This window comes from Seriola aureovittata, chromosome 12, assembly GCF_021018895.1.
Source record: "Seriola aureovittata isolate HTS-2021-v1 ecotype China chromosome 12, ASM2101889v1, whole genome shotgun sequence".
Classification (NCBI taxonomy): Eukaryota; Metazoa; Chordata; class Actinopteri; order Carangiformes; family Carangidae; genus Seriola; species Seriola aureovittata.
The window spans coordinates 25851996-25912943 of record NC_079375.1 but is presented as its reverse complement, the minus strand read 5'-3'; the positions used below and the strand labels follow the sequence as shown (position 1 = coordinate 25912943).

General features: G+C 42.1%; 6 protein-coding genes across 9 annotated transcripts in view; 3 read left to right on the top strand and 3 right to left on the bottom strand.

Moving 5' to 3' along the window:
• Positions 1–343: 343 nt before the first annotated feature.
• On the top strand, positions 344–3757 carry LOC130179487 (tripartite motif-containing protein 16-like). 2 transcript variants are annotated; one of them, XM_056392497.1, is made up of 2 exons: positions 344–388; positions 1182–3757. In XM_056392497.1, the coding sequence occupies exon 2, from the start codon at positions 1333–1335 to the stop codon at positions 2998–3000; it is 1668 nt and encodes a 555-aa protein (XP_056248472.1). In that variant the 5' UTR covers positions 344–388; positions 1182–1332; the 3' UTR covers positions 3001–3757. The 2 variants fall into 2 exon arrangements, with proteins under 2 accessions (XP_056248472.1, XP_056248471.1); XM_056392496.1 differs by having other exon boundaries at positions 1085–3757.
• Positions 3758–11753: 7996 nt separating this feature from the next.
• LOC130179408 (uncharacterized) lies at positions 11754–19389 on the bottom strand. 2 transcript variants are annotated; one of them, XM_056392360.1, is made up of 4 exons: positions 19355–19389; positions 18560–18717; positions 18343–18440; positions 11754–17896 (listed from the first exon to the last, which is right to left on the bottom strand). In XM_056392360.1, the coding sequence occupies exon 4, from the start codon at positions 17722–17724 to the stop codon at positions 14845–14847; it is 2880 nt and encodes a 959-aa protein (XP_056248335.1). In that variant the 5' UTR covers positions 17725–17896; positions 18343–18440; positions 18560–18717; positions 19355–19389; the 3' UTR covers positions 11754–14844. The 2 variants fall into 2 exon arrangements, with proteins under 2 accessions (XP_056248335.1, XP_056248336.1); XM_056392361.1 differs by having other exon boundaries at positions 18343–18437.
• A 3397-nt stretch (positions 19390–22786) lies between these two features.
• LOC130178251 (uncharacterized) lies at positions 22787–33963 on the top strand. Of its 2 annotated transcripts, none has more exons than XM_056390321.1 (4): positions 22787–22798; positions 23916–23967; positions 24503–24610; positions 29641–33963. In XM_056390321.1, the coding sequence occupies exons 3-4, from the start codon at positions 24511–24513 to the stop codon at positions 33363–33365; spliced, it is 3825 nt and encodes a 1274-aa protein (XP_056246296.1). In that variant the 5' UTR covers positions 22787–22798; positions 23916–23967; positions 24503–24510; the 3' UTR covers positions 33366–33963. The 2 variants fall into 2 exon arrangements, with proteins under 2 accessions (XP_056246296.1, XP_056246295.1); XM_056390320.1 differs by having other exon boundaries at positions 22791–22798; positions 24498–24610.
• A 5625-nt stretch (positions 33964–39588) lies between these two features.
• On the top strand, positions 39589–44794 carry gad3 (glutamate decarboxylase 3; the record flags this gene model as incomplete). The annotated part of the gene is made up of 13 exons (XM_056391194.1): positions 39589–39835; positions 40091–40181; positions 40799–40911; positions 41007–41122; positions 41657–41736; positions 41935–41989; positions 42239–42355; positions 42731–42795; positions 43171–43249; positions 43400–43549; positions 43912–44019; positions 44204–44293; positions 44613–44794. Coding segments are annotated over 13 exons (1485 nt in total), but the record flags the coding sequence as incomplete, so codon positions are not given.
• Positions 44795–45224: 430 nt separating this feature from the next.
• On the bottom strand, positions 45225–49258 carry LOC130178739 (uncharacterized). The gene is made up of 5 exons (XM_056391193.1): positions 49018–49258; positions 47080–48948; positions 46899–47000; positions 45608–45670; positions 45225–45360 (listed from the first exon to the last, which is right to left on the bottom strand). Exons 1-5 carry the CDS (start codon positions 49256–49258, stop codon positions 45332–45334), a joined length of 2304 nt encoding a protein of 767 aa, XP_056247168.1. The 3' UTR covers positions 45225–45331.
• A 6457-nt stretch (positions 49259–55715) lies between these two features.
• Positions 55716–60948, bottom strand: part of cahz (carbonic anhydrase) — an 8430-nt gene continuing 3197 nt past the window's right edge. The window contains exons 4-7 of the mRNA XM_056392205.1: positions 60371–60463; positions 60202–60264; positions 59919–60074; positions 55716–57212 (exon numbers count right to left, since the gene is read on the bottom strand). Of these exons, the coding sequence (XP_056248180.1) occupies positions 57093–57212; positions 59919–60074; positions 60202–60264; positions 60371–60463 (432 nt within the window). The 3' untranslated portion in view covers positions 55716–57092. The remainder of the gene's footprint in view (positions 57213–59918; positions 60075–60201; positions 60265–60370; positions 60464–60948) is intronic.

Here is a 60948-nt window from a genome sequence, read left to right as displayed (position 1 = left end):
AGAAAAGTAGAGAGAATTGATTTTAAATTGTTGAACTGCAATAAAAAAAAAAAGGAAAATTCTTAAAAACTTTAGTCCGGTCCTGACGACTAAAGCCTGTGAGCCGGTCCGGACGGGAACGTTCATGTGGCAGAGGTCAGTGTTTGAGGAAGGACCTACAAGCTTCATGTTTGTGAGCTGATCGTCTTCCCTTCCGTTCTAGAGGAGGACTCTGTACCACTCCCTGACGCTCCTCACAGGAGTCATATGAAAGTCATCACTGAGGTGCAGGTAGGAGGAGGAGCCTGGCTTGATCACAGGTTATATACAGAGTTGAGTTCAGGTGCGAGCACTTTCACCTGCAGCACAACCCTCCTGGTAACAACTGTTTGTTGGTGTGAGTGTAAAGGTGAGTTTCCTTTCTTCTTGATACCTTGCAGTATTTCCTTGAAGTGCTGTGAAGTCAGAACAGTGGTAGTTGTTCTACATGTGTTACTCCTGATAACCTCAGATGTTCTTCTCAGTGTGTTGAGTTTAATGTACAGTAGTTAGTTAACACATTGTCGAGCTATCCCTGGAGAATGTGCAGCTTCCCCACTTGAAAGGGATTGGTCCGTCCACACGGCTTTTAACTGGATTTCACTTAGTGATGACATAGTTTTCCCTTTTTCTTCCTTTTATTTTGGAAGGTTCAGCAGTCTCAGTTACATGGTTCCACTCTCTGGTCATTAAATGTCGCTAGGTGAAAAACCTTCACATGAAAAAAGCTGAAAAAGAGAAAACATATTCGTTAATACTAAATAAATAAGCAAGAAACACCATCAGTGCCTTATTTCAAATCATTACATGATTCGTTTCCTCAAATTATTTTTAAATAATTCAGCACAATGTCAGTATTTTAAGATTTTAACATGAAGCATTTTAACAAAGCTTCTATAATCAGGTTGATTTATTAATAAATCTGTAGGTTAAACAACCCTTTTATATTGTGAACATTCAATGTTTTGTTATTAATTATTTCACCATCTTTTAATACTAAAAACAAATGAACCAAAGTGACTTTTAAGGAACTAAAGTTTTAATTTACCTACCGCTCCTCATCCAGGAATGTGGCAAAGCCTGATGCCCCTCCCTCTTCTTCCTGCTCTCAAACACAGTCAGCTCCACTCTGTTCATGTGTTTCCTTGTTCCCTCCCCTTCAGATCTACAGTTTGAAGATGGGTGGAACCAACATGTGGTGAAGTGCGACAGGCCCCGTTCACTGCAGAGACACATGTTGTTTAGAACAGAGCTCAAACTAGTTTCAGTTCTGAGGAAGTGAAACTCAGACAGTCGTTGTCACTGAGAGCTGAAATGGCGCAGAAAGGAGATCAGCTGGACCGGGAGACCTTCTCTTGTTCCATCTGTCTGGATCTACTGAAGGATCCAGTGGCTATTCCCTGTGGACACAGCTACTGCATGAACTGTATTAAAAGCTTCTGGGATGAAGAGGATGAGAAGAAAATCCACAGCTGCCCTCAGTGTAGGCAGACCTTCACACCGAGGCCTGTCCTGGTGAAAAACACCATGTTAGCAGCTTTAGTGGAGAAGCTGAAGAAGACTGGACTCCAAGCTGCTGCTGCTGATCACTGCTATGCTGGACCTGAAGATGTGGCCTGTGATGTCTGCACTGGGAGGAAACTGAAAGCTGTTAAATCCTGTCTGGTTTGTCTGGCCTCTTACTGTGAGAATCACCTGCAGCCTCATTATGAAGCAGCTCCATTAAAGAAACACAAGCTGGTGGAGCCCTCCGAGAAGCTCCAGGGGAACATCTGCTCTCGTCACGATGAGGTGATGAAGATGTTCTGCCGCACTGATCAGCAGTGTATCTGTTATCTCTGCTCTGTGGATGAACATAAAGGCCACGACACAGTCTCAGCTGCAGCAGAAAGGACTGAGAGGCAGAGAGAGCTCCAGCTGAGTCGACAACAAATCCAGCAGAGAATCCAGGACAGAGAGAAAGATGTGAAGCTGCTTCGACAGGAGGTGGAGGCTATCAACGGCTCTGCTGATGAAGCAGTGGGGGACAGTGAGAAGATCTTCACTGAGCTGATCCGTCTCATGGAGAAAAGACGCTCTGATGTGAAGCAGCAGATCAGATCCCAGCAGGAAACTGAAGCCGGTCGAGTCAAAGAGCTTCAGGAGAAGCTGGAGCAGGAGATCGCTGAGCTGAAGAGGAAAGACGCTGAGCTGAAGCAGCTCTCACACACAGAGGATCACAGCCACTTTCTACACAACTACCCCTCACTGTCACGACTCAGTGACTCTACAGACTCATCCAGTATCAATATCTTTCCTCTGAGATACTTTGAGGACGTGACAGCAGCTGTGTCACAGCTCAGAGAGAAACTACAGGACGTTCTGACAGAGACATGGACAAACATCTCACTGACAGTGTCTGAAGTGGATGTTTTACTGTCACAACCAGAGCCCAAAACCAGAGCTGACTTCTTAAAATATTCACAGGAAATCACACTGGATCCAAACACAGCTTTCACACGTCTGTTATTATCTGAGGGAAACCGAAAAGTTAAATTTACATTCAAACAACAGTCTTATCCTCGTCATCCAGACAGATTCACAACATATTGTCAGGTCCTGAGTAGAGAGAGTCTGACTGGACGTTGTTACTGGGAGGTGGAGTGGAGAGAAGGAGTTCGTGTAGCAGTCTCATACAAGAATATCAGCAGAGCAGGGGAGGAAAGTTTATTTGGAAACAATTACAAATCGTGGGCATTATATTGTGATCAAAACACTTTTTCATTTAGGTTCAACAACATCAAAACTCCAGTCTCAGGTCTTCAGTCCTCCAGAGTAGGAGTGTACCTGGATCACACAGCAGGTGTTCTGTCCTTCTACAGCGTCTCTGAAACCATGACTCTCCTCCACAGAGTCCAGACCACATTCACTCAGCCTCTCTATGCTGGACTCATGCTTTACTGGGTTGATGGAACCACAGCAGAGTTGTGTAAAGTGAAATAGACAGGAGTGAGTTAAAATGTGTATTTTAGCTCCTCAATGTATTTAGTGTCTTTGTGTTTGTTGCTGAGAGTCATTGTCAGCACTTTGACCTCTTCTCATTTCTTGTGGTGTTGATGTAGGAGTGACTTTAGGCCGAGCTGGAGCCATGGAGGATATCACTGCTCATGATGATGTTAGTTTCACCTGAACTCACATTTCTCCACATGAGAACACAAACTTCTCTGAGCTCTGAGTGTTTGTTGGATGTTTGTGTTGATGTGTTTGTCTGTTGTTGTTTGGTCCTGAACAGAGAAATCACCAGACCTTCCTTTATCACAGATGTTTTGTTCTCACTGTGTAAAGACAGAAAATCTATAATTACATTTACATTCATGTGTTGGCAGATCAGATGTTGTCGTTGTTCAAATCCACTCACAAATAAGGTCTATGAGGTTTTATCAAACTGTCATTATCATGATAATAATCAACGAGGAGATGATTCATTATTTTCTTTTTCCTCTCTGAGATTCATGTGAAACAAACTGATTGTGTGGATGAAGTGAATCTGTTCATGAAATCACTGAACAAGAGTCATTGAAAAGACTTTACTGATTCAGTGTGTGAACAAACTGAAGCTTCACGTCATTAATAAAGTTGATTTTTCTCAACAATCAATCAAATGTTTCTTTCTGTCTTCACTCCAGGATCTGACTCAAAGCTGACGGAGAACATGTCAAACTGATATGAGAGTATAACTGAGGCCGTTTTCCTCCTGAAACACCAGAAAGTCCAGAGTTGATGTTCAGAGCAGGAGAACATTAGTCAGTCAGTCTCTGTCCTTTCAGCTTCCTTCACTAAAACAGCTTTGTCCCAGAGAAACGAGCAGAGTTTCTTTCTCTTGTTGCTTTTTAAAACTAACATTTTCTTTGTGCTAAGTCAATAAAGAGAACTGGAGAATTAGTCAGGGCTGCCACTAACAACGAGTTTTTCTAACGATGAATCCATCGACTAACGATTAATTTTCCTCCAGAAAATCTAAATGACACTGTGACATAATCAATCAGTCCAGATTCTGAGCTAAACATTTTCTCCAACACTTATTCAATGTTAATTCTCAGGCAGCAGCAACGACTTTATGACTTTATGAGAGTTTTTATCAGCTACAAGGAGCAAAGATATTAAAAAGCTCCGTCTTCTAATGAACAGACACTTACACATGAAGTAATCCTTCACATGTTTGTGGCTGATCTCACCGTGCAACATAAAACATCATCATCACAAAATAACACTGGTTAAACTAGACTCATAGTGAAGGGGTTTGAGCTGTGATGTGCTGAGTCAGACATTAACCAGCTGCAGGGATGGGTATCCATAGGATTTTATCTTTACCTTGTCCATATAATTATTTATCCGGCTCAGACTATTACACCTGTAGATATATTCAATCAGACAAGATTTAGACCACACGTCGTAGCAATACTGTCCTCAGTCAGCAGCAACAATATCAACACATTAGCCTACAGTGTGTAGCTCAATGACATACTGCCCCCCACTCCACCCCCCACCAGTACAGCTCTATGGTTCAGGGTGTAGGTGGACCTGTACCAAATAATATTATAATAATATATGTAACTTCTAAAATACAGGATTTCCACCATATCAACCATCCTGGTACAGAGACACAATGATACAAGAGTCAATAATACAATAATAATGAAAGAGGACAGTCCATAATGTGTGAATAATAACATGAGAGAGAGCCTACCTCATGTGACTGTCTTCTCTCTGCTCTCTCTCCCTGAAAACTCCTCCACTCCATCATTAAAGTCCAGGTCCGCGTGAAAACAGGTCGAGAGTTAGCAAGTTGCGCGGCTGCTAAACTGCTAACCGTACTCAGGTGTAGATGAGGGTGGTGCAGGTGAAAATATGAAGGAAATAAATAAAAGAAGCACCAGGGGTAAATTAACATACATTACATGTAGATATTAAAAGACATAAATAAATTATGTTTCAATAGCCCTTCTGTTCAAAGAAAAAGAAATGAGTTCTATATATCTTTCAGTTTCCTTCAAGAAAGCAATGACAGATGGTTTTTGGTTCGTGAATTTACTTTTGTGGATGACAAATATTAGATTAGATTAGATTAACTTTATTTATCCCACAACTGGGAAATTCATTTACCACAGCAGAAAAATAAACATCTATAGAATAAAACATCTATGGAAATATACAACAAAAATATACCAAATATACACTAATAAACTAATAAAACATGGTCAATGATAAATCTGCAAAGGTCTTGCCATAGTTTTCTGGTGTGAGAACAATGCCAAAATAAATGTAATGCTGTTTCAGCATATTCATCACAGAAAGAACAGTTTGTGTTTACATCTCTCTTAGATTTTTGCATATAGTGATTAGCGGGATAACATTTATGAATAATTTTATAGTATACCTCCCTAATCTTATTTGTGATAAGGTATTTGTGAGGAATCGTCCAGACCTTTTTCCAATAAGTGTCATTCACAAATCGATCCCAGTAAGCTGCAACATGGGGGATAGAGACAACATCTTTTTGAAAGAGGGCACGTATATCCATATTATTGTTACGGGGATGCAGTGAGAGACGAGTCTTACCCACTGGAGAGTCAGCTGGGTCAGCTCTCTGCCTCTGTTTCATGCTGATGCTCAGCCTCTGTGACGTCACTGTCCCCCTCCTCCCCCTCCTCCTCCTCGACGTTAGCATTGTCCTCCGCAGCCTCTTTGCTAACGCTAGCAAGACAAGTGCCGAGTTTAGAACAAAGTCCAGAGAGACGATTTGTTTTCCCGAATTTCACTTTCTCTGAATCCTTTTGTTTCTTCGTCTTTCTCTTTGCTGCTCCAACGTTCGTGTCGCATCGTGTTTTCAGAAGCGTCTTTAGCAACCAGCCGCCTTTACCGCTAACTTCCCTCAGTCACCACCCTGACCTCTGACCTCTGACCTGCCGTGTCATCATCACGATACAGACTTTTTTTTTTTTTTTTTGCAAAGCTGCATTCTTTTTTTTAATAATAAAATAATTAAAAGTAAGATCATATGTAGCCCTTGCTGAAACGACTGATTTATTTTGATGATAAATATACATAATTCATAAAAGTTCATTATGTATTGAAGTGGTAAAAATTCATAAATATGGTTAAGATGCAGAACAAGTTAAAAATGTAAAATAAGTGATCTGTTCAGTACCATTCAGTGCCATTTTATAGTGTTTGTGAGATATGTATTATTACTTGTTTTGGGAGTTGTCAATCATTCATTTCTTTGACAGTATTGGCAGGTGTATAACGCAAGTAACTCTGGCCAATCGTAAATCAGTGTGTAGGTGAGGGGGCGGGACTTAGCGGGAGTTTGATTGAGGTGAGCAGAGCGAGTTACCTTGACCGAGTCCGTGCTGGAGTGATGTGGTGGACCAGAGTTTTTTATTTTTGTGGGGAAACGACCAGTTTACCTGACGTGAAGAACTTTGTGACCATCTGCGAGGTAATTATGAGCATAAGAGTGTTTTTGAAAACTGTGATCAGGTTCTACAGTTTAAAACGGACCGTTAACGCTAACCGCGATTAGCCGTTAGCTTTAGCCTGTGCGGTTAGCTAGCTCTCTGCTCTGTATAAACATGCTCCGTTAACTTGAGCTAAGGCTAAATCGGCATGAAGCAGCCTGTGGACTTGGAACTTACCTTGTGTGTTTAATTTAGGAGGAGAAGACGGACATTTAAACATTAAAGAGGGAAGCAAAGTGAACTACGTAGGATCTGCATCCTTCTTGCTGTGTGTGTGAGCTGCTGCTGCTGCCGCCGCTGATGCTGATGCCGCTGCTGCCGCCGCTGCCGCTGATGCTGATGCTGATGCCGCTGCTGCCGCCGCTGCCGCTGATGCTGATGCCGCTGATGCTGATGCCGCTGATGCTGCTGCGCCCTGGCGGTGATCTGTTCATCTCCTTTTCCCCACTAACTGTCGGCAGCTGTGAGTATTGGATTTGCACGTGCCTTTTATTTTCTTCTGCTTGATAAAAGTGAAGCGGCCAGTTTGTTTTAGGCCGCTACGACACAGGCCTGCAACAGGGGGTTTCAATAACTGGTAGAGACCGTTGTGGATCAAGTGTGCGTGTGTGAGTGCGTATGGGTCCATCATATTCCTGAATTTAATGTTTTGTTTCATTTTATGTGATGTTTTGGACATAAGAGACTGAATAAGAGCTAAACGGGTACTATTTCTGTTGAATATTAACACTCTCAATAAACCCAAGGGATTTATGTAATTTTCTGTTATTTGTTTTGCGCGTAAACATTTATGACTAAAGAGTCTTTACATTTCAAGTTTGGGATTGTGTGGTGTTTTATTTGGTTTAAAGCATAAAACAAAGGGAATATCATAAGAATATCCCAGGCCCCCCCTATATGTACATAGGCGGGTGTTACATATAAACAAGTAAATCCATACTAATTAAATACAAGGGCTTTGGGATAGGGGCTGCACGGTGGTGCAGCGGTTAGCGCTGTCGCCTCACAGAGTCCTGGCTCAGATGTGGGATCTTTCTGTGTGGAGTTTGCATGTTCTCCCCGTGCCTGTGTGGGTTCTCTCCTGGGGAAGACAAGGCTAATTGGATACTCTAAATTGACCATAGGTGTGGCTGTGAGTGTGAATGGTTGTCTGTCTCTATGTGTTTGCCCTGTGATGGACTGGTGACCTGTCCAGGGTGTACCCCGCCTCTCGCCCGAAAAGATAGGATCCAGGATAGGCTCCAGCCCCCCCCGGCGACCCTACTAGAGGATAAGCGGAAGAAAATGGATGGATGGATGGGATTAGGATAGGTTAAATTTTGCTATAAATGTGTACAGTTTATTTGCATGGGGATTATTTATTTGTTTCAGAGATTTTTGTAACAAGGAAAGTTCATTCTTTAGAGCAAGCCATGAGGGTTGGGGGTGTGTGGATATTCTGTGTGACTTTCCTATAGATCTCATTGGAGCAACTTGTTCTATATTTAGCATTAAAATCATTCAGTTCAAGTATGTTTCCATTTCCATCCATTATATGTATAACAGACCAAATTTGTTTTGTCATCCAGTCTTCCATAAACATAGACCTCCTCTGACTCAATATCACCCTATTGTTCCACAATGGGGCATTATGGGGGTTGAAATTATGCTTGAACATCATTTTCCAATTTTACAGAACCTGTTGGCGAAATCTGGAAAGTTTTATGGGCAGTTTGGATATTTCAAAATCACATACTAATAGAAACTCAATACCTCCAACTTTGTTGAAAATAAGAGAAGGTAGCGAGAACCATATCTCATCATCATTCCTTAAGAAGGATCGGAGCCATTTGATCTTTAATATTCCATTCATAATTTCAAAGTCAATTGCTTTTACACCACCATCCTCATAGTCCTTTATCAATCTCCATTTCTAATGTAGTGATGTTTATTTTCCATATGAAATTAAAATTTGTTCTTTTAATTTCTTTTATAATTATTGGTGGGATGGCTAAGGAGTGTGCTGGACAGATTAATCTGAATAATGATTCAACCTTGGTTAACATTGTTCTACTGAACAGCGTTAAATCCCTTTGCAGCCAATTATTTAAAGTTTTTTTGCATTTGTCAATAGTATTTTGAATATTCTTTTTTTCACTAACGTCTGCACATTTAGTTATCCAAATTCCTAGATATTTGAACTCTGGACCTCCATTATCTTTTGGGAGTGATTCAATCTGTTTTTCCAGGTGTTTTATTTTCGTTTTACAGTCTTTCAGCTCCTCTGAGTTAAATTGCACTGATTTAGCAGCATGGTGCTGTGTTGTTGCATCTGTTTGCTAACTTTTTGTGCAGTTGAATTTATTGATGGAGAAATTCCACATTCACAAGAAGAAATGACTCCAAACCAAACGTTGGTCTTTTTCAGCAAGAAAACTTTAAAGTCCTTTAAAAGCACTGAAGAATAAGAAGACACTTACAACAAACTGTGTCTTTGATACATTTGTTTAAAATGATTTTACCTTTTTTTTCTCTTTTATTGTCAATTTTATTTATTTTCCTTCTTGCTCCACTCAGATTTGTTTGTGAATATTAATTAATATTTCAATAAAGAAAAAAACCCAATATTTTTCTTTTTTGCAAATAAAATAACTGCATTCATTGGTTCCTATTTCTATATCAGATACTTGTACTTGACTTATTTAGTAATTTACTTATTTTACTTATTTCCATTTTATGCTACTCTATATTTCCAATCAACTAATTTCAGAAGGAAATATTGTACTTTCTACTCCATTGCATTAGCTTGAAAGCTTTAGTGAAACAAGCCAGACACAATTTCAACTTTCAATAAACTTTATTTGTCCCCAGTGGGCAATTTATAAGGCATATAGAGTAATATAAGTAAATCTTAGCTAGCTGTTTCAACCATAAATAACTTTTAGGTAACATTTTAACTGTTTCAACCAGTCAGACCGGTTAGTCTGACTGGTTAGTTCACAGCTCACTCTATAGCTTATACATGTTTGCTTTATTGATAAATTGATCATTAAACTTAATTCAATTCGATTTAAAACCAATTCTCCATGACTGCGCTTTCCTTTGCTTCCAGAGTCTAGAAGTGTAAGAGGTTAAGTGCAGTTACTGATGTGTACTTGAGCTTAGGATTTTACATAAGAGCTGATGTGATAATGTGTGAAGCTAGAGGTCAGGATGTGACTTTAAAGGTAGCACTAATAATAAACTAATTAACTTGCATTTTACCAAAGTTGAGACTTTCATTTCTCAGTTCACATTGTATTTTGGCTCAACAATAGATCATAGCCAATGCTGTGATGCCATCCTGTGGACAAAGTTTGAACTGTGAAGAGTCTTCACAGTGATTACAACCTCCACAACCAGTGATATTCATTAAGAGAGCCCCTCAATATGATGGATATGAATTTGACATTTTTGTCAAGTTATTTGGTACACGTAAGTGTATATTGAAAATGTAGGACAATAACAATAATAACAAATAATAATAATAATGCTGTGACGGCTGTCTGAATATTGATTTCCAGGCCTGGCAGCCTGTCACTTTAATAAGAATGGTGGACACTTCCCTGGGTGACACAGGCACAAGGGCTCCTCAAGACCAAGAATAGGGCATGTACAAAGTTCAGATTTATTAAAATGCTCTATGTGAGCACAGAGAGGAGTAGACAATCAGAAACCAGCTTACACAAGGCAGAATGCAAATATAATGAGACGATGTCAGTCTTTTACAGCGGCTCCACAACAGTTTTTAACTACATATTCAACTTTGCTCCTCAGCCATAGAGAGTCCAGCCTTACAGGTTTTGACCTAGTGTCATTCGCTGTTTTTGGTATAAGCACTGCATAATTATGCCTCCCTCCCTTCATTTATAGTCAAGCCAAGTGAAGTCAATTTTTATTTGTATAGCGCTAATTCACAACAGAAGTTAACTCAAGTGAGTATAGTGAGCATTACTTTCTCTTGGCAGCTCTCATGCTTGATTTAATAAGATTTTGACATATTAAGACCATTAAGATGCTATGAACTTTGTGTTGTCATCTGGTCTAGAGAAAGAATGTGAATGCTTTTGCCAAAAACAAGGAAAGTGGCAAGCAGCAATGCGCGCAAATAAACAGTATCATTTATTGATTGATTGATTATATTGTGAAAAAAAATAAGAAGATGCCGGCATTGTAAACGTGGGCCTGAAAGTAAAAACATAGCTGGGGAGTGCTAGAGTTCATGCTGACACATCAGGAAAAGAAAAAACATTTAAGGCAGAAGTAAAACTTGGATTAATTGTTCAGTCAGAGATACTTTATGAAACCACAGGATTAAGGTTTAGATTTATTTGTACCTGTTGGTAGATTTGGTTTGCAGTAGGCATCCATCTTGACACAAATTTTACAAACAACACAGACAATAGACAAACATAGCAATAGTAATCAAGGCTCCAACCATCACTAAACCACTTCAAATAAAAGGAAAAATTAATAAATAGGACGGTGTCATTTTTGTCTCAGATATATTTAACCACTTGACAAAGTAGTAAATGAACGGTCATCTGCATACTTAAAGATGGTCTTATTTTCACTACTGCTCTGACACTTATTTGTGTAGAGGATAAGTAATAGGGGCGAAAGTGCACATCCTTGTAGGGAGCCATTTGAGGAACAAACTTGGTCAAAAGAGGTGAAATCTTCTTGTAGTTAACGGAAGAACTTTATTAGACTGACGCGTTTCGTCTGGTGGCCTTCATCAGGGTCATCACAAAACAGATGACATTTAAAAAAGATAGGTAGGAAACAAAAATATACAAAACAGCCAATCATATGTGAACACGTACATAATCTGCCTATGGGGCCTCTTCAAAGGTGGGTTGGGCCTGTGATCATGTGGCTTCAGGCCAATCGTTGTCCCAGGTTGGTGGGGAACGTCCAATAGGGACATGGGTGCCATCATGTTTTGTTCATAGCCTGGAGAAGTGCAGCTAAAGGGCTGTACAAAAGCGACCTTGTCCCAAAACCTTAATGTGGCATAGCAACCCCTATAAACCTTAAATTTAAAAAAAATGAAAACCTTCTAATATATGTGAAAGGCAACAACATGCAACATAAAAATAAAAATAATTAAAACATCATAAAAATACATAAAAATACATTAATACATCCAACCACTACAAAAGTAGTGGAATCAGATCAAATCAAAAGAGGAATCAGACAGTCAAGACACAGGTGTCAGAGCGGGTAGTCTCTCTTTATTCAATGCGGCCTACTTGCAGTCATAGACGGAGACAACAACCAACCCACACAGAACCAGACATGATCTTTTATACCTCAGATGGCTATGTGTGTGTATGTGCATCCTGTTTTCCAATCATTTTGGCTTCGTAGTACTATTCTTGCCTAACTGCTGACCAACTTTTGCATCCTGTTATTCTTGGCGCACACCCAGGTCATGGTCTTCTTCTCTGGCAGAACACCATGATGCTCTCCCAGGTCACTGTTCTCTTATTGGCAGTATGCCTTGGTGTTGTATCCATTTCTACTTACCCAATCTCCTATTTCCAGGTATTTCCCACCAAGCCTAAGTGTCCTGACCTGCTCATTTGACCGCCAAACCATATCTTTTGTTATTGTTCCCACACTGCTCTTGAACTCTTATTGGCGTCTAACCGGTTGACATCAGATCATTCATCATCAGCCCTATAATTCTCCTACATATCCCCCCTGAAATCACTATTGTGATTTAAAACTCTGTGTGATGTATGAGTGATGGATAACATGACATTGCAAAAAATTTGGTGACATTTGAAACAATATGATATTCTGGATATAGTTATGACTATAACACTACTGTGATAGTAATATCTTTCATTATGATGCATAGAGTACATAGAGTATATGAAACAATTCGCATGTTCAAATATGTATGGGAGCGAAAAACCTGCATTAGGAAAATTCCCCCATGGCCCCTTTGCCCACAGGCAACCGACTTTACCAGTCACATTTTGAATCATGCAACACAACATGTTCTTATAATGTCTCAAACAATGGATAATGAGATAATCTGGTTATTGGTCAGACAACAAAAACATTGATTACCCAATACTTTATCTAGTTCTTATTGGTTACATGAATGCATATGTTTGTATATAAGCCTATAAATGCACTTGTATGCTCATTTCCTAAATGTTAATCACTACGTAATTGTTAGTCGAGTACACTGCTGGTTACAAAACATTGATGATTACATATGCATAATTCGGTGTGGTGCATTATCGTTCAGTCCATTAAATCCATCATCAGGTAACACAGTTCATGTCCCCCCTGTTGGGGTTCCCTTCCATTCTGTCACTTTCCTTACACTTGTTCCTCAAATTCTGGTGCGTCCTCAGAACCATCCGCAATGTCCAGATAGTCGGGTATCCCACCAAGCCTAAGTGTCCTGACCTGCTCAGTTGACCGCCAAACCATATCTTTTGTTATTGTTCCCACACTGCTCTTGAAATCTTATTGGCGTCTAACCGGTTGACATCAGATCATTCATCTTCAGCCCTATAATTCTCCTACAGTTTCTTTCCTAACAAACTCGATCAGACAGAATACCATTTACCTTGACACTTTGTGTTCTATTAGTTAAGTTAAAGTCAAGAATTTATCTCACAAGACTGTTGTGCGAGTCGAATTGTTGCTAAAGCCGATTAAAATATGGGGTTGTTGTGTTAAAAGCATGTAGAAGAAAAAAGTATAGCATGAGATCCATGTGGCATATAAGCAAACCACATGGGATCAAGTGCATGCTTAGTTTTCCTTAAGATTTCTGACTTTATCAGTGTTTCAAAGGTTTTCTTATTAAAATTTTATTGAGAGGAACTGGTTTGAAATCATTAAGAGTTTTGGGGCAACTGGATTATGGAACATGGACCTTAAAGACTGGAATACAGGATTCAGTCCTTTTGCACAAGATTGAATCAAACAACCATAGATATTGTCATATTTAGGGCCTGAGCACCAAAGGGTGCTATTGAAATTGCGCTGTTTCTTCTTCTTATTCTCTTTTTTTGTGATTTGGGGGTCACGTACTTTAACAAACTCCTCCTAGGGAATTCATCAGATCGTCCCGCCCTGAACAGACCTACATGTCCATATTTAGTAGTATTTAGCGCCACCTCTAGGCAAGATGTGGTATTATGATTTACTTTTCCATTTATTATTCCTAGAGAGTTGACCTGGCCCTCAAAAAAAGGGTCAGAAAATAATTTGTTGAATATGCTGATGCTTCTTGGATGTCAGCTTTTAATTTTCACTTAAAGGCGTGGCTCTGGCGGCGTGTTAAATATGAAACAGGAAGTGGCTTTATGTCTGTGACATATTGTCCAATTCGAAGATCATTGTTGGAGAGCTTTTGACTTTTCGTTAAAGGACCTGCCCGTGGCGGCACAGCGAATTTCGATCCTTCGCCATGAAACAGGAAGTTGCTATAACTCCAGCATGCAGTGTCCAAACAAGCCAAAACTTTATAGGTTTGATGAGACTCACTCCCTGAACACATCAAGATGCTCATATTTAGTAATACTAATAGCGCCACCTAATGGAATAGGAAGTGGTATTGGATTTTCAGTGTAAGGTCTGATACAGAGTCTCATGCGTGCCTATTATGTGGTGTCTGGGTACACCTAGAGGTCAAACTTGAGAATGCAAATAAAAATCCTTTAAATCTTTTCTTCTACCACACAGTCTGTCTTAACCCATGAGCGCAGTGTCCGGTGGTCGTTAAGATGTGTGACTGCTTCGAATGTCGTGCTGCGAGCCCCCACGACAGTCACAGGACTGCAAGGGCCCGTTCATCAGCTTTAATTTAAATATGTAACTCAGTTACTGAATTTCATTACTAAAATCAGATTCAGATGTATTATAAATTAAATTATATTTTCAGCTCCTTGGTAGCTATATGCAGGTTGGAGGCTAGTCCCTGTTTAAAATTAGTTTATGTTCTGTTTGCGGGACAATAAAATGTTATTCAATACACATAAATAATTTATATGTCAGTCATCATTATTTATATCAGCTTCTTGCTTTCCAAATATAAAAAAGTTACTAACACAATCTAAAAGGAAAGTACTGACAGCTCTGTGTAAAAGACAGTTCGTATTGAACAATGTAATCTGGTTGCAATTGTGTAATGTGTTCAAAACTTTAAGTATTGTTTTTGGTATATACTTTCATGTAATCCAGAAACAAAAACATGCAAAATACATATAATTTATGGTAAAATATTATCATAGTAACATATACTATGGCATATATTAATTGAATTAAAAAGTTGTCATTGGCTGGTGTCAATGTTGGTATAAGTCTCAGTGTTGTCATTGCTGGGATCAATCTTCTCTTGGTTGGTATCAGTCTCTGTCTTGTCTTGGTCTGCATTAATATTTGTTTTGTTTTGGACTTCTTTGGGATCAGGATCTGCCCTATTTTGGTTTTGGCTGGTTTCACTGTTGGTATCAGTCTTGTCTTGGTCTATGTTGGTATTAGTCTTGCCTTGGTCAGTATCAGCCTCGTTGTCATCTTGGTCTGCTTTTGATGTGGTCTTGTCTTGGTCTATGTTGGTATAAGTCTCAGTCTTGTCATTGCTGGGATCAATCTTCTCTTGGTTGGTATCAGTCTCTGTCTTGTCTTGGTCTGCATTAATATTTGTTCTGTTTTGGACTTCTTTGGGATCAGGATCTGCCCTATTTTGGTTTTGGCTGGTTTCACTGTTGGTATCAGTCTTGTCTTGGTCTATGTTGGTATCAGTCTTGTCTTGGTCTATGTTGGTATAAGTCTCAGTGTTGTCATTGCTGGGATCAATCTTCTCTTGGTTGGTATCAGTCTCTGTCTTGTCTTGGTCTGCATTAATATTTGTTTTGTTTTGGACTTCTTTGGGATCAGGATCTGCCCTATTTTGGTTTTGGCTGGTTTCACTGTTGGTATCAGTCTTGTCTTGGTCTATGTTGGTATTAGTCTTGCCTTGGTCAGTATCAGCCTCGTTGTCATCTTGGTCTGCTTTTGATGTGGTCTTGTCTTGGTCTATGTTGGTATAAGTCTCAGTCTTGTCATTGCTGGGATCAATCTTCTCTTGGTTGGTATCAGTCTCTGTCTTGTCTTGGTCTGCATTAATATTTGTTCTGTTTTGGACTTCTTTGGGATCAGGATCTGCCCTATTTTGGTTTTGGCTGGTTTCACTGTTGGTATCAGTCTTGTCTTGGTCTATGTTGGTATCAGTCTTGTCTTGGTCAGTATCAGCCTCGTTGTCATCTTGGTCTGCTTTTGATGTGGTCTTGTCTTGGTCTATGTTGGTATAAGTCTCAGTGTTGTCATTGCTGGGAACGGCCTTGTCTTGGTTGTCATTGTTCTTTGTTTGGCCTTGATTGAAACACTGGAAGTCAGTTGATGGACTCTGGAGCAGTGTCTCTCCTCTCTCTACTTTAGCCATGTACTCAGCTTTTTGTCTCATGGCTATCAGAGCCTGAACTCGTTTCCTCCAGCCTGGTTTGGCCTCAGATTTCTCTCCCTCAATGAGCATGTCGATGTACTCTGGAGTGGAGAGAGGGTTTGGCTTCAGTGCTATCTCTTTAAGTCTGTTTAGACACTCGGCAGATCTCTTCATCAATGCCACCACCTCAGCCTGCACAGCATTATATTCAGCCTTCAGCTTGTCAATCAGTGCCTGCACAGGCGCCTTAGCCTCTGTGGCTTCAAGGTACTTTTCTTTCAGCTCTTTCACTGTTGTTTTTTCTTTCACTTCCTTGTACTCCCATTTGTACTTCTGATTATGATGTACACTCCAAACACATTTGCCTGGACACTGAGTACAGTTTCCATTGGTCATTGCCAGACAACGTATTTTATCTGCATCATTTGCAAAGGCACAATTATAGTGGCAGGTAAAATGACACTGCTGACAGTTGGTCAGGTAAATTCCAGTTCCAGAAATATCAGACTGAAAAGGTTTTGTGATAGTGACATAGAACTCAAAGTTTTCATTTCTGCTGATCTCTGCCTCATGCTCTTTAAGTTGTTCAGCTGTCTCTTTTATCTCCTCTACCTTGGCTAAACCAAGTTTAACCTGCTTCTGCAAACCCTCAACTGAAATCTCAAGCTGCTGTCTTTCTTTGAGGACCTCCTTTGTCAATGTCAAACTTTTGGTCTCTATTACATTTAAAGCAACAAAAAACCTCTTCATGCTTTTTGTCCCCATGTTCCAAAACATCTGATCAAAGCCTCCATCTTCATCATCTTCCTCACTCATGCTCTCTGCTGCAGATGATTTGTTTTGTGCAAACAACGCTGAATTATTGAACTTGAAGTGAACTGGCAGTCCGTCTTTTGTTTTAGGACATGGGACACCTGAAGCATTGATCGCCTCTAGAACTGGTGGACGTTGGCCATCTGCAAATGTCACCAGAACCCTGATGTTTTCTGCCACATCTTTGCCAAAGATTGAGAGAACTGAATCAAACACATATTTCTGTGTTGGTGTGAGTCGTGCTAAAGAAGCCTGAGCGACGAAACACACAGCGTCAATCTCACTGACTCCAAGTTTAGCGGAGAAGAGATTACGCAGCTGCTCTACGATCATCCTGTCTCTTTCTATGCCTCTTGTATCTCCAAAGCCTGGAGTGTCAACAATGGTCAGTGAGTAGTCTACCTTAAAACTCTCCTGATGGTTGATTTTATATGCTGTGACTTCAGAAGTCTGGCTTTCAGCTTGTGACTTCGACTGACCCTCGTCAAATAACTTAAACCGATATTGATCCTCCCATTCAACACCGAGAATGTAATTGATCATCCCATTGATAAGAGTTGATTTGCCAGCACCAGTTGCTCCAAGAACCATTATGGTGCGATTACCTTTAGTGGACTCTTTTCCAAAGCTGAAACGTTTACACCCCTCCACATTGATGCTTTCTTCTATCAGGGGAATTTTATAAACAGAGAGAGGCCCTGTCTCCTGTTTCAGCTTTGTGCTTTTTTCTTTAACAGCATCAGCAAGCCGTTTACTGCACTCTGGCTCCTCTGAATTATAGTTATTTGGTTGTAAATCAAAAGGATGTGAATCAGCAGAATTTGTGGTTGGCTTTATTTCTTCTACTTTTGATGTTGAAAAGACTGAACTAACTGACTTGATAACTGAGCGACATCCAGATGCTATTGTAGACATCATTATGATGAAGGAAAGTAATTTGTGATCACAATATCAAAGTATAAATCAGTTGGTACCAGCTGTCTTCTTGGGAGGTTTATTTGATGAGAAGTCTTTGTGGTCAGAGAAGTTCATCCATCTTGATGTGAGTGTTGCTTCTGTTATTGTGAAGTAAGAGCTCTCTGGTCTGAATCTGTTGAAATATAAAAAATAAAATCACACACACTTGTAGATACCATGACGGTACCACTGAGTTACGATTACTTGTAGTAATCGTGCAACAGCTGAACTGGTGCTGTGTGATAAAATAAACTTTGCCAAGTTCATTTTTCCATATATAATTTGAGGTGATCCTTAGGATTTTTACAGTGTAATAGACATACAATGTTCCTGGTTGAATCATCAGTGAAAATGAGACACCAAGCTGAAAGTATTCTCTTCATTCATAAAACGTCAACAACTTGTAGTTGACTTCTCTCAGAGACAAGTCATGTCTCAGAGAGCACCACACTGTGAACATTGTCAGATTAAGTCTGATTCAACAATTTGAATCAGTTAATTTTAGAGTTTTGATAAGTTTAGTAGCTATGGTGCAGGGATTATTAAAAAAGAAACTGTTGGAAATTAATTACTACAAACCTCTGTTGGCTCTTTTCAGCCCCGTTGTCTGGTTAAGAATCCAAGAGCTGTTGTGATTTCAATGCTGCTTGAGAGTTAAATCCTTGTCTCAGAAACTCCTCAAATGTAAAAAGAATAAAGTGCTTTCAGTACATAGATATGTTTCTGGGTCATTAATCCTAAAACCTCATTTATCTTTCTGATCATTATGATCCACATTACCTCATTTATCATTTACCTTCATATGTTAGGAGCTGCAGAGAAACTCGTCACTGTGGGAGTTAAGTGTCCAACGTCTGATGATCCTTGATGTTTATGATTTAATGTAAACAGCAGAAAGTGGCACAAAGTCACATTCCTTCCGTCTAGAAAACAGGGCAGCTGCCTACAGGAAGCCTGAAACATAATAAAAGAACTGATCTTCAAACAAGTTCTCCAGTTATGACCAAAATGTTGCGACTGTTGAAATTAAAGGGTTAAAATGTGTTTAAAATGTTCATTAGGGGACTAAAGCAGAGTTCATTGATAAGATTGATAAGATAATAAGTTAAATGTTAAAAACAGACACCCACATATGTTTTTGTTATTTCATAGTGTTGTAAATACTGGTTAAATGCCAGTTTCATTGTACTTCACTTAAAATGCAATACTTAAATAGGTCACAGGCATATCGCCTGTGAGGAAGCTAGAAACCCCACAGAGGCAGCTCTGCAGAACAAATCCTGCAGTCAAGCTATAAGGAAGCTAAAGTTTTGCCTCTTTGCTTTAAACATACAGACAGCAGCAGGATTTACAAATACACCTTCCCAGACACACCGGGCTGGGGAGGGCAACATCAGCATGTAAAAAAAAAACCCAAAATCAACAAAACTAAACTTGGAGTTCCAATTAAAGTCAAAGACTATAAAAACATACATACTTGTAATACTAATTAAATAATGCAGCTTTGTTAATGCCACTTTAATCTTCAGCATCACATCAACACTGAAACAACATATAGACAAACAACAGCTCAGTGTGTTCAGCTACTTACCTCTGATCAGGGAGAGAGGGAGACTTCTGTTTCAGGTTGCTCTGTAGTTCCTCTGTATATAAAGGGACACACACACTTGGGTGTGGCTTCATGACGGAGGGAAATCGACAGTCATTCAGTAAGAAGATGAACTTCATTGATATGAAGTGTTGGCACAAGCTTTAAATCAGCAAGTTGTGAATTTTTCATAATTAAATAACCAAAAATGTTTTATTCTCTTCATGTCTGAAAGATAAAAGTGAGTTTTATGACCGGAGCAATCAAGATTCATGCCTTTACAAAAAGTGAGACCATTTACAAGAAACCCTGCAAACCTGAAAGTGAAAGAAAAAATGCTGCATTGTCCACACCTCTATTGTTAACTGCTGTTTAAAACAGACTTTTCTGCAGGGATTAAGAAATGTGTTAACTTGGAGCTCTCCTGCAGCAATGGAGATAAATGAAGCCGTGCAAGTTAATGCAAACAATTCCAACTTTTCTTGATGACTCACAAACCCTCTGTCTATACGAAGGCAGGTGTTGGGACAAACCGTGTTACTACACCCTCCCTATTAGGACAACACTGGACTGCAGGAAGTAGTAATCTAAGTTAGTGTCAGAACAGTGAGAAAAAGACCAGTAACAACAGAAGACAGACTGACTGGTCAGGGCTTCATCCTACAGCAAGATAATGTGCAGCAACATTAGAAGAAAGGAACCGTGGCTTCACACGATGAAGACCAGCACAGTCTTCAGACTTCAGATGTTGTAAAAATTGACCAACAATTTGATATATATAGGAACATCACTGACATTACCATGAGGAGCCATTTATGGTCAACCAAAGACCTATTTTAGGGAGGTACCATTGTTACAGAAATGTCTCTTATGTTTCACTCTATGCATTCATTTTTTTTTCAGGGTGGAATATGGAGCTTTGTGTTTCTCTGTGTTTTGTCTCTGTAAAATTGTTCAAATGGGAAAAATAACATGTAAAAAAAGGGGACAAATCAGGTGGAAGGCTTAACAATACACTGTGTGCACAATTATTAGGCAAGTGAGTATTTTGACCATATCATCATTTTTATGCATATTTTCCAACTCCAAGCTGTATAAACTCAAGGTGTGCATAATTATTAGGCAGGTTCTTTTCCTCAGACAAAATGGGTCGAAAAAGGGATTTAAATGACTGTGAAAGGTCAAAAATTGTAAAAAAAAAAAAAAAAAAAAGCCTTTCGGAGGGATGCAGCACTCTTGAAATTGAAATTGAAGATATTGGGGCGTGATCAACGAACCATCAAACGTTTTGTTGCAAATTGTCAATCAGGTCGCAAGAAACGTGTTGAAAAAAAAAAAAGACGCAAATTAACTGCTAAAGATTTGAGAAGAATCAAACATGAAGTCGCCAGGAACCCATCATCCTCCAGTGCCGTCATATTCCAGAACTGCAGAACTACCTGGAGTGTCCAGAAGTACAAGGTGTTCAGTGCTCAGAGACATGGCCAAGGTAAGGAAGGCTGAAATCCGACCACCATTAAACAAGACACATATGTTGAAAGGTCAAGACTGGGCCAAGGAATATCTGAAGACAGATTTTTCAAAGGTTTTATGGACTGATGAGATGAGAATGACTCTTGACGGACCAGATGGATGGGCCGTGGCTGGATCAGTAACGAGCTCCACTTCCAATCAGACGCCAGCGAGGTGGAGGTGGGGTACTGGTACGGGCTGGTATTATTAAGGATGAGCTAGTTGGACCTTTTCGGGTTGAAGATGGACTTAAAATCAACTCCCAAACCTACTGCCAGTTTTGAGAAGACACTTTCTTCAAGCTGTGGTACAGGAAACAGTCTGCGTCTTTCAAGAAGGCCATGATTTTTATGCAGGACAATGCTCCATCACATGCATCCAAATACTCCACTGCGTGGCCACCAGGCAAAGGCCTTAAAGATGAAAGAATAATGACATGGCCCCTTCCTCACCTGACCTAAACCCTATTGAGAACTTGTGGGCCCTTCTTCAACAGGAGATTTACAGTGAGGGAAGACGATACATCTCTCTGAACAGCGTCTGGAGGCTGTGGCTGCTGCTGCACAAGAAATTGATCGTCAACAGATCAAGAAACTGACGGACTCCATGGAGGGAAGGCTTATGACTGTTATTGAAAAGAAGGGTGGCTATATTGGTCACTGAATTCTTTTTCGGAAATATCAGAAATGTTTATTTGTAAATTTGGAGTTGTTTGTTTGTTATTCTCACTTTAACAGATGAAAATGAACAAGTGAGACGGGAAAATTTTCTGTTTTTCATTTAGTTACATAATAATTCTGCACACTGATAGCTGCCCAATAATTGTGCACAAATAGATATTCTCCTAAGAAAGCCAAAAACTCACTTTTACTGTCTTAAATATTCAGATTTGAGGTTTATTAATATTTTGGATTGACCGAGAGCACTGTATTTGTTCAACAATAAAATGAATCCTCAAAGATACAACTTGCCTAATAATTGTGCACACAGTGTACTTGAGACCATGTCCCCGAAACCCCAATTTTCAAACCTGAAAGTGAAAGAAATCCCTGTTTATCTCTTTAAGATAAAAGTCTCTTGATCAGAGGGCTGAAGTAAACATGGACAGACTCCAGATTCACGCCTTTACAAAAAGTGAGACCATTTACAAGAAACCCTGCAAACCTGAAAGTGAAAGAAAAAATGCTGCATTGTCCACACCTCTATTGTTAACTGCTGTTTAAAACAGACTTTTCTGCAGGGGTTAAGAAATGTGTTAACTTGGAGGTCTCCTGCAGCAATGGAGATAAATGAAGCCGTGCAAGTTAATGCAAACAATTCCAACTTTTCTTGATGACTCACAAACCCTCTGTCTATACGAAGGCAGGTGTTGGGACAAACCGTGTTACTACACCCTCCCTATTAGGACAACACTGGACTGCAGGAAGTAGTAATGTAAGTTAGTGTCAGAACAGTGAGAAAAAGACCAGTAACAACAGAAGACAGACTGACTGGTCAGGGCTTCATCCTACAGCAAGATAATGTGCAGCAACATTAGAAGAAAGGAACCGTGGCTTCACATGATGAAGACCAGCACAGTCTTCAGACTTCAGACGTTGTAAAAATTGACCAACAATTTGACCAGTAGTGCATTTTAATTCTCAGACTATTTTCAAATAAAACATTATTCAATTCAAGCAAGACAAGTCTACTGTCTGTACATAAGAAAACAAACCAGCTCAATGACTTCAATACGTAAGACCCTTCTTATCTCAACCATCCACACACACAAATTGTGAAAGTCATTCTGCAGGTCACATGATTTCTATGAAATCGTCCTGATTCTCCTCTGTGCCTCCTCCTGCTAATGAATAAACATCTGAGGGTGTTCCTTCCTCTGAGAGGATATAAAGCCTGACACTAAAGCTCTGCATCAGAGGATCACACATCTCTACTGTAAGTACACTAATGCTCTTTCTGTTTATGTGTCGCATGCACCGGTTCTGCTGTGTAATCTTAGTTCTGCAGTTTCTTGTTGTTTAACCAAACTCTGTGAATGTGGTTCAAATGATGATAAAGAATCTTGTGTGTAAGAGAACCTCCCATAAGTCCTACTTTAAGCACCAAAGTACAAAAAAAAGTAAATAATCAAATCATTTTATCAAAGAAAACAAAATGAGTTATAGAGGTTAAGAAACTGACCTTTTGCTTATTAAGTGATCTTAATATATATCATCATAATCATAATATATAAAAGCATGTCACTGAACTGACAAGGTTTGTGCAAGGTATTAGAGTAAAAGCTGCATTTTTAACAGCACTAGTAGAGTTGTTGTAGGTACATCAGCGTTGGTCAGTCAGTCCATGCAATACTTTTCTCTGTACAGAAATATGTCAACAAATACTGCACAAAGAAAATTTTAAATCCAATTACTCAGACCACATTCAGAGGTGGTGTGGATCACATGTGTGAATGTGTCCTGGGCCACATTGAAGGACTGCTTACTCTACTGACGTCCCCTGACACAGTCTGATTAGTTCCAACACAGTTTATAATTAATGGAAAATATTTTACTATTTTAAATGGATAAAACTTTATTTCATTAGAGCTGTGCTCAGTGCAATGATTCACTCAACCCCTACACGCCCTGCTGTCTCTCTCACATGCGCACACACACACACACACACACACACTGAGATCCGATCACAAGTGGTCAATCAAGACACATGTGGAGACGCATTTTAAAGCCAGGTGTGAACTGACAAACAGAGCTGACCACTTGTGATCGGATCACTGAAGATGCATGTTAATGCAGGTCTGAATAGGGATTTGGTGTCTTTTGGCAGATAGTTTTGGTTTTACAACTCCATTGGGATGATAATGTTGCTCTGTAACTGCTGAATATATAATTAAACAATCTTTGACCGACACAACTCAATATGACGATATGCCACTATGTTGTTTACAGCTTGGTCTGATGAATTATTATTTGCTGGAACTGATTACAGTGTAATTGAAGTTTGGAATTTATACGTTGCCAGTTAACCATGATCATTTTATTAATCTTGTTAGGTGAAAGTGTATGCTGGTCCAGACCTCAAGTCAGTGTAGCAGCAGCTGACAGGTACAAATTGTATTTCTTCTCTTTTTTCATGTTCTGTTGCCAGTTTGTTATTTTGGCAAAAGACAGTCAAGACTATTCAGTTTGTAAGTGTCTTCTTATATCGTCTTTGTTATGTCTGTTTCACACTATGTAAATTACTCATGCACATTTCTGATGTGAACGATTGATTGATTAGAAATTTGCTGTAGATATAAACTGGCTTCTTGCAGCCATAGAGGAAATAATGATAAAACAGAAAAGACACAAAAGTCATTAAAACTTTGTACACCCAAAATATCAGTTTTCATAAAGGAGGAAAGGACTATTGGTCTTTTAGTTTGTCATTGGGTTAGCAGGGATTTATTAGCCCAAAAACACAAGTTACAGGAGTTTCTCAAGCCACAAGAGAAAAATACACATAATTTACATCGGTATTATGAGGTTTTAATATTGTATTTTACTCTCAGTATCAGGGAAGCTCGTTTGCGTTGCAGCAACTTTACAAGGTGACAGAAAACTAACAGTTTGGACATACTGTCTGTATTCTCAAGTCTAGACCAAGAAATGGACTCTGAAACCAGCAGAACGATGGAGATGGCAGCACTTGGTCGGCCTTTTAGCCTTGGAATGCTGTATGACTGCCGCCAAGACTCACTCATCCCTGGTAAGGATTCACATGTTCAGTAATTAAATGCAACTAAACCACAGCAAAACCTTTAGAATATTTATTCAGATTGGGACTCCTCTTGGCACACCCGGAGGTGTCAAAAATCAGAAGTGTGTCTGTAAGATGATTCGCCGAGACAGTGACACTGATCAAGAAGAACTGTTCTCTACTTGCTTCTATAAGATTTAGGGGCTGCCCTGCCCGTAGCCCATAGTAGCCATATTCCTTGCTAAATGCAACGGTTAATTTCCACCCATGTTTTCACCTTTCTAACAATTTCGGCTTGAAACTGCAGTGAAGTCTAAATTCTTTTTCTCTGGCGGTGGATTCCATGTGCATAAAGATGTACAATTACCTTGCAGTAAAAAACAAAGAAGAACAAAGCGAGCTGTTTGTACCAAACCTCTGGCCAATGTTTTAATGTACTTTCCCCTTTAAATAACCCTGTTGCACGTACAAAGCACATAATGAAGGACCTATATCAATCTTCCTGTCACGTCTGCTGAAAGCAGAACAGGTAGAAAAAAACCAAACCCAGGCAGGTTCAGTGAAGGAACTGTAATCGGTAAACTGAAGAGAGTCAGGCTCACAGATAGATGGGTGGACAGGCAGGAAGGCTGGTATACAGCAGATGATTCGACAGGGAACAAAGGGAGGGAACTGGTATATACAGTACAAGGCTGCTAAGGGAATGAGGTGTGGGTGGAGATCTCAGGTGACTGCAGGGCTGATGAGAAGTGGGAACAGGTGTTTGGATGGGTGGGGCAGTAAGGTAAATGGTAATAGGGAGGGGGGAATCTGGCAGGCAGATGGGGAGTGGCAGGAAACAGTGGCCAAAACAAACAGGGCAGAGACAGGAATCGTAACACCAAAGATAGTAAGTCCAAACGATGGGAATAAGAAAGCCCAAAGACTGTGACATTTACACATTCACAGTGTCCAACCACAACGTCCAAAAACTGTTGTTAGCTCATATACAGGACATTTCAGTCATCTGCTGCATCACAACATACAAATTTGTTGTGGAGACAATGTCGGCCTTGTTCCCACCGATATAGTGCTAAAAGCAGGCCTGGATTCAGAATGCAGAGGTCTCTGGACACAAACTCGTGAAGCCTATGATCACAACCTGCAGGTCAATATCAACACCTGTAGATATATTCTTTAATACATGATTTACACCAAAGGATTTCATGAATACTTTCCTGCGCCAGCAGCAACAATATCAACACATTAGCCTACAATGTGTAACTGAATGGCATCAAGCAAGCACATACTACCCCACCTCCACCAATATGGTTCTATGGTTCAGATTCTTTCATCACACGCACAGTGATTGAGCCATATTTCTCCACTGCTGGTTGTTTTCCATCATATTTTAAGAAGCATCTTTTTCACCGGGCCAGCAGTCACCACCTGACCTGACTGTCATCATCATGCTACAGACACAGCCAGCAAACCAATCAGAATATTTTTCTTGTTTGCAAATACTTATTTGCATTCATCGGTTCATATTTCAACTAATGTACACACTCACACAGTATTTATTTGATTTGATTAAAATGCCAGAAAGAAGTCACGGTTGGTCACAGCAGTGTTTCCTCTAGGATTTTTTTCAGCATTGGGGGGTGGGGTGGGGGGGGTGGGGGGTGGAGTCAGTGGCAAAGTTTGCACCCAGGCTCATCTCTCTCCCCTGCACCTTCACCCAGCTCTCCCGCTGCTGTGCTCTGCTCTCCTCCACTTTGTTTAACAACTCCTCCCTGTCTAATGTTACTTGTCTAATAAGATTACATTAAAAGTGTGAGTAACGTAACGCTAACAGCGTTATATAGTTTACACTCACATCACATCTGATTACAAGTGTGAATTTACGAGTCAGTAAAAGGCTTATGATGCTACCTGACTAGCGTCTTCTTCATCTGTTGTCTTTCTCTTCTTAGAGAAGTATCTGAACAAGCTCATCTGAAAATGCAGTCAGCAGTTAATACATAATGATGTGTAGATATTAGCTTAATGCTATCAATTAGTTTACCCAAGTTAGCATCACTGAGTTGGCTAATAAGTCTACCTTTTCTCCGGGATTTCGCTGCCTTATTCCTCACGACTACACTTGCCTGACGTGACGTCACTTTCAAGGCCGCGCTCTCGCGAGTAATTAACTCCAATAGGATCCCCCAACCACCCCACTCCCTCCCTCCCCTCCCCCCGCTGTTGCGCTCATCATCACACAGGCTGTGAAGGTGGAGAGATGTGGTGGTGGTGCATTTGCGACAATAAAAAAATAAAAAATAAAAAAATAAAAGAAATTTGAAGGCGTGGCAGCTATGATTTAGCAGTGGCGGGTCGCCACTGCTAAATGAATGTAGAGGAAACACTGCAGGGTTTGGAGGCCCCCTAGAGGACAGAGGCACCTGAGCACCAGCCCAATTGGCTCAGTATATAATCCATGGGGGGCTAATAGAGATCTAGCAGGGAATCTTTAAACCCTTTCAAGCAAGCAGAGGCTATCCTGCACCAGGCCAGGGCACATTTCCAGAACATCTTGGTTTTCATTTTGGCACCCATGTTAACGGGTTAGTGCGGACACACTGCCTGGGTGATTAACTTTCAGTAACTGAAAAGCTGCTCAATTGAGTCGATGTCAGGTGACTGACTATATTGAAGAATATTTCATTTTCTTGCCTTGGGAAGCTCTTGAGTTTCATTGACAGTTTGTCAGACCTGTACTGCAGCTACAGATGTTATAATGACCCAGCACAGACAGGTCATTATAACATCTGTACTAGGAAACATTTTCCTATCAGTTATGCAGCATTTGACTAAATCTGAGCAGAGAGTACCGCCCTGTACACTAAAGAAAACCATGGAAATGTGCATTAGTTTTACTCAAACTTTAGTCATTTGATTTTTGACAGTGTTAGTCAACAAAAACATTTGAGTGTAGTTTTCGTGTCATGTTAGTCTCATTTTCGTCATACATTTTAAATTGTTATGTCTTCAAAGCATTTTGATGATGTTGCCATCTTTGTCTACAATCACCATGGTTACAGGTGTCTGCTACTGCAACTATCTGTCTTGTTCCTGCCTCTGTGTCATTTAGAGGCTGGATTCCCTCACTTTTTCACTGAAATACTGTTCATTTTGTGGGTTTAGTTTGAGAGCAGAGGCTGCATTGTCAGATAACATCAACACTGTTTATCAAATGTGTAGAGGACAACTTAGATGGACCGCTGACATTAATCCTTCAACTTACTCACTGATCCTGATAGCAACACTAAAGATAGCTGACTGAACGTAACAATGTTTCCGGCACATCGACAGCACGTGCAAGTTACATTAACTTACCTCTATTATTTTGTCATACAGCTGGTCACTGACAACTAATGCATTAAATTGGTTCACCTCCTATCTCACAAATAGAATGTTCTCAGTCAACATAAGTAATTTTTCATCCCCTCCAGCAAACCTGTTGTGTAAGATCCCCCAAGACTCTGTCCTAGGCCCATTCTCTCAGACTTCTACATGCTGCTTTTAGGTGAAATCATTCAAAAACACATCTACTACCACTGTTACGCTGATGACACCCAGCTCTTCCTCCCCCTAAAACCAAACAATGAGGATAATTTGAACTGCCACAGAGAGTGCCTTGAGGATATAAGAAGCTGGATGGTTCTAAACTATCTCCAGCTAAATCAGAACAAATCAGAAATTTTTCTTTTTGGCCCCCAGGACTCCATCGCTTTGATCACCAATTACCTCAGTCACCTTTCAATCTACATTAAGCCCTATACCAAAAAAGTTTTACAAACATGTAAAGGACAATAAAGGACCATCTACTCTGATGTCCTCTGACACAGTCTGATTAGTCCAATACAGTTTATAATGAATGGAAAATATTTTACTATTTCAAATGGATGAAACTTTATTTCAATGTAAGACCTCTTTGCAGCGCATTAATACACTCAACCCCTCCGTGCCTCGCTCTCTCTCACTCACACAAGCACATTGACAACGGAAATAAAAAATAAAGTTATCAATGGTCTTATATCCTCCAGGCTCAACTACTGTAACTTCCTGTATTCTAATCAGTCAGTCATCCTTAACTTACCTGCTTAACCACCTGCAACTGGTCCAGAATGCTGCAGCCAGGCTTCTGATCGGTCCTAATGGGAGAAATCACATTACCCCTTTCCTCCCAGTTTGTTTTAGAATAGATTTTAAGGTTCTACTGTTTGTTTTTAAAGCCTGCAATGCCCCCTGCCCCCCACCCCCAACTACTACCACATCACAGACCCTTTTAGGCCTTACAGTACATCCAGGCCCCTCAGATTGTCAGACATGGGTCTCGCCTTGCTAATTTTAAATGCAGAGGGGACCATGCTTTCTCGGTCATGGCCCAGAGACTGTGAAATAGCCGGCCCATGTCAATCAGATCTGCCCTATCAATCTCAGCTCAAAACATATCTATTCTCATTAGTGTTCCAGCCAAGACAAGCCATCTCCCTCATTTGTTCTGCTTGCTTGTTTTTGTCATACTATTCTGTTGTCTGTTGATATTTTGATTATCTGTGTTGATTGCATTTTTCATGATATTGTGCAGAACTTTGGTGATCTGTTTGCTGTTTTTAAACATGTTCATACATATAACATTGTACTTATTCTGCCTAAATCACCTGTTACACAGTTGGTGCATTGGAAACATGTCCAATTTTCATGAAAGATATTACACCTGAAGTTTGTCTCAAAACTCCCTGAGCTAATTTATGAACATCACATTTGAAAACAGCTGACTAAAACTGGAAACATTTGAGTAATTGTTAGACTGGTGAAAAAATACTAAATAAATGATAAACGTTTTAAGGGTTGGTTAGAAGAAGCAAGTTTTTGGTTAATTTGTAAATTGACCCTGTTTTCAAAATAACAGAGTGCTGTGTGAGTTTAATCTTAAGTCTTAGCATTACTTTGTGTCTAAGAGTTACTGTCATGCAATAAAAGGCAATAAAAACTTCTTCTCTTCTTTTTGGCAGGAATGACACTGTGGGACTGCAATGATCTGGAAAAAGATACAAGAGAGAGACCAAAACCTAACAGTAACTTTGAGATTGTTGCATCTGAATCAATTGAAGATAAATCTTCATCTCTAAAGGTTGAAGCTTCTCTTAAAGCAAGTTTCCTGGGTGGACTGGTTGAGGTTGATGGATCTGCCAAATACCTGAATGATAGCAAGGCTTCCAGAAATCAGGCCAGAGTATCACTGAAGTATGAAACCACCACAAAGTTCCAGCAACTGTCAATGAGTCACCTTGGAAGAGGCAATGTAAAGCATCCGTATGTTTTTGATAAAGGAATAGCCACACATGTAGTCACAGGTATTCTTTATGGGGCACAAGCCTTCTTTGTGTTTGACCGTGAGGTGTCAGAGAAGGAAGATCATCAAGACATTCAGGGCAACTTGAAGGTGATGATCAAGAAGATCCCACTTCTTGCTATAGAGGGTGAAGGTTCCCTGAAGATGGAAGACAAGGACAGAGCAACTGTTGACAAATTCTCCTGCAAATTTCATGGAGACTTTTCTCTTAAGAAAAACCCTGTGTCCTTTCAGGATGCAGTAGAAGTATATCAAAGCCTCCCAAAATTGCTGGGAGCTAATGGAGAAAACGCTGTACCAATGAAGGTCTGGCTGTTGCCGCTGACAATTTTAGATTCTTCTGCTGCTCAGCTCGTTCGTCAGATAAGTATAAGATTAGTTCAGGAGGCACAGAGTGTCCTGGAAGACTTCAGTGAGCTGGCCATGAGGTGCAACGATGCAATGAGGACAACAACTGCTCAGCAGTTCCCACAGATCGGAAAAAAACTTAAAAGTTTTAAGGAAATGTTGTCAGAGTTCAAGCTGGAATTGCAACGAAAGCTGGCAAAGAAACTTCCATCAATCAGAGGAGGAGGTGAAGAGGAGGCTGTGCTCGCAGAGATCCTGAAGAAGAGACATTCGTCTCCTTTCAACAGTAAAAACCTTAATGAGTGGATGGACTGTAAAGACGGAGAACTCTGCATTTTAAAATCTTTCACCAACATGATGAAAAGCACAAAGATCATCCAATCTCAAAGTGATCTGTACAAAGAAACTCTCAGTGCAGAGCATGCTGTGTGTTTTGTTTTCACCTCACTGGGAAGTGATGAACCTTACCTCTCAGCTTTATCAAACTACTTAAGAGGAACAACCGAACCAGACGACGCTCAACATCCACACACTCGTGATGTGGAGAGGGAACAGTGGTACCTTTCAAACAAAGTCCCTGATTCAATGAGGAATAAAGCAAAGCTCTTCAGCAATTTTGCAGAGGCCAACAAGGAGAACAAGAACATAAAGTTCCTGACAGTGGGTTTGACTAACGAGACACAGAAAGGTTCAAGCATCTACCTTTATAAAGACGGCATTTCTGTCAGTGAGAACTTTGAACCTCCTTCAGAACCTGAAACTGTGACAGGAAGTGACATAAACCACAACAGTGTGACACTGAAGATTTCTCCACCCAGATTTGGAGCAGAGAACATCACCTCCTACTGTGTGGAGTACTGTGTCAGAGGAGAGGAGGGATGGCAACAACACACAGCATCAAAGGCTGAAGAAGTCACAGTGAGTGATCTGAGTCCTGACACTGAGTATGTGTTCAGATGTAGAGCAGTGACCTCAGTAGGTGTTGGACCAGTCAATGAAGTCAATGCTTCCATTAAAACATTGCCTTGCAGTCCTCCTGGAAAACCTCAAGTTGAACCAAACTCCAGTGAGATATCAGTTAGCTGGCAGAAACCTGCTGAGCTTGGACAAGATGTCCAGATTTGGAGCTACATCGTGGAGTACGCCCAAAAGGACAAAGAGGTGAAAGAGGAAGATCTCCAATGGAAACAAAAAATGTCAAGAGCTGAAAAGGCGATCATTTCAGGGCTTCAGTCAGAGACAGAATATGCAGTCAGGATCAGATGTGATTGTAGTTTGGTTGGCAGAAGCAAGGAAAGCATCACCGTTAATGTCTGCACAACAAAACGTGAATTTGCTCGTCTTGCAGAATTCCTGCAACATATTAGCAAGAGTCTACATTCTGGATCCCCATCACTTTACAAACTGCCACTGAAAAAAGAAGATATGGACATAGATGGATGCCGATGGTATGAGTTTGGCAAAGAAAGCATGCGGCAGAATCGTACTATTATGCTTCTTGGAGCGACTGGATCAGGAAAGTCCACTTTCATCAATGGAATGATCAACTACATTGTTGGTGTAGAGTGGAAGGACAAATTCAGATTTAAATTAATTGTTGAGAATCAGTCAAGGTCACAAGCTGAAAGCCAGACCTCTGAGGTCACTGTGTACAAAGTCAACCACCAAGAAGGGTTTAAAATCCCCTTCTCTCTGACTGTTGTGGACACACCAGGGTTTGGGGATACAAGAGGAGTAGGAAGAGACAAGGAGATCACAGAACAAATCCGGAGGCTTTTCCTCTCAGTGAACGGAGTCAGTGAGATTGATGCAGTGTGTTTTGTTACCCAGGCCTCTCTTGCACGACTAACAGCAACACAACGGTATGTGTTTGACTCTGTGCTCTCCATTTTTGGCAAAGATGTGGCAGAAAACATTGAGATGCTGGTGACTTTTTCAGATGGAAAGCAGCCCCCCGTGCTTGAGGCAATAAATGTCTCTGGAGTTCCATGTCCAAAAAATGACATAGGGCTTCCAGTTCACTTCAAATTCAACAACTCAGCATTGTTTGCAGACAACAAACGCATCAATGACGGGGCCTGTGATGAGGATGAGGATGATGATGATGATGATGATGATGACAACTTTGATGAAATGTTTTGGAACATGGGTACCAAAAGTATGGAGAAGTTCTTCACTGCTTTGGGTAAAATGAAAACCAAAAGCTTGCTAATGACCCAAGAGGTTCTAAAAGAACGGAAGCAGCTTGAAACAGCTGTTGAAGGTTTGCAACCGCAAGTTAGAGCTGGATTAGCAAAACTTGAAGAAATTAAGAAAACTAAAGAAAAGATCAAAGAGCATGAAACAGTCCTGACTTCAAATAAAAACTTTGAGATTGAGGTGGAAGTGATTAAGCCGGTCAAAAAACAGCTCACAAAGAAAGGAGAGTACATTACAAACTGCCAGAAATGTTCAGTAACATGCCACTACCCATGTGCAATAGCAGATGATGAAAAAAAAGACGGCTGTGCAGCAATGGATAGGACTGGGATGTGCACTGTCTGCCCTGGAAAATGTGTCTGGAGTGTGCATTTCAACCAGACATACAGTTGGGAGTATGTTAAAGTGAAAGAGAAGCTGACACTGCAAGAGATAAAAGACAAGTATAAAAAAGCCACAAAAGAAAAGATGACGACTGAGGAATTGATTGAGAGACAAGAGGAAGAGATCGTCCATCTTCAAGACATGATTGTGTCCCTCATGGATCAGTCAGCTGACTCTATAACTCGTCTGCAAGAGATCGCCCTGAGGCCTAACCCTCTGACCACTCCAGAGTACATTGACTTGCTGATTGAAGGAGAAAAGTCTGAGGCCAAAGAGGGTTATCAGGCTCGAATCCAGTCTTTGGAAGCAATGAAGGACCGGGCAAAAATCATCTCCAAGGTGGCCAGAGGAGATAAACTTACAAAAACAGAGGAGGAACTGTCTGAAGAAAGACAGGACAGGAAAGAAAAGCAAGGTTTGCTAAAGAGAATTGGAGGTTTCTTTGGACTTTAGGGTATAACAAAAACAAAAACAAAAAAATCTGTAAATCTGTATAGCCATGCTAGCAGCTGCCACAATGATGATGATGAATTATAATGTTCCAAGTACAGCTACTAGTCATGCAAATTTTAGCATTTTAACCTGCTCACAATTAACAAGTTAGATGTTATAGGCTAATGCAGGGAAAGATGCTGATAAACTTGTCTGTCTTAATCTCTTGTCGTCAAATACCTTGTTAGACATTTGGAAATTTGAAACTGTTGGTACATTGGCAAAGTTTGATTCCCTCCTTCAGTCATGAATAGTTCATTCTTAGTAAATTGCTTATTATCTTTGTTTGTTCAGTGTCATTTAATGTCATCAGGAGCTTTGGTGCCATTAACTGCTGCCACGCAAATGTTTGGCCGAAGATAACATTAATTTTGTTATTGAAACTATTTAGTGTAATAATCACTCAATTATACTGTACTGGCTTTAAGACATATTTTCAATTTTATTTTTTAGTATCTGATAACATGTTGATATAAACACACTTTCTTTCATTCTTGGTTTATTTTTGCTTTTAAGACAGATGATGAGAAAGATGTCACAATAAATGGATTTTGTTGAATACGTGTTCACTTTGTCTCATTTCTCTTATAGTGTGAAAACAGGTTCATGTATGAGTGTTATTGATGTGATGTAATTACCCAGAAGCGGGTCGACCCTAGAGGACTTGTGCTGAGTGAAATCAGGGAGCACACATTCTGAATTATTGCCGCAAACCTCACGTAGACTGTTACATTATTCTCTAATGTAGGAATTATCTTCATCCTTTATCTATTTATATCATTTTTTTCTCAAAGATAAGTGAAAACACAGTTTCATAGAGACTAACGTGACGTCTCTTCATGTTTTTGTCTCGACCATCAGTCCAACAGCTAAATATGTTATTTATTTCAATCCAGGAAAATAATCTTATTCTCAATCCACAGTAACGATCAAATGTTTGGCGATTTAGTTGGAAACTCATCAGTAAACTGACTGATTGCAGCTCCACGTGTGTTTTAAAGTGAAGGTTTATTTATTCCAAGCCTGAAATTTTTGGCTTTTGCCTGAATATTTTTTTGATACTTTAACTGCATGAAACTGTAAATACTTGTGTCTTTTTACTCGCGATGTAGTATTTTACAGTCTTGTACTGGTACTAGTACTTATGTACAAAATCTCAGAACTTGAAAGGAAAAGTGTCCAATGACAAAAATTCTGTTTCTCTAAGAGAAAAATTACATTTGCATTTAAAAAACATTAATCTGTTCAACATTATTTAGTGTTTGAATATACTCACCGAATACTTTTACATCTGGATCAAGAATTAAAACATCTGCAGCTCAATAAGAAAATGCAGAAACAGTTAAAAGGTACCAGCTGTTACACACATCGTCTTGTTCTTCTATAAAAATGATAAATACATACGAGCAGCTTGTAGCCAATAAAAGAAGACACTGACAAATATGAAAGTTTTGAGTTGTGGTTTTGTGTTGTTCAGGACGAGTTAGGAAACATCTGGGCAGTACAAAGAGTTTCAGGCAGAGTTCTGGTGACCGAGTTTATTTTCACTGAGGGATGTCAGAGCACAGGGAGAATTTAGTGTTAAAAAAAATCTATAAAAGAAACATGCATCTTTACAGTCGCACAAGAAATTTACCAAAATAAAATACAGAATGATTTGATCTGCGTTCACATGAGGTTCTTTTGTTGTTTGTTGGCATCTACTACTCACCTCAGGTGCAGCACAGCAGGTGTGGGGACCTCACCAGGGGCGCCTCGACCTCCCAACCTCCCAGTTTCACTGCAAAACAATTTATCACAAGTAAATAAACAACTAAATAACCAACAAACAGCCCAGTTGACTAAACAAATGAGACCAACAAAGCATCAACAATAAGGTCAAACACAGTAGGTGCAGGTGGGCATGAATGTGTCACTGTGGATGAACAGGTGTACAGCTGGATGGAGAGGCAGTACAGGTGAGTGGCAGAATGACTGACTGGTGCTTGTAAAATTATGTTTTTGTTGTTGTTGTTTTTTAACCACTAACCTGCAGCCAATGCCAACAGCCACAACTGACAGGAACCAGCAAGAGACCTTTACAACCTGGCCCTGATGAGGGGGTCGGCCTGGGGGGGGGGGGGTCATCCCAGAGGTGTGTTCACAACTACACTACGTGGTCCCCTCTGTCCACAATCAAAGCTTTACACAAACCCGGCAGTAAAATATGCGACCAAAGCAACACACTCCAGAACAGGTTCGCAGACGGCAGCTGCAGAAAGCCGCCTTAAAGAAGAAGCACTAGTGTGTTCCTGTTGTGAGCACCAGGTGTCACCATCACCATGACTGAGCTCTGTGATGTCACCTGACCTGACAGAGACTCTTCAGTCCCCGAGCCACATATTATTATCAGTATTACATCATCCACTGACTCATTACATGGACTTAAAAACATTAAAGTAATAAAACAGCAGAAACCTGTAAATATCTTCCTGTAATATCTTTGTTTTGTTTCTCTGTGTGTTTACAGTATTTAAACTATTTTTGTTTCATCATTCTTATTTATATGTTGCATTTATTTCCTTTTATTGTATCTATTTTATTTGCATGTATTGCTCATACTTTACTGTGAATCTTATTTCAGAAGTTTTGATTGTTTCCTCCATTTTCAATGTTTGATTGTTTTAAAAAGATAAAATGGAAAATGTTTTGAATAATAAAGGGGAAAAAATCGTCCAAGACTCAGTGTTCCCATCAGGAGAGAGATTTACTGCTGATAGCCGTAAGTCAAGAGTCACGCAGATGTTTCATATTCTAAATGACTGATAAACGGGGATGTAACCTGAAGCTAGTCTGAGTGGAGGAGCCGGTGATTCTCATTGTTCTTCTTTGTTTTTTTCGGGTCAATCTTCCCTTTGATTCTCTGATCAAGTCTCAACAAAACTCTTCTCATCTTCACATGACACGATGTTACATAACTGAAGCATCACACAGGTGTCTTCGCTCTGTGCTTTTCAGAGACAGTCAAACAGCAGCTGGCTGCAGACCACACCCCCCCCCCCCCCTCACCCCCCCTCACCTGACGCTGTTTAAAGGCAGCAGCCCGACGCCACACTGTCAGTGTGTCTCCGCTGTAGGAACCATCTCAGGACCAGGACTCACAGACAGTTACAGAGACACTCAACTGAAACATGGATTTCTGTCAGCTGCCAGGTGAGTGTCACTCTCACACTGTAAACTGTGAATATGATTTAACAGTAACACTTTACAATACACGGCAACCAGAAAGACACATTACAGTTTTAAAGTCTCTGCTCCGGCTGCTACAGAACTGATTTTAAGATCCTTTCATCGGTTTCTGAAGCTCGTGTCAGACCTGCTTTTATCCTCTGGTCCTCGGGTCTTCTGGTTGTGACCTTTTAATTAAACCCAAAGTCAGAACAAAGACACTCCATGTCTGTAGCCTCTGAAGGCCTGAGGGCAGCAGAGTGCTGACGTTGTTCAGCGTTTCAGTCGTTTTGGCTTTTAATTGAATTATATTCATGTTATTTATTTATCTGTGTTTATACTTGTGCTTTTATTCAATGTACATTTTCTGGATTGTTTTCCTTCTAATATCTTACTTTTTTATTCCGGTTGTTTATTCTATTATACTTTTCATTTCTAGTTTTACTCGCTTCAACACATCTCTGTTTTAGCACTTTATTATTTTATTTTTTATCTGCTTTACAGTCTTCTGTGTTTCCATAATGCAAATGAATGAGATCCACGATAGCATTTCCCCAGTCAAGCCATGACTGTTATTATAGTAACCAAGGCAACGGGCGCTGTTTTAGGACACTCCTATGGGTCGTATCAGAGGGTTGAAAAATCTATTATTATTATTTATTTATTTATTAAAAGCTTATTTAGGTTGGAGGAGTTGTTGGTTGTTGGACCTAATTTAGGAAAAGAAAAAACAATGACAATGCATCGTGAAAAGTAGTTGACAACCGAGTATCAACCTCTGAGGCTGAAACATGAAGAACCAGAAGCTGCAGTTCCTCTAACGACCACTAGAGTCTGACTCCAACAGTGAGTCAGTCCCCATAGACTCCCATGTTAAAATGTCCAACTTTACAGCAGAAATAAACATGTTTACAGCCTGGTACAAAAACTGTTTTGGTCTCTAGAGCTGATTTCCTCCTTCATGACACCTGTTTATATAACTCACCTGTTTATATAACTCACCTGTTTATATAACTCACCTGTTTATAGAACTCACCTGTTTACATTTTATTGAGGACTGAAGTTATGTAGGACTGAGGTTGTGGCTCGTCATACTGTGACAGGTGCTCTTTGAGTGACAGGTATTCTTGCCACAAACTGTCAGGCACCGCAGTCTTGGCCCCTCCTCTTTGATCATTTTTTGATTAGCTGGGAGTTAGGGGCGGAGTCGGGTACTGCCAAGATGACATCGACGGCATGACCCGCTCTGACCTTCAGAAACCTATGGGTGACGTCAACGGAGGCTGCGTCCATCTTTAATTACAGTCTATGTGTACAACCGACAGTCACTAACCAGGCAATATATACCATCATGCATTGCACACGTGCTGAAATAAAGAAAGACAGTGCAGAGAAAATGATATAAGTAATGTCCAAAAGCATTTTTTCACCGTATAGTGAGGAGGGACTGAAGTATAACAGGTCATATATAGTCAGAGTATAGAAAGGCATAAAAGGTCGTGGAGTGAAAGAGTGAGTGATTTTGGACACAACCAGTGTTCCCATCCTGACTGGAGACAGGAGGAAGTTTCCTAACTTCACAGACTCTTCAATAAACTGTCGACCTGTCCCGACCTTCACTCGCCCTCCACTAAACTCTGAGCTTATTTTTCCTGGATATATCAGATATCAGAGGATGAGACGAGGAAACAGTTGGTAACAAGCTGGTAACGTAGAAACAGCAACGTGAATTAAATGTATTTATATAAAAGTGTTAGAAAATGATCCCTCAGTGTAAATGATTGAAAAGGTGATTAAAGTTGAGTAGTAGAGTTTGGCTGGTTGATTCGTGAAGGACAGATCTGCTGCAGGTGGCGCCAAGTCTTTTTGCTCCGCAGGTCAGCAGTTCACATCCTCAAACCAAGGCTGTAAACGTGCACAACAAACACGACCTGACAGTGATGAAGGTTGAAACATCAGAGAACCTTAAAGCATCTTGTACTTAATGACTTGCTGTATGTGAATTCAGTCTCAGTGTCCCTGAGCAGGACGGACGCTGCAGGGTCATTAACACACTGAACTTCTATCTATTTGAATAATATGCAAAATGTTTAGGAGATTAAATTCCAGACCACTAATGCCCTTGACCTGCCCTAGACAGACAGACAGACAGAGGGACAGACAGACAGACAGACAGACAGACAGAGGGACAGACAGACAGACAGACAGACAGACAGAGGGACAGACAGACAGACAGACAGACAGACAGACAGAGGGACAGACAGACAGACAGACAGACAGAGGGACAGATGCTAATTGTTTTTAGAGAGAAAAGAAGAAGTTACACTATTATTACACTAAAAACCTGTTGTTTTCTTTCTGCTTATCTAACAATTAATGAGAAATTCTGTGGAAGGATTTAAAAATGTTTAGCATCTTTTAATTCTGGGTTTCTATTGTTGTTGACTATGAGCTGTTGAAGCTGTTGAGTTTTCTTCTCTGCCTCTATTTTAAAAGAATAAAAACAAAAGTCTGAGTAAAAGTAAAATTAGTTGAGTTAAGATGTTAGCTCGTTAGCTCATTAGCTCGTTTGCTACCTGAGTCACGCTGTATGTTTTTGTCCTTTCAGACAGAATCATTGGTAAATCAGCGGAGAGGGACAAACATCTGGAGGACTCAGCAGCGGTCACACACAGAAGACTGAGACCCGATGACTTCAGCAGCATCTACAGCACAGGTGAGGCTGCCCAGGTGTGCTCCTGCTGACAGGCTCTCACAGTCAATTCATTTACACTCAAACTCCTGAGAGCTCAATATGTTGATGCAGAGATCTGCCCAGGTGAGGCTACAGTCATTTCACTGAGGTGGGTGTGTGTGTGTGTGTGTGTGTGTGTGTGTGTGTGTGTGCGTGTGTGTGTGTGTGTGTGTGTGTGTGCGTGTGTGTGCGCGTGCGTGTGTGTGCGTGTGTGTGTGTGTGTGTGTGTGTGTGTGTGTGTGTGCAGACCTGCTCCCAGCTTCAGGTGGTGAGGAGATGACCAGGGGATTTCTGCAGGAGCTGGTCGACATCTTGTTCGGTTACATCTGCAGGTCCAGTCAGAGGAGCTCCAAGGTCCTGGACTTCCACCACCCTCACCAGCTGAAGGAGGGACTGGAGGGCTTCAGCCTGCACCTGCCCGATCAACCAGAGACTCTGGAGCAGATCCTGGTGGACTGTAGAGACACACTGAAGTACGGCGTCAGTACAGGTGTGTGTGAGTTTGACTTGTTAATGAGGTAAAAGGGGAGGGGTAAAACATCCCAGTTAGGAAAGCGTCAGAGTGATGTGTTGCTGTGGGCGGGGCCACGAGAAAAAAAACAGTTTTAGACACTTTTAAAAACGGCCATTGAAACAATCCAACGTGTTTAAACAAAGCTTCATTTGAACATATTGGATTGTTTCATTGGGCGTTTTTAAAAGCATGACCGATTGACCTCTTGACCTCTGACCTTTGTTTTTACAGGCCATCCCCGTTTCTTCAACCAGCTGTCCTCAGGTCTGGATGTGATCGGTGTCGCTGGAGAGTGGTTGACCTCCACGGCCAACACCAACATGTAAGATCTCATCAAGTACAGTCGCTGAAGTAAAGTTCTGCAGTATCAGTGTGAGTTGGTCGCTCCAGGAAGTCGCAATAATTAATGCAAACTCAACCAATCCCTCTTCTGCAGGACATTTTATTTTTGTCCAATCACAGCAACTTTGACCAATCGAGTTTCCCTCGAGTTGAACCAGCCTGTGAATATTCTCATTTGTCCAAGTCATAGTATTCTAAAGGAGTTTTAAATCGAAAACAACGGGACTTGATTATTGTCTGGGAAAAGTGTTACTTGACAGTTAATCACATGTTAATCACATGTCAAGTAACACTCAAGAAAACATTCCACCTTAAAAGATGGCGGCAGCTGCTGTGACCTCTGAGCTGCTCAGAGAATTAAATGGTTAATTAGTGAAGATGAAATCGTGCCTCGTTTTTAATGAAGATAGCGACAGTTTTCTCGTCCGTCAGCTCAACTAACTGTTAAACTGTGACGTTTTTTACGACACTGATGGAAAGTATCTGGAGATCCCAGTGACATCACAGCTTCTGAACGCCACGCATCTGTTGTCGGTCTAAATGCGAGATGTTTGCGAGAAGCCGGAGTCGCTCTGATGTGACGCATGTCTTCACCAGGTTCACGTACGAAGTGTCTCCTGTTTTCATCCTGATGGAGGAGGTTCTGCTGAGGAAGATGCAAAGCATTGTGGGATGGTCCGACGAGGAGGGAGACGGACTCTTCTGTCCAGGTGAGACGAGCGGAGGGAGGGCGAGCCGGTTCACTGCTGACACTGAATGTTCCCGACAACATCTGTCCGTAAACTCTGCGTCCTGTTTTCTGAAGGAGGCACGATATCCAACCTGTACAGCATCCTGGTGGCCAGGTATCACTTCTACCCAGAGGTGAAGCGCAGAGGGATGGCGGCGCTGCCCCGACTGGCCCTCTTCACCTCAGAGCATGTAACCACACCTCACACACTCTTACACTCTCCGGGGAATGTGGGTTTCCGACTTGCGGTCAACCAAATGGTTTATTAACGTATGATGTGTATTTCCATTTAAATAAAAACTAAACGCAGCAACAGATGAGCGATTAAATGAAAGTACACTTTAGGAAATGACTTGTATTCAGTAGATCTTCCAGTGCTGCAGTTGTCATTTAAAAGCAGCTGCTGATCCGCTGATGCGTCAGTATTAAACATCTAAAACCATCAGGTCTTCACTTCAGGACGGTTCACTCCTGACGTCTGTCACATCAGACAGCAGGTTTATCTGATGACTTCACCCCAAACGACATAAAGACTAAACTTCTGGCTGATATTTAAAACAAGGTTTGGAAACAGTTTAACATCCCAGTCGCAGTGACGCTGTCTGAACTCGGCTTGACGTGCGAACCTGGGAACTTCTTCTTCTCAGAAAAGCAAACAGAGCAGCTGCTTCTTTCAGCGGAGACAAACAAAGATGAAAGGCTTCTTTTCCCTTTCACCCGTTCAGAGTCACTATTCAGTGAAGAAATCTGCAGCTGTGTTGGGGCTGGGCAGCGACAATGTGCTCGTGGTGAAATGTGATGAAAGGTAAGTCGGACACTCACTGAGCACATGACAAAAGAAATGTTTGCTCACCTGTCGCAGCTTTATATGTGTCCCTGTGTGTTCAGGAGTGTAAACCCACTGCATTAGAAAGTTTCCCAGTTTGAACATGCAGATGTTTAGAGGCTGTGGGTTCGTCTGTTCACGGCCACTGACCCTCCGTCTCCTGTCTTGGTGTTTCAGAGGGAAAATGATTCCTGCTGAACTGGAGTCGTCCATCGTTAGAGCTGAAGAAAAGGTGAGGTCAGATCACAGGAGAGGAAGTGACGCTCTGAGTATCAGTCACAGGGGATGTTGATTTTACACAGTTCATATTAGTCAAATCAACAAGGACAGATTGTGATTTGTTCTGTCCAGGCTTCTTCCTCCATCCTCTCCTGACGACATCGTTTCATTCAAACGTTATTTCTGAAATATTTTCATCTTTGTGTGTTACAGTCTGAGATCGATAACGACGTTAATGTTCCCTCCCTCCCTCTCTCTCCAGGGTTTGGTTCCATTCTACGTGAATGCGACGGCGGGCACCACGGTGTACGGCGCCTTCGATCCGCTCAGCGCCGTCGCAGACGTGTGCCACAGACACACACTGTGGATGCATGTTGATGTAAGGAGTCTTCGACCAATCAGTTCGTCCTTGAGTCCTGGTGAATGTCTTCGCCAAATCTGAAGAAGTTCCTTCAAGGCGTTACCGACATATTGTGTTCAAAAGGCTAAAACCACGTTTCGTGAGGTCACTGTGACCTTTGACCTTTAGCTATTAAATTATAATCAATTTGTCCTTGAGTCTAGATTAATGTTTTTACCAAATTTGCAGAAGTTCTGTCGAGGTGTTACTGAGATATTGTGTTGAAAACAACATGGCTGCCGCTCTGACTGTCGCCGGCGCCGAGGAATAAAAGCGACGAGCGCTGAAATGACACGAGACACTGTATGTAACAACCCGCCTGATTGGACCGTGTGTTTGACTGTGTCCCCGCAGGCGGCGTGGGGCGGAGGCCTGCTGATGTCACACAGACACAGGATGAAACTACAGGGCATCGAACGGTGACTGCACCAACACACGACACACTGCCCACATCACACGGCGCCGTCAGCCTCTGCTGGCGCCACAGCTCCCTCTGAGCTTCGGCCTCAGCCAAAAGGTTTGTGGCGGTCGTTGCCTCGGCCGGTGACTGAAGGTGGAACAGACCAGGTGAACACACGTAATGTAACACGATAAAACCAACGTCACGGAGCCTCATTCATTATGTCCAATGAGGGGGGGGGGGGGGGTCTCTCTCATGTAGCTGTCCGCCTCTGGGTCAAGATTTCCCGGGGCATTGCTCTTGGCCCCCCCCTGGTGGCCGCAGCCTGGTGTGTCACATTGACTCTGCTGCTGTTTCAGGGCGTCACTCTGACCTGTCGGTGTTTTCCATCCAGAGCCTCGTCTGTCACGTGGAATCCTCACAAGTTGATGGGCGCGCCGCTGCAGTGCTCCGTCATCCTGGTCAGGAAGAGAGTAAGAGATGATCCTTCGCTTTAACGCTCGGTGTAAAACACAAGGCCGGGCTCCGGTGCAGCAGTCTGTCAGACGCACAATACAAACCTTCAACTGGACTCTGATTGGTTGAACTCGTGTTAATGATCGGGGCGTGTGTGTCCTCTGCAGGGCCTCCTGCAGGAGTGTAATGAGTCGGGGGCTGAGTACCTTTTCCAGACGGACAAACCGTACGATGTGAGCTACGACACCGGAGATAAGAGCATCCAGTGCGGCCGACACGTCGACGTCTTTAAACTCTGGCTCATGTGGAAGGCGAAGGTACGGGTGTAACTCCAGTGAGGCTCCTCCCTCTAACGCTCGCCCCGTGAATCTGTCGGTCAGCTGGTTACAGACGGGGCCGGAGGCTCAGTCTGCTGCAGCAGAGCATCAGGATGTGACTTAGGATCAGTTTCAGGACTTCAGCTCTTCTTCTTATTTCCTTCAACGTGTGTTTGGACCGTCGTCCAGCTGCTCCAGTGACGAGCTGCTGTCACCGATTTAACTGGATTTAACTTCACTCACCTCTGATGCTACTTAACTTAACTAAATTAAACTGAACTTATCTTAACTTAAATATTAACCTAGAGTCTGTCTCTCTCTCTCTCTCCCTCTCTCTCTCTCTCTCTCTCTCTCTCTCTCAGGGCTCACAGGGGTTTGGATCTCAGATCAACAGATGCTTAGAGAACGCCGAGTATCTCCACGATCAGCTGCAGAGGAGGAGCGACTTTGAGCTGGTCTTTAAAGACAAGGTAAGTTCAGATTCTCCATCTGACTTTTGTTGGGGTGATTGATAAGAATCTAAGTGATGTAATAAAGATGAGCTACAGCTGATGCGACCTGAAGTCTCACGCTCCACGGCGCCGCTGTGACACGTTGGACCGTCTGTGTCTGTCTCATTAACCTCTGACACGTGTGTCTCCGCCTCTCTCACAGCCAGAGCACAGTAATGTGTGTTTCTGGTACATCCCCCCCAGTCTGAGAGGCCTGCCGCCTGGACCCGACCGAGACTCCAGACTCCATCAGGTCAGTCCGGGACGCCGCAGAGAGGGAGGGGCTCCGCTGCTGCAGTGATGTCGTATTTACAGTTAGACATGAAACAGTACAGAGATTCAGTACCGTGATAATTAGTGACCAAATGACCACGGTTGTTATCAGTGTTATCATGAGGGACCAGCAGCAGGACTCTGTTTACCTGCTGCACGCCACTCTGTCACGTGATAATCACATGATGACGGTTATAGTAATAATTAAGATTTAACGTTCATTTCTACCGTGATGTAGCGTGACGCGTAACCGTGTGTTTCTAGAGGAGGGGGGTTCTGACGGTGATCTGTCTCTGCAGGTGGCTCCTCGGATCAAAGCCAGGATGATGGAGAAGGGCTCCGTTCTGATTGGCTATCAGCCTTTGGGAGCAAGGGTCAATTTCTTCAGGTGTGTGTTCTCCAACCCTGCCACGCAGCAGGAGGACGTCGACTTCCTGCTGGACGAGATCGCCCGGCTGGGCCGTGACCTATGACCCCTGACAGGACTGTCCGGTCTCACCTGCACTGCTCAGACAGACTTCCTGCTCTGCAGCCGCCACATTACTTTAGCTCATACAGCACTGGTGTCACACAGCTGGAGCACATCTGCAGCTCTGCACAACACGTCAACGAACCCGAACCGTCCCTTTAACATGTTTATTCCCCGTCATCACCTGTTGGAGAACAAACAGCTGATTCTCTCTCTAATAAAGCACCAGGACAATTAAAGCTTTTCTGTTTCAATCGTTCAGCTCTGAAGTTACAGGTGCTGCCCTGCAGGGATTCTGATTGGCAGCTTTTCAAGGGAAAAAAAACAAAACAGGAAGTGAAACTGGAATTCTCATATTTCACATTAAAGTAATAAGGATTAAAACGTCACCCACACTTTGTTTTAAACCTCGTGTTTAAAAATAAACATGTACAAATGACTTGTAGAAAACTTTTTATTGAAAAATAGCATTATTACATTTTAAATTCATTTGAATATTAAATTGATTAATTTAAAAAAAGACAGTGTTGTCATGGAGATGGGTCAGAGTCAGTACCGTGGATTTCTTCCATTTCCACCTGCAGGAAAGAAACGGATCAGTTAAGTCACTAAATCATTATACATAAGAACAGAGCTTTCCAAAATAAAAGTCTGACGCCTCGGTTTCAAAATAAAGTCAAGCTGTTCACCAGGCCTTAATCTGAAAGGATCATGTCTGAGTAAAGTGGATTGACGTGGGTAGAAACTTAATTAAAAGACATGACCTGTTAATAGTTAATATTCATCATCTATTAGTGATTTAAATTGTGTTTGATCGGCTCTCACCTTTAGATTTCCCAGGTTTGCCGTAGTATCCGTAGTAGACTTCCTGCTGGTTGCCGTGCTTCTCTGTGGACATGAGACAGACACACACCTGTGTTTTGTTCCTCGTGCTCCTCTTACTGAGTTCAGGTGGGTGTGGCTCAGCTTCGCTCTGTCAGTCAAAGCTCAAACCACACCCCTTCAGGTGACAGACTGTCTGGATTTCATGTCTGTGGGACAGACGTTGTCCCGGAGCAGTTGTGTTCAAACAACGTCACTCACATTTCTTTGCATTAAAACGTTCAATCGTTTTTTTCGGATTATTAAAAAACACATTGTAAATATTTTGTCCTTGTTTTCATTGTTATTCTCTCTTCTGACACGATTGACGTCACAGTCCGGGACTGAACCGTCATTAAAAGACAATATTCAGAAAACAAAAAGCTAAAAACACATTTTATATTCATGACACCATCAGTCCTGCAGCTACATGTTGTCTGCAGCACAGACCTGCTCCGCTCTGTACGAGCTTCTTCTGAGTAACGTCCACGTCCGTCCGCTCAACACCGTCATCAGCAAAATCACTGCAATTAACTTTAACTTCACCAGAATATAAATCTATAGATTCTTTACTGTCATTGCATTAAAAGCAATGAAATTCAGTTTGGCAGCACATGTTAAAAATACAAACTAAAATCATTAAAATATATAAATATATAGTAAAATAAAATATGCAAATCACACCAACACTATAACTATAAATGATCAATAAACGCCTTAGATTAGAAAATCTTGTATAGCTTGTTGGAAGTTAGTTTGATGGTGCACGATGCAGAAAAAGTGGATTAAAAAAAAAAAAAAAAAAATTGAAATTAAGAAAAACATCAATTTAAGACGAGAGATCGACCGATATGTCTTTTCCAGGGCCAATACTGATTATCGATGATCAAGGTGACCGATAACAGATATTTGGAACCGATACGACGACACAAAACTACTGCTGTATAAAGGACACTCAGGTGTTTCTATTATTTTGTCCACCCCAGTTCTATCAGTGAATCCAGGTAAATATCAGGAACACCTCCAAACACTACATCCTCTATAATGATCATCAACACCTGTCGGAAACTATTTTAATAAAAACATTATCAGCTTCATGAAGGAGGATTTACTGCAGGACTGTTGTATCAGACTCCATCAGGTTGATCTACATGTTCCTAATAAACTGATCAGTGTATATCCGTCATTATCGTGGATTATTTCATAAATCACACTGAGCTTGAAGTGATGATGATGATGATGATGGCGGTGTTACCTGAACCTCTGCCCTTCCACTGACCGTGCCTCTTGTGGTTTTTCTGCACGTGTGCGTTCGTGCAGGTTCCTTCATCCTTCCCGTTGCTCGCCCTCTTCGTATCTAGGAGACGGAGCAGAGTCAGAGCGACGCCACAGAGAGCACAGCCAACACATGCACTGCCGAATTTAAAAATCATCACCTGAGAATTTGAAGGGATGCCTTCTGTTTGGCGCCACGCCGCCATTCGACTCTTCACACGCACACCTGAGCTCGCTGCACTGGACGCCACAGTCCACTAAATGTCTCTTTGACGGAGACACCTCAGACGTCTTCTGGTCGACCTTTGGGACGCACAGCTGCTCCTTTCGGACTTCTTCGCTACCGCACACTCCGTCGTCCACCTCGTCCCCTCCGCTCCGGACAGTCAGGTGACCTGTAGACGAGACTCTCTCTCCTGCTGCAGAGCTCAAGAGCGGAGTCACTTCCCGCTCAGGAGAGCCGGCGCCATTCTCCCGCCGCTCGTTTAAAATAAGAGATTCCTGGTTTGGGCTTCGATTAGCCTCGGGTTCAGAAGACCCATTTTCATCCACAGCCTCCGCGGCGGGAGAACAAACAGTTACCTGCCTCTGCGGGCGGGCCGGGGAAGCCGAGGGGTCCTTGTCTGAAGGACTCGTGTTCTGGCCTTCCTCCGCTCCTCTGGCTTCAGAGGCAGAAATCTCACTCGCCATTTCTGGCTTCTTCGGTGGACTCGGCTTCTCAGCCGGCGTGCTGAAGATCAGCCAGCTGTCCGACATGGGGGCCGAGTCGGAGGAGGACAACCTGCGGGTCGGCCTGTCATTCTGGGTGGAGTGTCTGCAGTTCTCAGCTTCCTCCGTCATCTCGACGATGACCTCCGGCTCAAACATGCCGTTCTGCAGCAGCCACTCCTTGGTGGGAACAAACGGGGCGAGAGACTCCACAGACCAAACAGACTCGTTCATGTTCCTCCTGAACCGGCAGCCGCTCAGAGGCATTTGATAAGGAATGATGTCCGCAGTGTCTTCGTGTAGACTCGTCTCGTCGCCGGTCGTTTGCTCGTCGTCCGGGAGCTTGTGGGATTTGTTCAGTGAACGCATCACTTCCTCTCTGCAGGGAAGACGCCGGCTCACAGAGTCCAGCGACTCCACGGGCTCGTCGTCTCCTCTGGACTCTGACAGGAGGTCATAAAGAGCGGGAGGCAGTTTGAGGATCTTGAAGAGGGCTTCACTGTCCTTAGAACTCAGGATACACGCAACGTCTTCATCAGCGTCTTCATCACCGTCAGACGCCGCCGCCACCGGGTCTGTCTGGGTCTTCTGAGGCGGCACCTCGCCCGCCGTCTTCAGCATCGTCTCCTGTGGCGTGCCCCCTCCCCAGCTCATCAGGATGTCGGGAATAGAGACCCGTCTCTCTTTGACGGCCTCGTCCTCTTGCTGGGAGGAGCTGCACACCGGCACCATGCTGTCCGGGGAGCTCGCCGACCACACGTCACAGTGACGGTTCCTGCAGGGGGGGGCGTTCTCCTGATCGACGCCATCTTTATGGCTCTTCTGCGTCTCTTGAGTTGCTCTGATACGAGACAGGACTGTCTTCGCTGCGGCAGGATCTGGGACGTTAAAGCGGCGTGCGATGGTGCTACCTGTACTGCTTTTCTTCACCTGGACGTCCTCTGCGTCGCCAGGTAAGATGTAGTTCTCAACAGAGCCTCCTTTTTGGGAGCTGGAGCTTGAAGACGGAGAGCTGGAGGCCGTTCCGTGCCCAGAGTCTGAGCCGACAATCAGGCTCCCCCCGCCATAACCACCCGTGCCTCTGTGCGGCGGTTCTGTTTGGACCTCGGAGTTCACCGTTTGTCTGACGGGTACGCTGTGAGGCGGGCGGACTCTGCGGGTCTGGTTCTGGTAGGGGGCGCAGGGGGCGTAGGGAGCGTTTGGCTGGGGGTGGAGCAAGCGTCTGTAGTCAACCGCCTGGACGTGAGGGTGGGGGAGAACGTAGGATGGAGCCTCCATGTAGGGGGGAGGAGGAGGGAATGGGGGCATGACCATACCGTAACCTGAGAGAAACAAACGGAGGTGAAGCTTCAAGTTTTAAAAACAACAAAGAGTCACGTCCTCACACTCACCCACGCCTGGGAAGCCCGCAAAGGGGTTGTAGGAGAAGGGCATGGGCCACTGGTAGTGGAGGAAAGGGAGTGGAGGCGGAGCATGTACGTAGAAGACCGGGCGGGCGGGGGCGGGGTGTTGGGGGTGGGGTGAAGGTCCTGGATCTTGACCGCCGCTCTGCAGTCTGGGATCCTGCTGCCCAGGGTTCGGCACGCCGCTGCTCGAGTGCAGGTTCCCGCCATTCGGTCCCTGAAGAGTCATATTCAACCTACACAGGGTGGAGGAGGAAAGGTGTGTCAGACAGGTGTGCATCCACAGCAACACACACACAGTTAACATCCCCCTCAACAAGCTCCAACAATGTGGTAAATGTTAAATTGTTTCACTCAAGAAGAAGAAGAAGAAGAAGAAGAAGAAGAAGTCACTCAAAGTGCTTTGCAATAAAAAAAAAAAATACTACAATAAAATGAGGGCAGATTGAAGGACGATGAAAATAGACATTAAAAAGACAAGATGATAAAATATGTAAATGAAAATAAAAACAAAACAGGAAGAAAAGTAAAATATGAGCGAATGAATTAAAAGTTGAATAATCAGGTTTTCAGCTGTTTTCCATAGTTTTGGATCGTAGTTAAAACGCTGCACTGCCTCTTTTCTTGTGTGTAAAACTGTGTGACTTTAAAAGCCTGACAGCTGAAGATCTGAGAGCTCGTGCAGGATTATAAAGTCGGCCGGTCTGAACCATGAAGTACAAACACCTGGACATCGTCTCTAAAAGACACGGAGCCAGTGAAGTCCAGCAGCTCGGTTCTGAAAGACCTGGAGTCGTTCAGCAGCAGCAGAAAGAGCGATGCAATAATCTATTAGAATCAAGAGCGTGAATAAGTTTTCCAGCATGTTTGTGGGTCAGGAAAAGCTGCACTCTGGACATGTCTCTGTTTTGGTCGCCTTCTTTATATTTGATTAAAACTGCACGTCACTTCTGATTTAACCTCAGGGAACAAGTTCATGAGAGTCAAACGTCTGTCTGACTCAAACATTCAGGATTTAAGCAACTGAACTGACTCACTGAAGAGGATTTATTTTAATTTAATATTTAACTCTTGACAAGCTGCCATCACTGCTGCCGCCACCACGAGTCCAAACCCTGCACCTGATCTTCCCCGAGCTGTCGGCAGAGAAAGCAGAGTCACTTTACCTGGCTGAGGAGGAGGACGTGAGAAACACAGAGCGACGAGCAAAGAGAGTGAAAGTGTGGAGCAGACACACCTGAGTTTAAGTAGCAGCTCATCACACAGGTGTGAGCAGCATCAGCTGATCTGGGATCACCCTCAGGCCTCCTGCAGTCAGGGCGAGGCGCCACTAGATGGAGCCAGAGTCCAGTCAGTCACAGGTCTGTTCTCAGTGTCAAGTCACCGTCTTGTCACATGACTCTGTTTGATTTCACATTGATTTAAAATGTAATTAATGATTTTTAATTCTTTAAATGGCTCCAACCCCCAAATTATTATTATCAGTAGTTTCAGCTGCATGAAGTCAGAGAGTCACTGCAGTGATCTACAGACTATTCATAGACTCATACTGTCGTCTTCAGAAATTGATGAATTGAATCAATATAATTACTTTAATTTAAATGATGAATTCCTCATTAAAGTTCTAATCTGTAACTTTTACACATTAAAACGTCTAAAAACATCTGGACCTGTGTTCTACATGTTGAGTTGTGTTCTTACATTCTCCCAAATGTTTCCATCAATTCTCAAACCAGAGAAATCAGTGATTTTAATCATGGTCGCCTGTCGATGACATCATATCCTGTATGATCATGTGTCAGTGTGACATTGACCTTTTGTTTAGTTTTAAGCCACAGACACTTTATTGGTGGTTTTCGGCTCCTTATTTGAACCAGATGATTTTAAAATGTGAGTTTTAATTTGATAAAGTGTCACTTTTTTTTTCTATTCCTCCGACAGTCGGAGCGGCGGCCTCGTTCTCCGGGACACGATATCTCAGTAACGTCTCGGCGGAACTTCTTCTAATTTGGCAGAAACATTCACCAGGACTCATGGATGAACTGATTATATTTGTGGGGGTCAAAGGTCAAAGGTCATTACTCAAGATTTCCCACAGCAATTATGACAAAATTTCACACCAATGGTTCATATTTTATACGACTCAGAATCAACAGGAAGTTACCTGAGACTAGAACCACGTGGCGGAGGGATACGACCACGAGGCGGCGATTCTAGTTCCTCTTGTGATCGATCTCATGTAACGGAGCAGCTGCAGAGTGTTTGTTAATGCAGAATTTATTTGCACATTTAATGAATCATTGTGTAACTGTTTATTTAATTATTCAACTTTAATATAGAATTGAACTCCAATAAAGTCTGTAGTTACTCTGAAGATCATTCTCACAAACGCTGACTGTGCTCTGTCTCTCATGTGCAACATACATCATATAGATCTGGAGTCTCTCTAACAGCCTTTGGATTCAGATCATTAACGCCACACGGAGTTGATCTTATCAGTCATGTGATCCACACTCATAAAAACCTACTGGTATTTTCTCTCTGACTTTCCCCCTCTGTGTCCGACGGGTCGTTGGAGATTTACAGTGCAGTCTTGGAGTCTTGCGAGGTTTAGCGTGTTTGTGTTTGCTGTATTATCTGAGTGTCAATATTGGCAGTGTAAACACGTTCAGAGGAAACAGATTGTTCCTACAGTTTGACCTTTGCTAACGTCCGTGAGACGAGACAGAATCCAAACACCGTGAACAACACGTGAAGAAGATCGCTGCTCGGCGTTTCCTCCGGTGCAGATCGACTCGTTCGGGCTCCGCCACAGTCACCGCAAACACGACCTCATGACCTCGCTTCCACCAAGATGGAGGACGAGCGCATCCATCCCCGAAACTGGGTTAATTGCATATTTTTTCCTGCCAATCACAAAAATCGGAGCCGACACGACGAGCGAAAAGTCATTTATATTTTATACACAGTCTGCTCCGCTGACCATATGGGAAAGCTGTGTCCTCGTCACCAGTGTTGTTGCCATGGTTAACTGCAGTTAAATATGTAATAATAATAATTCCTTTGTTTATATTGCGCCTTTAAAAACAAAGGGTTTACAAGGTGCTCTGACAGAAAAGCACAAACATACAAGAGAAGAAGAACCCAAACAACAAAGATGATGTTAAAGAGGAATAATCAGAGGCACCAAAACAACATTAAGCAACAGAATGAGATAAAAAGATTAATACAAATCAGGGCATAAAGAGGCACAGAGAGGCAGGAAGTAACAGTGGAATAAAATAAGGCGAAGAAGTGATAGAGGAAATAAAAACAATAGAAACAGATAAAAAAAACATTTGTAAAGAGATAAAACAATAAGGAATGAAATAAAGATACCATAAAAGGAAATAAGGAGTGATGTGATCCGACTGTTTAAACCAGTAAGGAGCCTGTAGCTGCTGCATTTTGAACTGGTTGGAGGCGAGACAGAGCTTTATGGGTAATTGCGGGTAATATGTGTGGGCGGAGGTTAAAGTGTGTCCTCGCACGGTCTCTGCAGACATCAGCTGCAGAGAGACCTGCAGCTCTGAGGGGAGGGAAAGATCTGAACAGGTGTAAACCAACATTTCTATCCTACACCAGGAGTTCGTCTGAGACTGTGAAGTCCGTCCTCCCACATTCCCCAAAACGTCTGTAACCACAGCGACGAACGGACTCGGGTCTCAGCTGGGAAGGTTAAAGGTTATAATCCTCATGGAGTCCGTGTTGGTGAGAGAAGCTTCACTATCACTGTCATGATCCACGGCAGTGTGTCACATCCACAGGTCAGAAATCCCTCTTCCATATTTTATGATATGAACATGCAGTTGCCATGGTTACAGTTGTCACTCAGCCGTGGAGAGAGAGGCATTGTGTGTTACTGTGGAGCTGGGGGAGGGGCGGCCGAGAGAGAGAGAGAGAGAGAGAGAGAGAGAGACAGAGAGGAAGTTGGTGAGGGAATCCTCTCCTTATGTAATATTTGGATTTAACACAGAGGATTAGTCACAGCAGAACACAGTCTGCACATATTATCAGCTTCAACACAACCTCCACCTTTATCACAACCTCCATCTTTATCACAACCTCCATCTTTATCACAACCTCCACCTTTATCACAACCTCCATCTTTAACACAACCTCCATCTTTAACACAACCTCCATCTTTAACACAACCTCCATCTTTAACACAACCTCCATCTTTATCACAACCTCCATCTTTATCACAACCTCCATCTTTATCACAACCTCCATGTTCAACACAACCTGGTTCTCTCTCCTCCCTGTCTATGCAAAACAGTGAAACACGCACACACACACACACACACATTCACACACACACACACACACACACACACACACACACACACACACACACACACACACACACAATAACTCTTTGAAGTGGATGTGACATTGTTAGCCATGTTTGTTGCTGTGTGGAGCTGCTGTCTGTTCTGGGTCATCTGTCCTCTCATTAATATCCTGTCCACATTCATCAGACGGTGGACGAGGACATGAAAGACCAGAGACCCGGTCGACCCATTAACAGGACCAGGCAGGACCAGGACCACTAACAGGACCACAAACAACTCAGTGCATCCAGAAATGTTGGGAACAAAAACTGATTTTAAAGTTACCATAAAGAAAGTTGTGATTTTCTGACAAAAGGTCAGAATAGAACATTAATAAGAGTTTAGTACCACAAGTATAAAGTTACTGCCTCAGGAGAAGTTTGAATAGTCATAGAGTTCACTGAAACCAAATCACATAACCAGACGTGTGTGTGTGTGTGTGTGTGTGTGTGTGTGTGTGTGTGTGTGTGTGTGTGTGTTGATGCTGCAGCTTTCTGAAGTTCAGGGTTTGAGTTTATCCACTGTATAATTTCACGTCTGTTAACTGATGCCAAGTTGGAACAGCTCAAACCTTTCAGTATTTTCTGTTTGCTGTCACAATCAGGACCTGAATATATCACTTAAATGTTCCTCAAGTAAATATATCATGTGATGATTTTTAATATGTTTCAACCATATATATGTTAATGATATGTATTTAATTCATATGTGCAAGTTTATTAAAACAACAAAAATTCTATATGCTTATGTATGTTTTTTGTCATTATCGACAGGCTGTGGGATTGATGCATATTATGTAACATAAGTCGTATATGTCACTATATGGTTTTATTTTATATATCTACATATATTTCATATATGGATATTCAACATATTTATATATGAAGACGTGTGCAGGTGTCTGGAGTACAGACAGCCTCCATCATTAAACTCTTTTCACATGAGGAAAAAAAGATTTTAACCTTACTGCAATGCATGCTGGGAGGCAAATTCGAATAAGCTGACTGAATAACTGCATGATTCCAGTACAGCTGCATTTATCTCAAGCTTTTATCCAAAGACCTTTACATCTCATTTCATCCAAGTTTGTGGTTGTGTCTGTTTGTTGTTGTTGATTTTGTCTCTCTAAGCCTCAGCCCCCCCCCCCCCCCCCCCCCGCCCCAACCCCCCCCCCCCCCCCTTCAGACACGGAAAGAGACGGAGACAGAATAGCTGTTTAGCTGTTTAATGGCCAACTCTCCGACAAAGACCATCCAGCTAATGGTTTGTGATGATGAGGACTCTAACAAAGGAGTGTTGGTAGAGACACTAACAAACAGCCAATCACTGTTACATAAGGCCGTCACCAGTGAGCACCACACATCCTCTGCCAAGTGCTGCAGCACTCGCCACCTCGACCAATGGCTGTGTCCGAAATCACTCACTGCTCCCCATATACTGCACTGTGTGGTGCTGCCCAGATATATACCCTTTATAGTGGACTCATATAGTATCCCATAATGCATTGTGAAAAGTAGTGTACAACCAATGGTCACTAACCAAGCAATATATACCATCATGCATTGCGCTTTTGTTTTTCCATTTTACCGATGAGTTCACTACTACACTACTGTACATTGAACTCCCTGAGTGAGTGAGTGAGTGAGTGAGTGAGTGAGTGAGTGAGTGAGTGAGTGACTTCGGACATGACCAATCAGTTCACTATATAGCGTAAAATTCTCACTATACATTTCTGACAGCACCACAAAATATCAAACTCACTATTTAGTGGACTGTGTAGGGAGTAGGGAGTGATTTTGGACACAGCCACAGTTTAGCTAACTAATGTTAGCTAGTTTCTAACTTTAGCTTTAAGTTACAGTTTAGCTAACTAATGTTAGCTAGTTTCTAACTTTAGCTTTAAGTTACAGTTTAGCTAACTAATGTTAACTGATATTGCGCCCTTTCATTTCCAGTGTTAGCTTGTCATTACATCACCAATATAAAATGTCATATATGATCTGATGTTAGCAAACACTGTTGCTCAGTCATGAGCAGTGGAACAATGGAGGATTAGTTGTTGTAGTGATATGTTGTATTTTCTACTCCACTACATTTATTTGGCAGCTTTAGTTAAACTAGCAAAATACTGGCACTGGTTCCCAACCTGTGGGCCGGGCCGGGCCGGGCCGGGCCGTGCTAAACAGTTTTGGTGAAAAGATGTAATTATAAATACATATATACTGTTTGTAAATCAAACACATTGATCTTTGAAAGCATTAAATGTCGGTACAAACTTCCACTGAGTTGTGAATAAAAGGAAAATCTGAAACATTTCTGTAGATTTTAAATAGTTTTTATTGATAAATCTTTATCACTAATGACAGATTCACACAAAATATCTTTCCATCTATAACGTGACAGCAGTTTGAAGTGACACACTGGAAGCTGATTTTTTTAATAACATTTCCTATAACATTGATATAAAAGCTAAAAAGTGACATTGCTCAGGTTTCTTATGAAGACCTGCCACTGATCCCAGTTCAGTTAGATGGAGTATTGATTATAGACACTGTTGACAAAGATAATAATTAAGTCTACGACCTGTGTTGATACTGTAGCTTGTGTTAATGCAAAGTCATACATTGGTCCTTTCACGTCTTTATAACATACCAGCTCTGTCTTACACGAGTCTCACAGACGGAGTTTAATGCACTGTGGTGTTAGGTAGTTCAGTTGTCATGGTTCTTATAAAAGGTGTGAAGCTTGTAGAGTCACTGACAGAGTGAGATGGCTAAAGTCGTGTCCACAGTAACGCAGATACAAGATGAGCGCATGTGGACGGAAGCTCTACACTGAAGAAAATAAAAGTGTTTCATATTCACACGACCTCTGTCATCCAGTACCAGATACAACTGGCGTTCACAGCACGCTGTGGCGTTTCATAGCGTTACCATCATGAGGTGATCACCGGTCGATGGGCGGAGGCCTCGGCCCGGACTCACTGCTGGTGTCATCACTTTGTCTCAAAGTGACAAAATGAGGCGTCAACAATCTGAGCAGCTGTCTGCAGCACAACGCACAGCACAATCAAATGCATAGGAGGAGCTTCAGGAAACTGATAAAGGCTTTTCAAACAAGGCAAAACATATTATTCATGTATTTTAAATAACGGACTATTATTGTTTGATAAATATTCCTGCGTGTAATTTAGAGCGACATCCACCAAAAGGGTGGATCTGTGTATTTTTTCAGTTGTAGTATGTAGCACACATGATCCAATAGTCTGTTTTAGACTTTTCATTAATGCTAAATAGAGATAAATGACTGTTGATTGAAACACTTCCTACAGTCACACAAACATTACTTCTGCCTTTCGAATATTTAAAATGATATTTGAGATGTTTTGCGTCTGATCACACGTCAACAGACACGATCAGATGTGATGCAGATTTCTGCGTTAGCTCGGGTGCGTCGACATTATGAGGCGGGATGTTTTATAGTGTCAAAGCTTATGTTATTTCATTCAAGATACATCCAGGTAGTCTATGTCATAGAAAGTGTGAGCAGATGGATTCTATTCTACTTTCCGAGTTGATGTCGTCGGGGCTGAAATAAGGTGAGTGAAGGCTGCATGTGGAGGAGGAAGGTTCGGGAAAGGAGGGAAGAATAAGCGAAGCGTTGAAGGAGCTTTGAAGGTGAAGCGGGGGTTTATTTGAAGGAGGCACGGACCCGGCGGCCCTTCAGGGGCTGAGGAGGTCTGTAGTTGTCCACCATGCAGCACGGAGCTTCTCCTTCTCCGGTGAACAGGAGGCTGCGGAACTTGGCCATCTGACGAGAGAGGAGACACAAGGAGGAAGATGATTAAGGTCTGACTGTTGGGACCAGATGACAGGAGTCAGCTGTTCACTAAAATCTATCATCAGACTTCTCCAGCTCTTACCTGCCACCTGCCCAGCACTAAATCCCAACACTTGACCTTGAGACGTCCAGACAGTTACCCTGGAGGCTCATGGGAACTGAGTCTGCCCCCTCATGGGACCAGTTTAGACTTGGCAGCTTGTACTGGGAACTATAATATTAATAATAAATGAATGATAGAAGAGGTGCTGGAGAAGAGTCCCATAACACTAATGCATGATTATACTTTTACTGTCGCCAGGTACATGTTGAGCTCAGCTGGTTACCTGAACTTTAAAGGCACAGGTCAAATCTAAACCAACCGGTTGACTCACCACTAAACTGCTGAACCCAAACTAACTGTGTAACTAGTGAGAGACCTGAACATGACATGAACACACTGTGTGGCTCAGGAGGCAGAGTGGGTCGTCCACTGACCAGAAGGACAGTGGTTCGATTCCTGGCTCGTCCAGTCCAGTTCAATATCTACTAGAGATATTGAACCTGATACACTGTGTGAACCCGATATCTAGTAGTAGACCTACTTTATTAATAAAAAGCTTTGTTTACACTTTGGCTCAGTGAAGTGTCCGCTCAATAATCAGCTCAATAATCAGCTCAATAATCAGCTCAATAATCAGCTCAATAATCAGCTCAATAACAAATGTGACCGAGCTGCTTTATAAAAGCTCTGCAGTGACTCAGCTGTTGGTTTTGTTTTCACATCATCATCAGTGTTTGGACTGATTTATCAACCGTTTGACAACAGCAGGTCTGTTATGTCTCATACTCTGTTTAAAGACCGACAGAGGAAGGAGCGTTAAAGTTTAAAGACAGGCGTGTTGGATCAGCTGTTCTTTATGTCTTTGAAAGTCGTGCTCTGACAGTTACAGACTCATCTGGACCTTTCAAGTTAACATGAGGATTCACATTTAGAAACCATTAGATTTGCTGTTCCTATCGCGTTCCCATGAGCTCCTGCGTCCTGCAGCTCAGCAGCTACGACTGAAGGAAGCGCCGACTCCCTGGACGAGGAGTCAGTGGACTTTCCTGCAGTCAGGCGCTTCACTTTATCTCCAGTCCAGTGTTGTACAGCGCAGACACCTCACACCCTCCTGCCACAGCGGTTATCTCTCATGTGCACACAGTGGTGCAACACACAGCCTCACACACGTCGCTCAGAAACTGTCCAACTACTGAAACAGCCTGGAACCAAGCGTGTGTGTGTGTGTGTGTGTGTGTGTGTGTGTGTGTGTGTGTGTGTATGACTACAGCAGCATTGTGGCATAAACAACAACTCTTCTGGGAGCCATTTAGCCTTTAGCTAGCTGCTGAACATGGACTTCAGTCAGCAGCTCTTCTCTGCTTCAGTGTGTTTTCATTTCTACAGGAGAAGCATCTTCTAATTAAACACCCAGGCTTTATTAACTGAAGGGAAACTGAGCTTTGAAACTTCACCTGCTCCGTGTGGCTTCTCTGTCACATGACTGTGGAGTGTGTGGTGTTCATTATGTGTGCACACTGCCGGTGCAGATACAGTCACTTAGTGTAATCTAAATGAAACACAGGGCGCTGGGCTCGGACCCGCCCTGCTCTGAAGCGTGATATGATATCTGTCACTGTGACCTTCACGACGCTCAGACCCACGTTCAGGCTCCTTCAACCACTGACTGAGAGGACGTCCAATCCAAGTCTGAAGTGTGTGTGAGCATATTAAAAACACTGCAAAAGCAGCCTCACGTCCTGAGCTGTGCCACCCACAGAGCAGCCAAGAAAATGTCTTTATTTAGACACACACACACACACACACACACACACAGACTCATATGACCTTCCTGGTTATATTTACATTATATCCAGTGTGTAATCCAGCTGTGGCTTTGCTCCAGTTGTTGTTATGTTTGGCTCTTTATCCTGCTGTACGGCGCAGACTGAACTTCTCTTCCTCCAAACAGAAGCAACTCAAACAAATGTCTTTTTCTTCTGAAACAAATCTAACTTTGACAGGCTGTAATCCAGCCACAGGTCAAGAGCACGAAGCTTTCTGTAGTATTTGGATGTTATATTCACATCTTATTCACACTTCAGGGTTTGTGATATTCATGATTGTTTCCTCCAGCGTAAAGGTGTGTGTCCATGTGTAGTGTGATTATAGATTATAGATCAGCTCTAGCTTCTATATTAATACTGTGAAAGTATCAAAGCCTCAGTCCACAGAGAAATGCACACAGCCTGTATTCAGAAACTGAGCCTTAAAACCAGCCGTCAGGACTTCTGGAACTTTGTGATGTCACAACAAAGCAGTCACCAAGCCCCGCCCACCTGGACCCACCATCCAATCCTGTTGTTACTAGAGCTCCAGAGAGAAGCCTGAGAGAGGAGATGTAAAACTACACTGAGATGGTTTTTATATCTTCTTATGGTTCAACACTTCAAATAAAACACAGAAGAAGAAGAAACATGGAGCTTTAAGGAGGAATAATTATAAACAAGCGTCTGTAATGACTGTCCACATACTTACTGGTTACCTGGGGGATTTTTGCAGGTGAATTCTTTTCTTTTTGCTTTCTCAGTTTTTTTTCTGTCATTAATGAACTTTATTTAAATAAACTGTTCGATGTAAAACTTGGCACTTACCTGTGCAGGGCTGACACTGATTGGCTCCTTGAGGACAATCCAGCTGACACTCTCCAGCAGGGGGGGCGTGGTCAGAGAGCCATCATAGGTCCAATAATCCAGAGAACTGGGAAGAAGAGTCTTTGCGTCGAAGTTGGCAAAAGTGGTCTGCTTTCCCTGCAGGAGTCAAGGAAGGAAGGAAGGAAGGAAGGAAGGAAGGAAAGTTTCCAAAGCTTATTAATGACTTTTCACAGAGTGTGAGAACATTCGGTGTGTTGCTGAATTGTGGGACGTTTGTTTTTACCTTGGTTTTAATTGCGTCCAAGGCATCCAGAACCTTCTGAAGTCTGGGGTTGGCAGCTCCAATCTGGACACACACACACACACACACACACACACACACACAATTTAATTGAATACTTAAAGCAGCTCCAGTCTGCTGATGGTCTGGGATGAAGCGATGAAACACTCACCTTGAGGAACACCCCGACCACAGCGAGTCCGTCAGGCTGGCTGGCCGCCTCGCCGAAGCTCGGGTACTTGGTGTTCCAGTGCACCAGGTGCAGCTGACAGGAAGAACACAGAGTTTTGAAGTCTTGAGTTATGTCTAAAAAGTGTGTTCTGAGGTCACCGTGACCTTGACCTTTGACCTTTGACCACCAAAGTCTAATCACTTTGCCGTTGAGTCCAAGTGAACCTTTGTACTAAATTTGAAGATGTTCCTTTAAGGCGTTATGGAGATATTGTGTTCACAAGGTCAAAATCACGCAGACAAACTTCGAAAGAATAATCGAATAGTTTAAAAAAAAATTACAAATATTATTTTTGTTTGAAATAATGAATAAAAATATAATAATTAAATTGTAATTAAACATGACAACAGATTTCCAGCGTCTGGGGCCTGATACGACAGGATCTTGTACCAACACGTCCTGAGAGGATGGTTTGGATATTTGCACATTGAGATTTTGATCATACTTTGATTAATGTGCAGCTCTAGTCTCTAGTTTATTTCTTTGTTTATTGATCTAAAACATATTGGATCTAAAGA

Excerpts from the sequence above, each read along its gene's own strand:
- LOC130179487 (XM_056392497.1), top strand. The coding sequence starts at position 1,333 with ATGGCGCAGAAAGGAGATCAGCTGGACCGGGAGACCTTCTCTTGTTCC.
- LOC130179408 (XM_056392360.1), bottom strand. The coding sequence starts at position 17,724 with ATGATGTCTACAATAGCATCTGGATGTCGCTCAGTTATCAAGTCAGTT.
- LOC130178251 (XM_056390321.1), top strand. The coding sequence starts at position 24,511 with ATGGACTCTGAAACCAGCAGAACGATGGAGATGGCAGCACTTGGTCGG. Across the intron at positions 24,611-29,640 it reads CCAAGACTCACTCATCCCTG|GAATGACACTGTGGGACTGC; the intron begins GTAAGGATTCAC and ends TCTTTTTGGCAG.
- LOC130178739 (XM_056391193.1), bottom strand. The coding sequence starts at position 49,258 with ATGACTCTTCAGGGACCGAATGGCGGGAACCTGCACTCGAGCAGCGGC. Across the intron at positions 47,001-47,079 it reads GCATCCCTTCAAATTCTCAG|ATACGAAGAGGGCGAGCAAC; the intron begins GTGATGATTTTT and ends TCCGTCTCCTAG. Across the intron at positions 45,671-46,898 it reads GTGGAAGGGCAGAGGTTCAG|AGAAGCACGGCAACCAGCAG; the intron begins GTAACACCGCCA and ends TCATGTCCACAG.